This window comes from Hyla sarda, chromosome 8 (genome assembly GCF_029499605.1).
Source record: "Hyla sarda isolate aHylSar1 chromosome 8, aHylSar1.hap1, whole genome shotgun sequence".
Taxonomy (NCBI): Eukaryota; Metazoa; Chordata; class Amphibia; order Anura; family Hylidae; genus Hyla; species Hyla sarda.
Genome location: NC_079196.1, coordinates 181,568,115 through 181,640,203, shown reverse-complemented (window position 1 = coordinate 181,640,203; position 72,089 = coordinate 181,568,115). Strand labels below are relative to the sequence as shown.

General features: G+C 43.0%; 1 long non-coding RNA gene across 1 annotated transcript; it reads right to left on the bottom strand.

Annotated features, from left to right (window-relative positions):
- Positions 1-43,275: 43,275 nt before the first annotated feature.
- Positions 43,276-46,521, bottom strand: LOC130284281 (uncharacterized). Its single transcript, XR_008846969.1, has 3 exons — positions 46,347-46,521; positions 44,180-44,259; positions 43,276-43,363 (listed from the first exon to the last, which is right to left on the bottom strand). It is a non-coding gene; the product is annotated as an uncharacterized LOC130284281 (long non-coding RNA).
- Between the last annotated feature and the right edge of the window lie 25,568 nt (positions 46,522-72,089).

Below are 72,089 nucleotides of genomic sequence, written 5' to 3'. Positions count from 1 at the left end.
GGCATTTCCTGTGTGAAGGAGAGTAGGAGAGTAGAGGAGGAGAGGAGTTGAGAAGAGTGATGTGGAGTTCAGAGTACAGAGTGGAGGTCCGAGCAAGTTCAGAGGAGGTGAAGCTCCGGAGTAGCAGAGAGAATCCGCAGAGGAGTGAGAGCAAAGATGAGAGGGAGATAAGAAAAGCATGAAGTAACCCCAACTAATAGCAAGCCTTTACTTCAGCCTTGATCAGAGAATTCCTACAGGACAATTCATTATCTTCCGGCGAAAAGCCACAAATCTACCGACACTTCAGTAAGTGACTTTAATCTCAAGCCTAATATAGCGCAGACCTAAAACTCCTAGTCCGGCCTTAAGAGCCAAGCATTTATGCAATATCAAGTCCAGGCACTGCAAGCTGTGTGGTCCTCTAGAGACTGTCTGTTAAACCTTTGGGAGACTTTGGTTGAGCGCTGTGGATTGTACCACCTATCTTCAAGTTAGTAAAGCCTCCGTTAAACTGCAACCTAGTGTGGAGTCAATTCTTTCCTTGCTAGCCTGTGGGGAGACGGAGTTCCCCGGACCTGTAGTACCCCAGGAGATACCAAGACTACAGTGGCGTCACGTGACATTAAGGGTTAATACCATCTGACCCTAGGTTCATAACCCCCCCAAGAACCAAGTAGCTAACCCCAGCATAGTGGCAGTCGCGGGTTTCACTCGTGGTTACCACAGTACATCTTCTGCTCATAGCTTCTATGTGCTGCTGGAGATCTGAGCCCACATGCATGGGATCACAGCACGTAGAAGCTATGTGCAAGAGAAAGAGCATGAATATTCATTAAGGGACATGAGGCAGAACACTGGCTGGGAAGGTGAACCAGTGCAACCAGAGGGAAAAGGAAACACCCTGAGTGCACCAAGGCTCTATTGGGATATTAACCCCTTCACGACCCAGCCCATTTTCACCTTCAGGACCTGGGCATTTTTTGAACATCTGACCACTGTTACTTTAAACATTAATAACTCTGGTATGCTTTTAGTTATTATTCTGATTCCAAGATTGTTTTTCGTGACATATTCTACTTTATGTTATTGGTAAAATTTCACTGATATTTACATCCTTTCTTGGTAAAAAAAAATCAAAAAATGTCATGAAAACTTTGAAAATTTTGCATTTTTCTAACTTTGAAACTCTCTGCTTGTAAGGAAAATGGATCTTCCAAATAAATTACATATTGATTCACATATACAACATGTCTACTCTATGTTTGCATCAAAAAATTTACATGTTTTTACTTTTGGAAGACACCAGAGGGCTTCAAAGTTCAGCAGCAATTTTCCTATTTTTCTCAAGATTTTCAAAATAGTACTTTTTCAGGGACCAGTTCAGGTTGGAAGTGGATTTTAAGGGTCTTCATTTTAGAAATACCCCATAAATGACCCCATTATAAAAACTACACCCCCCAAAGTATTCAAAATGACACTCAGTAAGTGTTTTAACCCTTTAGGTGTTTCACAGGAATAGCAGCAAAGTGAAGGAGAAAATTCAAAATCTTCATTTTTTACACTCGCATGTTCTTGTAGACCCAATTTTTTAATTTTTACAAGGGGTAAAAGGAGAGAAATCACCCTAAAATTTGTAACCCAATTTCTCTCAAGTAAGTAAACACCTCATATGTGTATGTAAAGTGTTCGGCGGGCGCAGTAGAGGGCTCAAACGGAAGGAGCTACAATGGGATTTTGGAGAGTGAGTTTTTCTGAAAGGGTTTTTTGGGGGGCATGTCCCATTTAGGAGGCCTCTATGGTGCCAGAACAGTGGACCCCCCCACATGTGACCCCATTTTGGAAACTACACCCTTGATGGAATTTAATAAGGGGTGCAGTGAGCATTTACACCCGACTGGCGTTTGACAGATATTTGAAACAGTGGACTGTGCAAATGAAAAATTTTATTTTTCATTTTCACAGACCACTGTCCCAAAAATCTGTCATACACCAGTGGGGAGTAAATGCTCACTGCACCCCTTATTAAATTCCATCAAGGGTGTAGTTTCCAAAATGGGGTCACATGTGGATATTTATTGTTTTACGTTTATGTCAGAACTGCTGTAACAATCAGCCACCCCTGTGCAAATCACCTCAAATGTACATGGCGCACTCTCCCTTCTGGGCCTTGTTGTGCGCCCCCAGAGCACTTTGCGTCCACATATGGGGTATCTCCGTACTCAGGAGAAATTGCATTACAAATTTTGGGGGGCTTTTTCCCTTTTACCTCTTCTGAAAATGAAAAGTATGCGGCAACACCAGCATGTCAGTGTAAAAAATAAAATTTGTATATACTAACATGTTGGTGTAGACCCCAACTTTACCTTTTCATAGGGGTTAAAGAAGAAAAAGCCCCCCAAAATTTGTTAGGCAATTTCTCCCGAGTTTGGCGATACCCCATATGTGTCCCAAAACTGTTGCCCTGAAATATGACAGGGCTCCAAAGTGAGAGCACCAGGCGCATTTGAGGCCTAAATTAGGGATTTGCATAGGGGTGGACATGGGGGTATTGTACGTCAGTGATTCCCAAACAATAGCGTACCCCCCGTGGTCGCATGGTAGGATGGCTCGCTATCAGTGATAGCCACCATCTTATCGGGCACTGCGGGATGCCGCGAGTAGCGGCAAAAATGTTCATGACGTACCTGCTATGGGAAGGGGTTAAAGGGGTACTCCGGTGGAAAACTTTTTTTTTTTTTTATCAACTGGTGCCAGAAAGCTAAACAGATTTGTAAATTACTTCTATTAAAAAATCTTAATCCTTCCAGTACTTATTAGCTGCTGAATACTACAGAGGAAATTATTTTCTTTTTGGAACACAGTGCTCTCTGCTGACATCACGAGCACAGTGCTCTCTGCTGACATCTCTGTCCATTCTAGGAACTGTCCAGAACAGCATATGTTTGCTATGGGGATTTTCTCCTACTCTGGACAGTTCTTAAAATGGACAGAGATGTCAGCAGAGATCAATGTGCTCATGATTCAGCAGAGAGCTCTGTGTTCCAAAAAGAAAATAATTTCCTTTGTAGTATTCAGCAGCTAAAGTACTGGAAGGATTAAGATTTTTAATAGAAGTAACTTACAAATCTGTTTAACTTTTGGGCACCAGTTGATTTAAAAAAAAAGTTTTCCACTGGAGTACCCCTTTAAGGATATCTCAGTAATAAATATGGAATAGTGGTGGTAAATTTATCAGGGCATTTTTTTTGCATACTTCATTTTGCTCACAAATGTGGGATTTTTCTGTGGTTTTGGCACTTTTGATGTGCTGTAAAAATTCACAACTGGTATAAGTTCACACTTCAAAAAATTTACTAATGTATTTTATTTTACATTCGCATTTTCATTATTGGAAAATTACCGACGTGCATTTGAAATAAAATATATCAGTACAGTATATTTTTTGATGTAGGAACTTAGCCTAGAATCATGGGTAGGGAGAATAAGAATAGCCTAATACAAGATGTTGATTCTGCCAAATATTCTGCTTTATCTGCTTTGTACACTAACTTTTGAAATACTTTTGACAATCTTCAAAGCCCCCCATATATGGCAGAAGAACAAACCAAGGATTCCCTTCTCAGTCATTATAAACTTAAAGGAGAACTCTGTTTTAGGGTTTTTTCCCAACATTTACATTCTATTAGATATTAAAAATAAAATAAAAAACAACATCCCCTGGTGCCTCTAATACTCCGCTGCAGTCCCCTAAGCTCTCCTCTTCTTGGTTCACTATGATCAATACGTCATGCTGCTGCTCAGCGAATCGCCACAGCTGAGTGGTAATGTGACGTATTGAGACCGACCCGTTCTTCTTCCTGGTGCTGGTGTTTAATATGTTCTTGTTTGTTCCACAGTGGAAATTCTGTGGCAGAAATTCAAATTAATTTTTAAATCGCTTATTAAAGAAATACGGGAAAAGGGAAAATTCTCACCACCACTACCACACTATCCAAAATTATTAATGATGTAAATAAAACCGTAAGTATAAAGATATGGAAGCTACAGTAACATTTTTAATATAACTAGAATGACAGACTATATCTCATAACAATAATATCCACATTTCAACACTTTCTCAAGAATCACGCAATCTCTTAACCAGTTTATCTTTGCCAGAACATACACATGCTTCTCAATGTACCACGATGACTTGCACTGGTAATAAGGGCAATTTCAGTGTTGATTGTTTCCAAGCTTCCCTATGTTTTCCTCCTCTCTCCCCCTCCTATTTCTATTATATTGCTGCTTGACCAACATACAGATGTTCCTGTATTGTTGAAGAGAAACAAAAATGAAATGCTCATCTACAGCAGGAGTAGGTGCAGAGAATAGTTAGTTCGGGGACAGGGAGAGGTGATGGGATGAGCAGGGAGAGTTAGGCTGGGTTCACATATATCAGTCGTCCGGCACAGTTTCTCTCCCGGCGTGCACCGGAGGGAAACTGATGCTAGAACTGATCCCATTCATTTGAATGGGACAGTTCACAATCATCCAGCATCTCAATTTTGACGCCGGATGGTTGGACATGCCGGAGGGCACCGGACAGGGGAACGCAGCTTGCTCCGTTCCCCTGTCTGTTGCCCAGAAACAATGGACGCTGCATGCCATACAACTGATGACAAGTTGTCATCAGTTGTGGCATCAGTTGCATCGAGATTTAGGCTGAGTTCACCTATGCCGGATGCCGGACATATGTGAACCCAGCCTTAGAGGGGGAGAAAAGACAACAGTGCAAAGGCAGGGAGGAAATGGCAGCACTGCTGCAGTGAGAAGTTTCAGGGAGGACCAGCAGCCTATCACTGCTGGGGCCTCTGGAGCATCGGAATGCTGCCTCAGGAGCCTGGGAATGTTGGGTGGCAGGCAGAACACAGTGCAAGGCTCACAGTACTCCTACATCTTTACCAGTTTCCTGAAGAGATTATCTGTCTGTGTCATATTGGAGACATGAAAAGAAGAAGCAGATGTCACTCAGCTGCTGTATTTCCTGAAATAGCATTCATTTAATTGATTCATTAATTATTGATTGATTATTTTAATGTAAGGTGTAAAAAAGTTACCCCAACAAAATGTAAAGCTATAGGCCAAGTACATTCAAAGGCAAAAAAAAAAAAAAAAAAAAAAAAAAAGGAAAGAGCTTTTTTCCCTCCCACAAGGTTTAGGTGTGAAAGGGTACCTTTCATCAAAAAAAATTGTGATATATTATAGATTAATGTATGCAAAATAACTTTCCAATAGAATGTTATAAAAAAATATGCTTCTTTCTATTTAATTTTTCACTTTGAAAAAATGTCCTACCAGTCCTGGCCGCAAGCCTTTTTTTTTTTTTTTATAGATTTCAGACTCATTGTGGAGTCCTAAATCTCAGACTGCAGCCGGGACACAGACACGCTCAGCATTGCTCCCTGGCAGGGAATTAACTGGTCATTTCAAGACTTTGCATTGATATTTTCCTGTGTAATGCTTTTATGAGAAACAACATAGCAGACTCCTGAAAGAAGGAAAGTGTTCCAAAACGGCTGTTGGTGTGGTCTGGTCCTGTTCTTGCCGCAATTTTTTGAGTTATAGGTGTATATATATATATATATATATATATATTTGTGGTCAGGGCTTATTACCGTACGTGAGCTTACCTGCTACCTGCTGCCAGCGGTTACCTGAAAGAAACTTGATTAACATAACTTTGTAACTTAATATCTAACTGTAGCTAGAATAGTGGTTGTATTGAGCCTGAAAACCGCGCAGAGGGTCCGCCTTTAGAGGGCATTCCCTAATAGAGTATGATGAAAGAAAATGTGGGTGAGGCAGGTGGGTTTCGCCAACCCTGCATACGCCCTGAGGGAGGGGTTAGCAGGGTTATATACTCTAAGCCCCTCCCACAAATTCAACCAGATAGGCTTTCTACTTGTGGTCAGGGCTTATTACCGTACGTGAGCTTACCTTCTACCTGCTGCCAGCGGTTACCTGAAAGAAACTTGATTAACATAACTCCGTAACTTAATATCGAACTGTAGCTAGAATAGCGGTTGTGGTGTGCCTGAAAACCACGCCGAGGGTCCGCCTTTAGAGGGCAAAAAATACACTACCATATAGGGTAATTTAAACAAAATGTATTAATTTATAATACCAAATAATGAAAAGCCTCTGCCATCTCCCGTGAGGGATCTGGGCCATAAGTGGTGTATGCGTCGGAACGCCACCTACCCAATTTCTGTATTACATGTACCAGCACCTGGCGCCTGGATGCTGCTGAGGCTGCCCCAATACGAAATGAATGACCTGAAAACTCCCTGGGGTCGTGCCCTAACGTGCCAAGCAATGTGTGGACATGTGACGTGAATAAAGCGTGGTTAGAGCACCCGAACCGAAGGGCAGCAGTGGAGACTCCAGAGGCTTGTCGCGCAGAAGGTTTGCCAGTTGTGTCAGTACCGCCACCGGGCACCACTTGTTACCAGAAGGGAAAAACTTGACCACCGCACCCCACCGGCATGTTTTAGTGACAGATAGTGAGACCTCAAACTAAGAACCCTGCCACCTCAAGTGAGCTTTTTGTAAGTGTAATGAACCCCGCCTAACACACGATACACCCCCGGCCGGAGGAAACCATAGAATGCTAGGTATATAGCGGACTTCAGTACCAGGCTGCGCTCAAAGCCAAATGGTTTACTATCCAAGATGTCGGACATGGCTCTGAAAATGTCACCGCTGATTGGTTTCCTGAGAGATGGGACTCTAGAGCTATGGGCCAACACTCCTCTGAGTGCAGACTTGATAGCCTGTAACAACAGAATAGAGGGCCTGTCCGGGTGAGATAGTGAACTGAAGTGTTGAATACCCGAAAGATAAGATTTGATGGTGCTATGAGATAAGTGTAGAGAAGAGTGGCAGAACCCGATGAAAGATAGAATAACAGTGGTGTCAAAAGAGAAAGGAATGCTGTGCTGACTCAGATAAGACCTAAAAGTGTTGTATACTGCGTGGTATGCCTTCTTGGTATTGGGTGCCAATGTGTCAGACATCAACTCCCGGGCTATTTGTGTATACAAACTTAGTCGATGATTAACTGCACCAAACATGGAGCCTGTGCTCCGCACACCTCTGCCTGGGGAGCCACCTGCGAAAAAAGACAGAAATTAGCCCATGACAGAGCATCGGGAGCTGTGTTCTCCACCCCTGGGATATGTCTGGCCACAAAATGTAATCTTGACTGCAAAGACACCCAAACTAATCTACGGACAAAACTCATGACTGTGGCATGCTTGGAATTACCCTTGTTGACTGTAGCCACTGTTGCTTCATTGTCACACAAAAATTCTACCGTCTGACCCGTCCACTTGTCGCCCCATGCTACTGTCACCGCTACAATAGGAAACATTTCAAATAGCGCTGACGTACTACCAAAACCTGCCAGAACCAACACTTCCCCCGTCCATTGCCCCGCCAACCACCTGTTGCCCCACACTGCACCATACCCGGTGGAAGATGACGCATCGGTGCAGATTTTGGGGGACAACTCAGAGGCCGGCGGGACAAACATGGCTGTGCCATTCCATTGGGCCATGTATCTATCCCACATATGGAGATCGACCAAGGCTTGTTGATCCAGAAAAACCCTGCTATGTTGCTGTGGGACACCGTGCAGGAGAGACAATATTCTGGACACAAAAGCTCTGCCCTGCGGAATTACCCTCATTGTGAATGCAAGCATGCCCTACAAACTTTGTAATTCGACCTTCGTCGTGACTCGAGAGACCGTGTATGTATGAATGGTGTCCCTGATTCTGTCGAGCTTGTCGGTTGGCAAACTGACTTGCATTTCTACCGAATCCAGGACTACTCCGAGAAAAGTGAGGCACCTAGCTGGACCAACTGTTTTGCTGGGAGACACCGGTACCCCAATATCCGCAAACAGTTTGAGCAGTTTGACCAACTGACCTGGCTCTTCCTTCGGGCAACTAAGTAAAAGAAAATCATCCAGGTAATGGATGACCTGGCTGCACCCGGAGACATTTACCAGCAGCCAGTGCAACGCCTGGGCCAGTTGGTCAAAAAGCCACAGGCTGCTTTTGCATCCGAAGGTCAGCTTGGTAGAAAAATAATATGACCCCTGCCATTTGAGTCCAAACCATTGCCACTGATCCCTGTGTAATGGAAGCAACTTAAAGGCGTCCGTGATGTCTGCTTTTGCCATCCAGGCCCCCGGACCAAGTGCCAGGATGACCTGAATGGCCTCATCTATGGATGAATACTGCATGGTAAATTCATCGGATGGGATAAAAGAATTTATGCTGGGAATATTAGACCCGTGGGGGGCCGACAGGTCAAATATCATCCTCTTCTTACCACTGAACTTACCCGTCACCACCCCTACCGGGCTGACGCTCCATAATGCAAAGGGAGAGACTTCAAAGGGCCCAATCATGTAACCTTTCATTAATTCTGCATTTATTAGTTGCGTAATAACATCGGGATCATGCACAGCAGACAGTAGATTATCACATTCATATATGGTTTGCGGTAAAGCAACCATACCGGTGTGGAAACCCCCTGCAAAACCGTTGACCAACCACTGTACCAAGTCTGGGTTTGGGTGATCCACCAGTAATGCTGCCAGGACTGGGGTGCGTACCCTGCCTAATCATGCCAGCCCCTTCTGCCTACAAGTCGAGCCCAGGTGTGCCCTAAAACAATAAAAGCAGACATGCAACAACCTGCAATTACAATAAATACAGGAAGAGATGTTGTAGTTATTACAAATCTGCGTTCCACCGAGAGAGTGCACCGGGCGGCCCAACTTATCCACAGAAGGGGCGGGCCTCGAGAAACTTTCAGTTGATGTGAATGGTCTGCTGGCACCTTGCTCACACTGTTGATTGAGCCCTACACACCATGCAGTAGTATGAGTGATGGATTGACAAGATACACAAGCCGGGAACTTAAGATTCGCAAAGTGGCTGCAAAACATCTGCGAATCCTCGATGCTCCAGTCAGTGACATAACCATCCTGGCTATACGCTGCCGCTGCCATAGCCGAAAAGCTTCTCTGGTAGTCATAGAAGTGTGTACCACCATACTTGTATGCATACTCGGTAACCCTCAGCAAGTACAGGTTGAGCTCTTCCCTTCTCTCTGGACTAACTGAGCATATAACCTCCCTGTATTTGCTGAAGGACATAACGAACTCATGAATATTTAGCTTGCGCTTCAGCCTGGTATCCTTGCTTTTAAGGACAACTGATAGTTCTGCACATGCTACAGTCCTGGTGTCTTCCACGTCAAAGGCAGATATTAGAAGCAAAGCCAAATTAATGTCTTTCCCCTCCAGTATCTCCTTCCTCAAAGCCGCTGGGACGAAATGGACCCGTGACACCCTTGGTGGCCCTGGCCGCCTACCTGGGTTGACTTCCAGTACTGGGGCAGACACTGGCGAAATTACTGGAGCTACTGGTTCTTGAATACCCCTCCTCTCAAGAGACTCCAGCCTAACCATCATAGACGTCATCATGGAATATAGTTCGGCCAGAGTGGACTGGCTCGAAGTACCCTCTTGACTGCCACTGGCCCCCAGATCAGCCATAAGGAGTTTGAATAACTCCGCTTTACGGGTGGTTGCCAGGAACGGAATAGCCCTCCTGCGCAATTCTTCCATTAATTTAGGAATCGTCCACGCTCTGTACGTGGCAGAGGAGGACGTCCCTTGCACGGAGCTCCTGGCTGGCGTCTCAGGGATTGACATCGGGTCCTCGATGTCTGATATGTGAGACATGACCTGTCCGGGCCGTAACGGGTGCCGGGGAAACAAAGCGATAATAATAGGCACACTGGATGACAATGTGCTCCCCTCTCGATGAACCCTTACTGACCTGACCAAGACTTTAACCACACTACAGCAACCGAAGTGACCAAAAGGAAACAACTGTGCCACCTGCGGATGACCGAATATCAACTTTTATTATCAGGCGTTACTGATAAGTGCAACATGAACGTGAAAGCAGATGCGGACAAATTAACGAGTGCTGCCAGCAACGCAAGTGCTTACCCAGTACACCACCTAATACGTGTAAACATAAATTGCCAGCAATTTGACCGTGATATGTATGCATGACATGTGTAGCCATGAAAACAACTGTAGACCATGAATACCTCCTGACAACAAGCCAAGATTACAGAAGTCCCTGACTAAACTAGCAATGGCTCTGAAAACGTGTCAGTAACCACCGCAGGCAAGCGGTCACCGTTGAAGAAGAGTCAAGATAACAGTAGCCGCTACCCATGTTTCGACAAATTGCTCTGAAGATGTGTCAGTAACAATGACGCACTGAACCCCATCTGAAAAGAACGTGTCAGATTAATGGTGATTCAATGCCTATGTGTACCAGCTGCTGTACTTACAATTAACTCATGTAGGGATGTATTGTATTGCTTATGGCAGAAACTTGAAACTATCACCGACCTACAGGAAGGTAGTGACAGTAAGTGCAACATGAGGACTGAAAACAACATGAAACAACCGACGTACGGTGTGTACTGACCATAGCCACTAGACATAGCTTGAATAATGAAATGCAGGAACATGGCCGTACACCTAACCGGATACAGAACACCCATAACCTGAAAGAAATATAACAACCGGTATCTATAGGCTATACCTGAACCGTGAGACCTTACCACCATACCTGAAGCCCCCTGACTGCATACAGCCCCCCACAAAATACATATATATCTACCCACATCTCATCAAGAGCCCTTACCCCTCTATCCTATATGAAATTATTGTATTTATTATTGTTATATATTTATATATACATATATATATTTTTTTTTACAAGTGCCCCCCCCAACCCCTACATCCCTAAACAGAAACAGTACATGTGTCTGGTGTGAAATGCACCAAACACCGATGCACTCTACCATATGACCCTCCTTCACTTTATTAATACATTCCCTTTTGTATAACATCTTTCACCTTTTTTTTTTTTTTTACTAACGCTGCAGATTGCGATCTGCTGGTCACTGGCGGCACTGCAGCTAGCTATGCCGGCTTCTCACGCTGACACACCTCGAGTCCGCCCGTCCAGAGTCCCGGCGTGTCACGTGAGACTCCAGCGCAGGCAGACCCATGTGGGACGCATCCCCCTGCACCAGCCACTCTACCTCCTGGGCGTCGCAAGCAGCACCGTCGCCGCCACAAGCGGTGGAGGATTCGGGCATGCCGCTGCCCTGCCAAGAGTGGCCGCCACCCCGTGACCCCCTGGTGCCGGAAACCGCCCGCCGAACACGGGGAGCTAAACGCTACGGTCCAGGGAACCAGTCGTAAGTAAACCTGCTATAGACCAGGCACTTACCTGTACTGCTACCACCACGATCCCAGCGTACGCAATGAAAATCCCAGCCGATTTTGCCAACCCCGCATACACCCTGAGGGAGGGGTTAGCGGGGTTGTATACTCTAAGCCCCTCCCACAAATTCAGCCACATAGGCTTTCTACATATCACATATTGCATTTTGGCAGTGTTCTACTATTATAGTCATTATTACATACTGATGGCATGGGGGACAGAGCAGGGATGTAGAATTTTTCCATCTCCTCCCATAGTTCTTTTGCCTTTTAGTGCACTGTACATTTGTGTTTGAGAAACAACATTAGCAGTAAAGTGGAGCATGATGATCAGAACCAAGGACAAAGAGCTGAATCGTGTATTTGTAAACAGTGTTTTCCCATGAACAACACTCATCATTACCTATTCCCCGCAAAGGTGAAGAGTGCTTAAATGGTGGGGATCCTACTGCTAAGTTCCCCATGAAAAATGGGGACCAATGTCCTTAAATAGAGTGATGGTGAAACATGTTCTCTGCCACTCTACTTACTCAATGGGCCAGACAAAATAGTTGAGCTCTATATTTAGATATTTTCATCAGGATCATAGAGCTGAATTAAAGGGGTACTCCAGTGAAAACTTTTTTTTTTAAATCAATTGGTGCCAAAAAGTTAAACAGATTTTTAAATTACTTCTATTAAAAAATTTTAATCCTTCCAGTAATTTTTAGGGGCTAAATACTACAAAAGAAATGCTTTCCTTTTTGGATTTCTCTGATGTCACGACCACAGTGTTCTCTGCTGACCTCTGCTGTCCATTTTTGGAACTGTCCAGAGCAGGAGAAAATTCCCATAGCAAACATATGCTGCTCTGGACAGTTCCTAAAATGGACAGCAGAGAGCACTGTGGTCATGACATCAGTGAAATCCAAAAAGAAAAGAATTTCCTCTGTAGTATTCAGCAGCTAATAAATACTTGAAGGATTAAGATTTTTTTTTTAAAAGTACCGTATTTATCGGGGTATACCATGCACCGGCCTGTAACACGCACCCTCATTTTACCAAGGATATTTGGGTAAAAAAAAAGTTTTTTACCCAAATATCCTTCATAAAATGATGGTGCGTGTGTGTGCATGTGTATACCCCGATACACTGTTTCTGACCCCACAGAAGCCCCCAGGAAAGGCAGGGGGAGAGAGGCCGTCGCTGCCCGCTTCTCTCCCCCTGCCTTTCCTGGGTTCTAGAGCCCTGCTACCGCCGCTTCTCTCCCTCTGCTATCGGCGCCGCTGCCCCTTCTCTCCCCCTGGCTATCGGTGCCGCTGCCCCATTGCCGGCGCCGATAGCCAGGGGGAGAGAAGCGGCGTCGGCAATGGGGCAGCAGCACCGATAGCCAGGGGGAGAGAAGGGGCAGCGGCACCCATTGCCTGCACCGCTGCCTCGTTGCCTCCCCCATCCCTGGTTGTAAAATTACCTGTTGCCAAGGTCGGGTCTGGTGTGCGTCCCCTGCGTCATTGCTATGCGCTGCGAGACGCAATGACGAGTGATGTCACTCGTCATTGCGCCGCGCCATGCATTGCACAGCAACGACACAGGGTATGGACACCGGAGGCCTGAAGCAGACCTGACCCGACCCCAGCAACAGGTAATTATACAACCGGGCATGGGGGAGGCAACGGGGCAGCGGCGCCGGCAATGGGTGCCGCTGTCCCTTTTCTCCCCCTGTCTGTCGGCGCCGCTGCCCCATTGCCGGCGCCGCTTCTCTCCCCCTGGCTATCGGTGCCGGCAATGGGGCAGCGGCACCGATAGCCAGGGGGAGAGAAGGGGCAGCGGCGCCGATAGCAGGGGTAGAGAAGCCGTCAGCGACAGCAGGTCTCTGCACCTGCAAAAGCCGCTGCAGTTCATTGATTTAAAGCACCCGCTTTAAATCACTGAACTGCAGCGGCTTATCGGCGTATAACACGCAGATAGACTTTAGACTAAAAATTTTAGCCTAAAAAATGCGTGTTATACGCCGATAAATACGGTAATTTACAAATCTGTTTAACTTTCTGGCACCAGTTGATTTAAAAAAAAAAAAAAAAGGTTTCCACAATTAAACAGATTTGTAAATTACTTCTATTAAAAAAATCTTAATCCTTCCAGTATTTATTAGCTGCTGAATACTACAGAGGAAATTCTTTTCTTTTTGGAACACAGTGCTCTCTGCTGACATCACAAGCACAGTGCTCTCTGCTGACATCTCTGTCCATTTTAGGAGCTATCCAGAACAGCATATGTTTGCTATGAGGATTTTCTCCTACTCTGAACAGTTCTTAAAATGGAAAGAGATGTCAGTAGAGAGCACTGTGCTCTTGATTCAGCAGAGAGCTCTGTGTTCCAAAAAGAAAATAATTTCCTCTGTAGTATTCAGTAGCTGGAAGGATTAAGATTTCTTAATAGAAGTAATTTACAAATCTGTTTAACTTTCTGGCACCAGTTGATTTAAAAAAAAAAAAAAAAAAAAAAAGTTTGCCACCGGAGTACCCCTTTAAATACCAGCAGAGATATCTGACAGGTGGTCTTATAAACTATGAGGACATTCTTGTTATCAGTGGGTGTCTCAGCAGTCGGTCCTCCAAAGATTAGCCTCTCCTTTTCTGTAGGTAGCTGATGAGTGTAGTGGGAAAATCCCTTAAATTATTATTATTTCTTGAATTGTACAGGGCCTCGAAGAAGGAGGAACTGGCAAGAAAATGCAGAGTATTGATTCTGTAGTAAGAAATACATACTCTAGTGGTCTATTATATTTAAGTGGGATTGGTATAGTATTTCAGTAAAAAAAAATTAAACAGTGCAGGTGCATATATCATTGCTTATGCATCATTCTCAGTTCTAAAACTACCCAAAAATTTTTTGGGGGAGGTCTTAGTACTGTACGTCCTGGTTGTACCTCCTGGTTACTATTATTCCCAGAATCCCTTGCTTTCACTTAGCTCTTCATCACAGTCCTTCCACCCTACCTACTCCCCTCCCACAGCACTCCTCCTCAGCCTGTGGCGTGGTTCATCACATGACAGCACGCTGTAAAACACCTCATATTTTCCCCGATTGTCCCAATATATGTTTATATGTGTATATAAAAGGGAGATGGTCATGTAGGCTGGAAGGGCTGGTTAGAGGTGGTGACATTACTCAGGGGCTAGGGCGATAGAAACAAGATCCAGCCACACCTCCTAAGACAGCAAGAAAATTATGCATTGTCTCAGGGGAGAGGGAGAAGTTGGGCTGCTGGGACAACACCCCACTGACAATAAAATAACTACACAACTTCCTGTCAGGGGTCAAGCATGCAAAAACATGGTGAAGCAAGTACAATTTGTGACAGCACTATGTTAGTAAGTTACATATCTTATATCCTTAGTTAAATACAATTCTCTAAAACTGATATACCACTTTAAGGCTGAGTTCATAATAATATTTAGTGTATTTACCCAAACTGGATAAATTGAATAATCTCAGTAAGTTTTGTTGTTTTACAGGAGACAATTGTTACGGAGCCTGATGTGGATCCTCTTACCTGTGTGGCTGATGACTCGGACTGTATCAGGGAGCAGAGCCTAAGGTGCCGCTGGTCTTCACCGGAGCCCACCGCAAGGCAGGATGGACTTGTTGCGGCAGGCGACACCCAGGTTGCTACCCCCGACACGGCTCGACCACACAGGTAGCTGGGCAAGGTGAGTTACCGAAGGATAAGGCAGTAGTATAGTCAAACGTAGCAGAAGGTCAGGGCAGGCGGCAAAGGTGCAGAGTCAAATAACGTAGCGGGAAGGTCTGGATACACGGATAAGGCAAACAGGCAAAAATGGAATGCTTAATCTCAGGCTAGTGGCACTGAAGATCCGGCAGGGAAGAGGGGGAGGTGCAAGAACTTATAGACAAGTGTCAGGTGTGCAACATAATTATGGGCACACTGGCCCTTTAAATTTCAGAGCTCACTCCCTAGGGAACGGGGACACGCGCACTGGAGCAGAGAAGCAGCAGCAGAGGAGTCAGAGGAGCATGGTAAGTGACGGGCTGGGACTCACATGTGGCGCGTCCTGCAATGCGAATCCCAGCCCCGCCGACAGTGCGTGCGGCCGGAGCACGATGCTTATCAACAATGACACATAATTTTGTTTTTGTTTTTTACATCCTAAACAAGGTATCCACCAATGGATATAGACTAATGCAGACCAAGCCTTTTGACTTTTTTTTTTTTTTAAACTAAAGATACTGTAGATCTTCAGTTGGAAACTCAAAGTATTCAGTAATTTTTTTTTTTTTTTTAATATATAAAAAAAAAAGCCATAGTGTGAACAAAGAAGGACAATTATTGAATTGCTGTATGAAAATGTCCTATTTGTATTTTATTTTATAAAACCTGTTAAAATATTAATCTATATTTTGATGATCATTTCCCTTTAACAAATTATTTTTACAATTTCAAGGCTGCATATTGAATAGGTTTTTCCCATATCTGATGGAATGGTTCCTTGTAAGAGAAATTCTTATCTGCCTGAGACAGCCGTATCTGCAGACACACTGACTTGTAGATGTTTGTTCTCAAAATGAGCTGCCATCATTGCCACAGGTTAGAATTTTAACGGTGAAATATAGGATAAAGGAGCATCTTTATTCTTTTTATTTCAGCCTTCATTTATCTATAAACCTATCACCGCTATAAAGAAATGGGGCAAAAGATGTAGACAAGACAGCTAAGTAAAAAAGTCACATTCTCATTTACCTCCTTTTTAATTATACTAACAGTTGATTTGCTATAAGCTTTATCTTATCATGTATTGAATATATTCTTCCATGTGACATTTAAAACATGAATGGAGCAGGTCAAGGTTTAATAAGATCTTTTCCACTGAAGTTATTATCTATCTGTCCATCAAATGAGGTAGGCCACAGACATGACTGACTCGCTTCAGTTTACAAAGTGCATAAAAAAATACAGCAGCGGATTGACATACAGAAAACATGTGATATATATGATATATATATATATATATATATATATATATATATATATATATATGGTACTTACACTAAAATTAGGAGTTGGCTGTTGCTGATATTGCCTAGTTATAACTACTGTCTTTAACTGTCCATAGATATTAAAGAGATCATCTGACTGTTACAAAAAAAAATAAAAAAAGTTAAATTAATTTATAAAAAATCATTATTGGTAGCCGGCAACAAAGACCATCAGCCACCAGAGCATTTGTGCTGGTTTAGCAAGGAACTGAGGTGATAAGCACACTTTTTAGGGGAATTTTCTTTTTTGAACAATCAGATAACCCTTTTCAATGAGAGTAAATGACAAATTGTTTTTATGTAAACATTACTTCCAAAACATCAATCCTAGGACAACATGATACAAACAGAGTAGTAAGTATAGAAAAGAACCCCCTGCCATTGTTGGTGCTCCTCAAGATTCTATCCTGGGACCATTACTCTTCTCCATCACTCCCTTTAATTTAGGCCAACTCATAGAATCCTATGGCTTTGAGTACCACTTTTGAGCTTATGACACTTAGACAGGAGACCAAAGAGAAGGATGTGGCAATAGTCCAGCAGAGAGGATATGAGGCCAAGCCATTGCTTTTTTTTTTATTGTCCCAAGGTTGAGGAAAGAGCAAATATGAGAATTGTTTTGAGGCAGGGGTGGCAGGAGGTGGTGAGGGCTTGGATGTGTATTGTGAAAGAGCAGAATCAAAGGTGATTTATGGCACTGCGGAAAGCGTGAAACCATTTAATATATAGAAGATAAGATTTTTTTCCTTATTATGGCAAACATGGAACCATCCCATTAGATATGGGAAAATCCTATTCAATACGCAGCCTTGAAATTTATCGATCTGGCGGCAGGATTAGGTGAGAGGAGAGAACATTGAGGAATTCAGTTTTCTCTATGTTGAGTTTAAAAAAGTGCAAGAAGAAGAACAAAGATATAGCTAAGAGACTTTGGAATTCTTAAATAACAAAGAGATAACATTTGACCACAGAGGTACATTTTACACTCTTGGGCCCCTCCAATCCACTCTCAATGGCAAGATTAATACACCTCTCTCCTGGTTCCTCCATTGCCTCTTCTGTCTGCCAGATTCTTCACTGGTTACCTCAGAGCAAAATAATTTAAGTAACACCTCTGTGAACAATACAGACCACCGTCAATCACAAATGGCCAAATAAAATCCAAAATGTCTGACTTATTTTTAAGTTACTTATTAAGTAGCAAACAATTTCTCACAATCAGCTGAAATCGGTTATTTTCTTGCATCTTCTATGTCAGTGTGTCATCAAATGCAACTGCAGATTACAGAAATAGAGAATCATCAGGCTAAATTTGGAATATCAACAGAAGACTAATCTGTTTTACAGTATTCAGGAACTGTAAGCAAAACAGTTAACTGGTATAGTAAACAGTCTTTGATAATGGATAACATAGAATATTCATAAAGAACTGTAGAACAGTTTAACAGTGTCCAACCCACTCAGAGAGTTTTGGGGCAGTGGTTGTGGCCCAGTGCAGAACCTCCAGTTCCTACCCATCGGAGTAATTGACTGGCTGAGTACTTAAAAGGATTGCTGGATTGTTACTTTTGTATTTTAGATTTTGTGGCCAAAGTAACTGTATTTTATGCATTCGCTGAGTTCAACAGTGTGCAGAGGGTTAATGTATTTACATGTATTCCATCATCTTGAGCTGAATAATTGATTTAGTCTCAATAAGTACTTCTTGCAATAAGTGCAGTAGCCAATCCTAGCTTTGCTCCTTATCCTGGGAATAGAGGTGAAACATAGTGAAGTTTTATTTATTTAGAGCCCTGGCCTAGCCAAGAGAACATGTCTTGCTCCTCAACTCTGTTACATCCTGAGGAGACCACAGTTTAGTGAGCCTATGTCAGGCATACCTTCTATGAATAGGCCACATACAAGTCACCGGTTCTGTCAGCAACAAAGTCCTTCTTAAGCATAGCTAAAGTCTCGAGGATAGTCTACATTTTTCTTCTTCATATATCGGCTTCTGTTAGCACCAGTGTCAGCCTGTCTGCCAAGTCATGGAGGATTCTCCTAGATACTCTTCGCCGAATGTTGTGTTACATATTACTACAATAGTGATTGGAGTGGAGTCATTAGTTTGCATTTCACTGTTATGCAGTCTGCAACTCACTTGCCTACTGACTTTGAGCTGGCCAAATCACCTTATTACTAAAAACATTCCATCTGACAAACGCACTGGAACTCTGGCTCTCTTCCTCAGGACTGCATCTCTGGAGCTTCTTCTCTCTTGCCCACCAACTCTGGATTTCCTTTTCCTTGGCACGCACACATAACTCGTTCTCACTATTCTCAACCTCATGTTCATCTCCTGCCATCTTGGCTCCTTAACCCCTACTCCTACCCCTAACCCTACTCCACCCCTAGACATCTTATCCTCTATCCAAGGGATAATGGATAAGATGTCTGATGACGGGGGTCCGGACACTGGGATCTCGGCTGCGGCACTCCAGACATCTGGTGTTCGGAGCAAACTTTGCTCCATGCCGGATGACTGCTGACGCAGGGCAGAGGCTCGTTACATCACGGCCGTGCCCCACTCATAATGTCATGGCCATGCCCCCTCAATGCAAGTCTATGGGAAGGGGCCGTGATGTCACGAGCCTCAGACGCTGCACCCGATGCTCTAAACGAATGCCGGGTGCAGGAGGGAGATCGCGGGGGTCCCCAGCGGCGGAAACCCCCGCGATCAGACATCTTATCCCCTATTTTTTGGATAGGGAGAAAAGATGTCTAGGGGCACTGTACCCCTTTAAAGGGAATGGTATCCAATCAGTCTGCAGGGGGCTGCGGCATCTGCATAGGAGAGTGCTAGCAAGTACCAGATAGAAAGAAGAGGCACCAATTGATTTACCTCTCTAGTAGCTAGAGGTGAGATTCACAGCCAGACATGCAGGAGATGGTCATCCATTTGATAACTAATGTCATATGAGTTGCAGATGAGTCTGTATTTGGGTGAAAGAAAAAGATATTTGTATTCCCTGTGTAGTAAACTAAATGTTAGCACACAAACACGTTTTATAATAAACCGCCTCTGCTGTGTGATCTATGAAGCTTTTACATGCAAGTTATAGAATCATTATAGAAGCGGAAGCATCATGTTTCTAAGTGTCCGTGATTTAATAGAGACAGATGTTATCAGGAAGCTGGCAAATAAAAACAATGGCTTGCATGCTTTGTATGATCAGGACTCATTTTCTTGGAGCATCTGGCATCTCTTGTTATTATTTGGTACCCAGTTCATAAGCACTTTATCTGCCCATAGTGATATGTACAGGAGGAGATTGTGGCCAAATGACAATACAGTGTATTAAAGTACAGGGGCTCAGGTGGTGAAGGGGCCATATTCACTGTGTTCTGTCATACGAATTACTAGGGCCCCACTGTTTTTATTATAATTGTAAGTGAAGGAGAAAATCCTGGCAACCCAAATAAGTGGTTTAGATAATGTAGTTCCCATAGACACCAAAAGTACTGTTGTAAAACCACAAACTAATTGTACACGTTATGTGACTGATTTTTTAAGGGTTGTCTAGTAGAAAACAACTCTTTCCCTATACACAATACCCCCCCTTGATTTCCAGAACAGAGTCTTGGCTCTTAGAGAGAGTGTGTGCTGCAGAAGACACATGCTCTATTCATTTCTATGGGAGCATTTAAAGGGGTACTCCGCTGCTCAGCGTTTGGAACAGACTGGAGCCGGCGCTGGGTCGTGATGTCATAGCCCTGCCCCATCATGATGTCACATCCCGCCCCCTCAATGCAAGTCTATGGGAGGGGGCATGACAGCCCCCACGATCAGACACGTATTAACATCAAATTCAGCACAATACCTGTTATCTGTATAATCCAGTTAAGATTGTAGATAACTGTAGGTTCACCATCAGCCATATCTATTAGTATGTCAAGGAGAGTCATAAAAATGAGACCACCGTCTGGTACGAGTTTACATAATCTCACCTCTGATCACAATGGTGCTTATTTGGTCTTTCTCCTTCCTGTCATCCAGTTAGACTGACCCAGTCAATCTAGACACTTCTTTTACTGAAAAACGTGGGCAACATGGGTTAAACACTTTTTCTATGGTATTTCTTATAGCAGCTGGATGCCCTGGTATTTACACCCCTCACCATGCCTCAATTCATGGGTGTAAAAAGGAGTTGACCTCAAATAAAAACTAAACCTACATTACCATTCTTGTGATCTTGCAAGTTTGATCTAATATTTGGCTTGAAAGTACTTTTTTTTTTTTTTCCCATAGGAGACTATTGGATTCAATAGATGAAATAACATTTGGTTATCCTGAAAAAAAGGTGCATAGATGTTTATTTTATATTATCTGCATTATTTTGCAGTAACCTCAAGGGCCCTGTGGTATCCTTTAGAAATATACTTTTACAATACATTGTTTTATTATATACTAGCTGAGTACCTGGCATTGCCCAGTTTTTCCTTCCTAATCCTTGTTGGGGAGGAAAATCAACAAAGGAGGAAGCTTTTGACTTCATATCCCGTCCTCATATATTGTAGTCATATCCCAACCCCATATCCTGTCCTCATATCCCGGCCTCCTATCCCGACCTCCTTTCCCATCCTCCTATCCCATCCTCCTATCCCGTCCTCCTATCCTGTCCTCCTATCCCGTCCTTCTATCTCGACCTCCTATCTCGACCTCCTATCCCGACCTCCTATCCCGACCTCCTATCTCGACCTCCTATCTCGACCTCCTATCCCGACTTCATATCCCGTCCTCATATCCCGTAATATTTGTACCAGGTATTGAAATATCTGTTACGCCGAGCGCTCCGGGTCCCCGCTCCTCCCCGGAGCGCTCGCTACACTCTCGCTATTGCAGCGCTCCGGTCAGATCCACTGACCCGGTGCGCTGCGATCCTGCCTCCAGCCGGGATGCGATTCGCGATGCGGGTGGCGCCCGATCGCGATGCGCACCCCGGCTCCCGTACCTGACTCGCTCTCAGTCGGTCCTGTCCCGGCGCGCGCGGCCCCGCTCCCTAGGGCGCGCGCGCGCCGGGTCTCTGCGATTTAAAGGGCCACTGCGCCGCTGATTGGCGCAGTGGTTCTAATCAGTGTGTTCACCTGTGCACTCCCTATGTATACCTCACTTCCCCTGCACTCCCTCGCCGGATCTTGTTGCCATTGTGCCAGTGAAAGCGTTTCCTTGTGTGTTCCTAGCCTGTGTTCCAGACCTCCTGCCGTTGCCCCTGACTACGATCCTTGCTGCCTGCCCCGACCTTCTGCTACGTCCGACCTTGCTTCTGTCTACTCCCTTGTACCGCGCCTATCTTCAGCAGTCAGAGAGGTTGAGCCGTTGCTAGTGGATACGACCTGGTCACTACCGCCGCAGCAAGACCATCCCGCTTTGCGGCGGGCTCTGGTGAACACCAGTAGTGACTTAGAACCGGTCCACTAGCACGGTCCACGCCAATCCCTCTCTGGCACAGAGGATCCACCTTCTGCCAGCCGGCATCGTGACAATATCTCCAGCTGTACGGAAGTTATGTGGGAACATACATTTCCCATTGATTTGCATGGGACTTTAAACAAAAACCTTGACCCTCACAAATTGGGGTAGTTAAGGGTTAAATTAACTATCCTATATTGTAAGTGGATATATAAGTAACATGTGACCAAGTATTATCGAAACCTCTCCAGCCATTTGGAAGTTATGCAGTAACATATATTTCCCATAGACCTGTATGCGACAAAAACCCCAACCCTGGCAAATGGGGGTGAGTAAGGGTTAAATCACCTATCCTATGTTTGTTATTGACATATAAGTAACATGTGTGCCAAGTTTCATTTTAATATCATTAGCCGTTTGGACGTGATGCTGGAACATACACACATACACACACATTGGGGAGGGGGATTCATCAATCTATATAGAGTAATTTTAGGTGTATATTCTTGCGCAAAATTTTGCGCAAGGATTTTTTCTGCGTTCTTTCTGTGCGTCTTTTTTGGTGGAACTTTTTCTAAAGATGTCACCGTTCAGGTGTACCGTAGAGCCGTTTTTCCTGTAGACATGAATTTACTAACTGCGTCTTTTTTTTTTGCGCACAAAAAGAACGCAAGTGTCATTTTTTGCGCAAATATACACCAGCTCCGAGCACACGTACAAGTCTGCCTTATATTTTTTTCAAGAGCTGAGATGGGCTGGATTCTATTACTGCACATGATTCACAGAGACCCATGCGCAAGTTTAGTAAATTTTGCGCAGGTAAATGACAAGTACACGCAGCAGAAAGGGGTAAAAAAAAAGCTCTACCATACACTAATGTTGATAAATCCCCCCCATTGAGAGATATATATATATATATATATATATATATATATATAGTCCAAAATAAAGCGGCACCTCCGAATTCCTGTTCTGAATGGGTGCCAGCCCTTAGACCTCGGTGCTCCGGTCCGTTTTTCAATAGGATAAATACAGGCAGCACACCAATAATAGTGCTAAATCAAAGTGCTTTTATTCCAAGGAACAAGACAACGTTTCGGCGATCTCACACCGCCATTTTCAAGTGGTTTACAAGTGATATATGTGGGGTTTAAATACACTCCCCAATCAGTGACATCACAATCATTTACAAATCACATGACATTCTGACATGGAAATAAAGTAAAAAATTTCTCATATAATGCATAATTTATGCAATCCAAACAGTGTATTATACTGTGATAAACATATATTTTATGTCCAATCTTTAATATTCATAAAAAATAAGATAAACGTGCTATCTATATAAGTGTCAAAAGTGACGTAGTGTAATAATTAAAAACATTACCGGGTCAAGCAGTCCCGTCTCCACACTGACCTGCTAATAAGCGCGCCATATACCGCAAGCCCGAGTCTCACATGGGACGCCGGGACTTACTTCCGGTTTCCCGGAATTCAACCAATCACAGTGATAGCGTCCCGTAGTTATGGAAACCACTTAGACTATCAGTCCGGTGGTAACGTATGCAGCGCGGCCAAGCTCCGTGGCACCCAGCGCATGTTCAGTAGCAGCTAGTGATCCAAAAGCGCCATCTTTAATAAGGGTAATTGTAGATTGCATTTAATTGTAAGGTACTGGCAAAGTACCTTACTAAAATTATATAATCCTCCACAGTATCACCCTGCTGTCATAACACATATATGGGGCTTAGACACTGCACTCTGTTATTTAAAGACAGTCCTGGGTGCGTCTCCTAGAATCCATAGGACCCCAGAGCACGCATATCCCACTCAAAACAGGTGAGTCCTCACCTTCTGTTGATCGGGGTTATACACCAGGCTGTATTTTGTGTACAGAGGTGTCAAAACAGCTCCCCTTCACGCAAATTCCATTCATACCAGGGTGTACCTGTGGGAGTTTTAAACACTATATCAAAATTATGAGTAATTATCCATTATATATTTCGGGCGCTGTCACTATGATGGTGAAAAAAGTGAAAAAACTCATTATATTAGACAAAATAATAATAACCATTAGACTAAAAAAATATTTGCGGTTCTTGGCTTTGGTCCTCTTTTTTTGTGTGTGTCTCTTAAGGGCTGCTTGTCCGGAATGTAGCATCTTAATTGATCTGTAAAACAAAGAAGAAAAGAGAATAATATTAACATCACTCATAAAAGATTCAAAATACCTCTGTTTACAGATCTGACACATAGGAACACAAGCATAGTTACATCATTATTTTAGGAGAAACCACAAACTCCACGTTAAGACCATTGGGTTTCAGAGAGTTGAGGTCATAGATCCATCTCAACTCTCTTTTTTGTAGTGTGGCAACCCTATCACCGCCCCTTTTCAGTGGCGGAATATGGTCCACCACCATGCATTTTAAATCATGTTCCCGGTGGCCGGCCTCCAAGAAATGCTTGGAGACTGGTAAGTCAATCCTATTTTTGCGTATAGAATATCTATGTTGACCAAGTCTCACTTTAAACTCGCATTTCGTTTCGCCAATGTAAATGAGTTTACAAGGACACCATAAAATGTAGACCACATAGTTGCTTTCACAGTTCAAATAGTATTTTATTGGGTATGCTTGAAAAATGGCGGTGTGAGATCGCCGAAACGTTGTCTTGTTCCTTGGAATAAAAGCACTTTGATTTAGCACTATTATTGGTGTGCTGCCTGTATTTATCCTATATATATATATATATAGATTGTCCTATGCAACACTGTTTTATTTTGTGACCATACATTTAGTCATAATACATTTCTGTTTAGAACACTGGGTCCTGGAGACTGTGGTCATGACGTCACACCACGCCCCCTCCATTTATGTCTATGGGAGGGGATGTGACGGCTGTGGTCACCCGCCACACCCTTCCCAAAGATATTAATGGAGGGGACATGGCATGGCACGATGTCACGACCAAGGCCGCACAAACCCAGCATTCTGAACAAAAATGTTCAGAGTGCTGGGGTGATGCCCAGAGATCGTGGGGGGTCCCAGCGGCCGGACCCCCTGCAATCAGACATTTTATACCCTATCCTTTGGATAGGGGATAAGATGTTCAGAGGCGGAGTACCTCTTTAAGCATCAGCAGCTTGTTTCTTTAATTATTTTTATGCATTTATAACCTTGGGTATAGGTGAAATTGTGTTTGTCTCTATCTCTGTTCAGTGAGTGGTTAGGACTTGTGATCCTTCTATATTCGAATAAAGTTTTATTCATACTGAATGCTGGACCAAGATTATTTTTCCCCTATACCAAACAAGATCCCCTTAAAGTGTCCATGTTATTAAAAAAAAAAAAAAAAAAAAAAAAAAAACAGACCAAACCCTCTTAATACAGATCCCAACACAGGCCCCTTAAACCCAATAATGTCGTCAGATTTTCTGAATAAATACAGACCCAAGATCATCTGAACTAATACAGACTCCAATTCAGATCCTTTTAAATATAGACCACATACATAAATACTGATCAGACCCTAAATTACTTCAGATCCTAAATCAGATTTAACCAATACAGTTCTGACAAAACAGTTTAAGAACCTCTAGTCCCGATTTCCTAAATGAATGCAGAATCTAGACCAGATGTTGGGTGTAAAGAGGCCGACAGGAGCATGAGGGGATGAATTGGGGGTTTGCAGTTAAGCCATGATGCCCAGGACACTTGACCTGTTTTTCCTGGAGTCTCTTAGATATTCTGAGGCTCTTGTTCAAAATGTCATACACCTAAAATTTTTGGATGTAGTCTTGGTATTTGTAGGAGAAATAGCAAATTTTTTCTCAATTACATAAAAATTGCCATTATTTCTAAGCAATAGATATAACAAAAGGCTATAATTTATACTTCAAAATAAAAATTGCCTGGCGCCGAGTCTGCACGCAATAATGTGATGATTATTTCACTATGAGATCCACCTCACGCCCTGATATCCCGGGCACTCTGGCCGGCAGCCATTAACAGAAATCTGAGTGACTTATTTTTTTTTTTTTTTTTTTTAGCATATTCCCATTTTACTTCTGGGAGCCTGATCATTTGCTAGAAAAAGAGATGACAAATATAAGTACAAATGTTTCTCAGAATAACTCCATCACTGTGCATTACCAGCCACATCCGATAGACACCTTTCCTCAATAAATATATTTAATGCTTGGTTGACCCAATTGTCTTTTTCCGCATACAAGTTTTAATGGCTGAAAATAGATGCCAGATTTTTCTTTGTAAAAGGATACAGAGGCAATTACTAAAGCGCAATTTTTAGGCTATAAAATATAGTCTGGGCAGATGGCAGGACATGCTTATTCTACATGAACTGATCGCACTGGTGTAATAAATTATCCAAGCAAATTGTGCAACTGTCACACAGCCTCGTGCAATTACTGGGACCATTACAACACCAGAGAAATCCTAAAAGCATTGACCTTTCCATACAATAATTCTATCATTATATTTCACAAATGTCATCACTTAACTATTCAATGTGTTTCAGAAATGGCTGCGAATAAACCACAGAACATATGTATACTTTGTAATGCCAAAGACTAAAATTAACAAAAAGTAAAACTGTAAGTTTTTTTTTTTGCATAATAAAAATGTATAAAATAAGCCAATATAATTCAGGTATCATTTACCTTTTTATAAATACAACAATGAGAAATGTAATTCAGTTGTATAATTCTAGTAATATAGTTCATAAGGTTGAAAAAAGACCAGAGTCCATCAAGGTTAACTTATATTCTGACTACCTGGAGCCTCTCCAGAGAAGAACATTACATATATATATATATATATATATATATATATATATATATATATATATACACGTCCCATTGAACTCTGCTCTCTGTACACTGGTTGCATAAATATATAGTAAGCTCCCCCCAGTGGCGGCAGAGGGTAGCCAGAATTTAATTATGTAAAAGGAACCTGTCACCATGAAAATGCAGTCAAATCTGCAGGCATCATATTTTAGACCCGAAGGTTCTGTGCAGATCGATATATAGTTAGTGTTGCAAGTATCCCTGTAACTTGTAGCTTATTGATTGAATCCCTGCTCATTCTGTGCTTAGGAGTCCAATTGATGTTCTCATGAATTGATTGACAACGCTGAGACATCTAAAGCACTAATTGTTGTTTTGGGGTTTTCGCTTTTTCCCCTCCATTTTTCTAAAAGTCATAACTTTTGTTTATCTTTTTATCAAGTGCTTGTTTTTTTGTGGGACCAATTGTGCTATATTTTTTTTTTTTGGGGGGGGGGGGGGGCTTATGCTGTAAAACTCACATGTTCAAGGGAATCTATCAGCTGTATTAGCTACTAAGAGCTGCAAACACCATTGGATAGCTGTTAAAGGGGTACTCCACTGGAAAACATTTTTTTTAAATCAACTGGTGCCAGAAAGTTAAACAGATTTGTAAATTACTTATTTAAAAAAAATCTTAATCCTTCCAGTATTTATTAGCTGCTGAATACTACAGAGGAAATTATTTTCTTTTTGGATTTCACTGATGTCATGACCACAGTGCTCTCTGCTGTTCATTTTAGGAACTGTCCAGAGCAGCATATGTTTGCTATGGAGATTTTCTCCTGCTCTGGACAGTTCCAAAAATGGACAGCAGAGGTCAGCAGAGAACACTGTGGTGGTGACATCAGAGAAATCCAAAAACAAAAGCATTTCTTTTGTAGTATTTAGCCCCTAAAAAGTACTGGAAGGATTAAGATTTTTGAATAGAAGTAATTTACAAATCTGTTTAACTTTTTGGCACCAGTTGATTTAAAAAAAAAAAAGCTTTCTCCGGAGTACCCCTTTAATTCAGCTCTATGATCCTGATGAAAATATCTAAATATAGAGCTCAACTATTTTGTCTAGCCCATTGAGTAAGCAGAGTGGCAGAGATTATAAAATCCAGTATAAAATAAAATGTATATCCTATCTGCTTTTTAAAGCATTTAATTTTTGAAACGTATTAAAACATAACAAAAATTACCATATATAAATTGGCTATAGCTGTTACTCTACTGAACCACAAAATAAAGTTAAAAATAATCTGAGAGCTGTATTTGCTGCTGTCCGCTGCTGACGCTGTGGTATAGCTGATGGGTCTTCCTTTCCTGGAGATGATGATGGTTGTGAAACCTGTGTCAAGGAGGTGGAGTTAAGCAGCTCAAGTGCCACATTCTAGTATGGTTCCTTACTTGCCCCCATTTCCAGCCCCTCCCTGATTGATGTGCAGGGTGAGTGAAGAGGAGTTTCAGGCTGTGACACTTGAGCGGCTTGGCCCTTCCTCCTTGACACTTTGTTGAGAAATAAAAAGGCAATTTTCTAAGATTGACACCCACCATCAGCTCTAGGAAGGGTATAGTTTACTTTTAAACCTTAAAGGGGTACTCCACTGGAAAACATCTTATTTTAAATTAACTGGTGCCAGAAAGTTAAATGGATTTGTAAATTACTTCTATTTAAAAATGTTAATCCTTCCAGTACTTATCAGCTGCTATATGGTCCACAGGAAGTTCTTTTCTTTCTTAATCTCCTTTCTGTCTGACCACAGTGCTCTCTGCTGACACCTTTGTCCATTTTAGGAACTGTCCAGAGGAGGAGAAAATCCCCATAGCAAACCTATCCTGCTCTGGACAGTTCCAAAAATGGACAGAGGTGTCAGCAGAGAGCACTGTGGTCAGACAGAAAGTAGATTCAAAAAGAAAAGAACTTCCTGTGGACCATATAGCAGCTGATAAGTACTGGAAGGATTAATATTTTTAAATAGAAGTAATTTACAAATCCATTTAACTTTCTGGCACCAGTTGATTTAAAATAAGATGTTTTCCAGTGGAGTACCCCTTTAAGGTTTAAAAGTAAACTATACCCTTCCTAGAGCTGATGGTGGTTGTCAATCTTAGAAAATTGCCTTTTTATTTCTCAACAAAGTGTCAAGGAGGAAGGGCCAAGCCGCTCAAGTGTCACAGCCTGAAACTCCTCTTCACTCACCCTGCACATCAATCAGGGAGGGGCTGGGAGATGGGGGCATGTAAGGAACCATGCTAGAATGTGGCACTTGAGCTGCTTAACTCCACCTCCTTGACACAAGTTTCACAACCATCATCATCTCCAGGAAAGGAAGACCCATCAGCTATACCACAGCGTCAGCAGCGTACAGCAGCAAATACATATTTTGTGGTTCAGTAGAGTAACAGCTATAGCCAATTTATATATGGTAATTTTTGTTATGTTTTAATACCTTTCAAAAATTAAAAGCTTTAAAAAGCAGATAGGATATACATTTTTTTTTTATACTGGACTACCTCTTCAATTTTTTGGGGCGTTTACATTTTTTTACTTGGGAAATGGGAAAATGGGGTCATTAGAATTCTTTTTTTTTTTTTTTGATTTATTTTTTAATCTTGTACATTGATGGCCTGTTGTCAGAATAGGCCACTAAAGTCTGACTGGCGGGTTGCCGACACCCTGAACCCCTGCCAATCAGCTGCTTGGAAGAGCATTGGCTCCAACATATATAATGAATGGTGCTGGAAGCAGAAGGCTCTATTCATTGTACACTGACTGTATCAGGTCACTGCAGCTCAGTTCTCATTCCCTTCAGTGGAAACGAAGGTGCAGTAATTGGAGCTGCATACTACATAGCGTCAGTATGGCCACTGTGCAATGAATTGCATCCAAATGTAAATCTGTTGGGATTTGGTTTGGGCAAATCTCAATGCACAATAGCAGGAGCTCCTGTTAAAGAGTCCCAGCTCCTATACACTGAGCCATCAGGCATATAGGCCCAGCAAATGTGTTACATATGATTGCATTATACTTTTGGTAAAAGAAAAAATCTTCCTGACTCCAAATATCAGAAAAAAAATATCTGAATCAACATCCCATCTCCAGTATTCTAGAAACCAAAATTTTTTATATAATATTTTTCATCCAAAGTTATCCTTCTCTGTGGTGATCGTCTTACCCAGTTTACTGTCATGTGCAAATATAAAAAAATCTACTCTGTAATCTCTCTACAAAATCATTAACAAACTTATTGAAAAAAGTGGACCCAGAACTGCCCCTGTGATCCCCATGTATTACTGCTATCTAACCAAGTTTGATAGATACTCACCCTCTGCTGCTATCACTGAGCCAGTTACTAAACCATTTACATATACAGTGGTCCCTCAACATACGATGGTAATTCGTTCCAAATGACCCATCGTTTGTCGAATCCATCGTATGTTGAGGGATCCGTGCAATGTAAAGTATAGGAAGTTATACTCACCTGTCCCCGCCGCTCCTGACCAGGTCCTCACCGCTCCCGATGCTGTTCCAGGGGCTCCTGATGCTGTCCTGCTGCTCCGGTGTCTTATTCACGATCCTCCGGCTTCTTCAGCATCTTCTGCAGGGTCCGGGCCTGATATTAAACGGGGTGCGGTGTGCAAGATCACGGGGGTCCCCAGCGGCGGGACCCCCACGATCAGGCATCTTATCCCCTATCCTTTGAACTTCAATGTGACACCTGCCGTTCGCTCAGGCCCTTTGAGGAAGCCACATTATGCGTAAGTTGCCAGGATTACGGGATGAATGACGTCATTCCACTGCTTCTTTTCCTACAACAAGTGTTGGAAATGATAGCTGGTGAGGGCAATGGAGACATTGCACCTGCATCTCATGGCCACATGATCCCTGTAGGGCTGAACTGGAGGAGGAGGATGAGGGGCACAACGGAGCACAGTTTAGGTTTGATGAGATGAGCAGTGTTTCTAGTCATCTGACGAGAGAGGAGGAGCATGATGAACTAGAGGAGCTAGAGGGTTATGAGGAAGGTGACCCAGACACACCGTGGCAGTATGCAGTGGAGATGGAGGCAGGGAGTCCCTCTGAGTCACTTGCACAAATGGCACGATGCATGCTCACTTGCTTGCATAGTGACAGCCGAATTGTCACCATTCGGTAGCAGGATGACTTCTGGGTCTCCACCTTATTGGACCCTCGCTACCTGCACAAAATGGGTGCCTTTTTTACACCCACTGAGAGGGAGGACAAACTGACCTACTACAGAGAGATCCTACATAGTCAGTTGGCTGATGCCTATCGGCACCATCGTCCATCCACTAGCAGGTCTTACTAGGGGGCCCTCTGCGCTCACCTTCCACTGCCATGGCTGCTGGGGAGGGGTGGGGTGGCAGGAGCAGTACCAGCTCCATCAGCAGCAGCCTGAGTCTACAGTCGCCGATGAGTACCTTTTTTCAACCGCATAGTGAAGCAACTCATCATCAGCAGGTAGACATGGAGCAGGACCTGAATCAGCAGGTAGTGGCATACCTTGACATGCCCATGACAATACACCTTGAAGATCTGCTGGACTTCTGGGCAGCCAAACTTGATTTGTGGCTGCAACTTGCAGAGTTTGCCCTGGAAAAGCTGTCCTGCCCAGCCAGTAGTGTGGCATCAGAGCAGGTGTTTAGTGCGGCGGGGGCCATAGTCACCCCAAGGATATCTCTTCGAGACTGACCTTTGTGAAGATGAATCAGACATGGATCAGCCAGGATTTCCACCCACCAATGCCAGATGCATCAGTGTAGATTGGCCATGGTGCTACACCAACACTACACAAATATGGATAGTGCCAAACAGATTTAAGGCACTGCTGCCCAGTTACAAACATTCCAGCCACCTTCATCACCGGGTACTGGTATTTCCACCCACCACCCACTCACTTTCAGGACTCCTGATGCTGCTGCTGCCACCTCCAGGCATTTTCATTCAGCCACTATTTTGTCTCCTCATGCTTTGGCCAACTTCAAGCTGTACCTTTCAGACACTATATGGGCTCCTTATGCTTTCCCCACCTCCAGGCTGTGTCATTCCGCCAATATATTGATTTCTGATGCAGCTGGGACTGTCTTGGATATTACAATTTTTTTATGTTAGCACTAGCAAACATACATGCTCATTCGAGATTTCAACATTGATCTTTTAATGTTAGGGGTTGTGAAGTCCTCTTATGTACGCATCCTGCTGCCGGCTCCTGTCTGTGTCATTTAGCAACTACATGGTTTAGTGATGCTGCTGGGCCTAGGACATTACCTATACATGTTTATGGTAGCACGAGGTACCATACATCTTCAATGGAAATTTCAAAATTCCTCTTTTATTCTGAGAGATTGTGAAGCCCTATTGTCTCTTCATCTGCTGCCAACTCCAGGCTTTGCCATTCAGACACTGTATGGTCTCCTCATGCTTCAGCCACTTCCAGGCTGTGTCATTCAGCCACTATATGGTCTCCATATATTGACTGTGTATTGTAGGAAACATGTGGCTATCCTTGAGTTGCTCTCCCAGCATTACTGCCATGTTGATACCAGACCAGTAATAAAAGGAAAAAATAATTCAAAAAAAGCGCAAAGGAGTCATTTAATTAAAGTATAAAATATATGTAAATGTTATTGATAAATATTAAAAACATGCAATTCATAAAAGATAGGGGGGGAAAACTACAACCACTGGGAGAGGTTGAACAAAAAGGGGCGACACTACCTACTTGTGCATCAATTCATAACAATAAATAATGTGTATGACAGGTAAACAAATTTAAAGTGCATAATAGGGGCTTGCAGCAGCTTCCATAAGGTGCATTAACATGAATAAATACCAGCATACATACCAAAATACAGATGTAAAAGTATAATGGCAAAACCAAGCAGGAGTGACGCCACCCCAGTAATAAAAGGAATATTGCCAAGGACTAGCAGAAACAGGGAACTGTGGATACTGACCACCAGCTGTTGGAATTGACTGACTATCCCAGGTGATAGATTTACCATTTTGAAGTTCCTCAGTTCCAGTAGGCTTTAAGTCGTTCATTACTTGGCTTATTGATGCTTCTGGGCTTGGGCCTTCATTTTTTGGATTTTTAGCACTAGCTAAATACATGCTTAATAGAAATTTCAACATTGTTCTTTCAATGTGAGGGGTTATGAAACTCTCTTGGGTACTGCTGATGCCTGCTCCTGACTGCTCCTGTGTCTTTCAGGAACTTCTTAGCTTAATGATGCATCAGGGCTTGGGCCTTAAATTTCTGGATGTTTAGCACTAGTTTACATACATGCTTAATTGAGATTTCAACATTGATCTTTCAATCTTAGGGGTTATGAAATCCTCTTGTGTATTGTTGATGCCTTTTCCTGACTGTGTCTTTCAGGAACTACTTGGCTTACTGATGCTTCTGGGCTTGGGCCTCAAATTTTTGGATGAAAGCACTACCTATCATGCATCTTCAATAGAGATTTCAACATTCACCTTTTAATTTTAGGGGTTGTGAACCCCTCTTGTGTTCTCATGCTGCTTCCTGCTCCACTCTGTCAGCCCATTAGTCCTGTGACAGTGTTCAACTCCACCTCCTCATCCTCCACCATGTCCTCAGCCTCCACTGCCCGGACAAGTCTCAGTGGCCCTTCAGCATACCATGTGTGCAGGGCATGGCGGTGTTACACTGTTCTTCACATGGCTTGCCTTGGCGAAAAGTGTTGGAAACAATGGCTGGTCCGGGCAATGGAGACATTGTGCCTACATCTCAAGGCCACATGAGCCCTGTGGGGGCATGTTAAATTTGGCCCTTTGTACCCACACGACGGGGTCCGGGACACTAAAACTTGGGAGTTAAAAGTTCAATTTCAAAATCATTAATTTAAATTTCAAAATCTTAAATTTAAATAAAAAAATCATACATTTCAATGGTCTTCTCATGCTTCAGCCAATTCCAGGCTGTGTCATTCAGGCAATATATGGTTTACTGATACTGCTGCTGGGCCTGGGTCTGGGAATAAAAAAGTTGTTTTGGTAGGTAGCACTAGCAATCCAAAATCTTCGGTTTAAATTTCTGAATTAATCTTTTAATCTTAGGTATTGTGAAAGCCTAGTGTCTACTCATGCTGCTGCCAACTCCTGGCTGTGCCATTCAGCCACTATATGGTCTCCTCATGATGCCATCACCTCCACGCTGTGTCATTCAGCCACTATATTGTCTTCTCATGCTTCAGCCACTTTCAGGCTGTACCATTCAGACACTATATTGGCTGCTTATGCTTTCCCTACCTCCATGCTGTGTCATTCAGCCAATATATTGTTTTCTGATGCTGCTGGGACTAGGATATTCATACAATATATGTTATGGTAGCAATAGCTAACATAAATGCTTTATTGAGATTTCAACATTGATCTTTCATGTAAGGGGTTATGAAACCCACGGGTGTACTGCTGATGCCTGCGCCTTACTGCTCCTGTGTCTTTCATGAACTACTTGGCTTACTGATGCTTCTGGGCTGGGGCCTTAAATTTTTGGATGGTATCACTAGCTAACATGCATCTTCAAAAGAGATTTAAACATTCACCATTTATGCTGCTTCCTGCTCCACTCTGTGTGTTTCAGGAACTACTTAGCTTACTGTTGCTGTTGGGCCTGGGCCAAAAAATGCTTTGATGGTAGCACTAGCTAACATACATCTTCAATAGAGATTTCAACATTCATCTTTTAATCTTAGGGGTTGTAACTTTTTCAAGACTGAGGCCCTTTGGCCCTTGACGTCATATGGCCTGTGGAATTATCACAAGAATCCAATGAAACATGTTGGAGCAATAGCAATGAACCATAACTGATTAAATAAAACATTCATACTTTCATAATCAGGGGGGCACTGAGAGGTAGGGGTGGGAACAGGTGTTATCTTGCCTGGCGGCACCTGCCGCTACCTCCACGCTGTGTCATTCAGCCACTATATGTTCTCCTCATGCTGCCGCCACCTCCCGTCTGTGTCATTGTGCCACCATATGGTCTCCTTATGCTGTTGGCACCATAGATTAAACTTTAAAAAATGTCATGTTTCGAAAATTTTCAATTAAAATTTTACAAAATATTTTTAATCTTTTCTATCGTGAGGCCCTATGGTCTCTTTGGGCTGTTGCCACTTCTAGGCTTTGTCATTGTGCCACAAGAATCGAATAAAACAGCTTTGAGCGATAACAATGAACCAAAACTGAATAAATGAAACATTCACACTCTTAGGGGGGCTGAGTCTTGGGGGCGCTGAGAAGCAGTGGCAGGAACAGGTGGTATCTGGCCTGGCGGAGGACCTCCAGCTCTATGCTCACCAGAATGGGTACTCAAAATTTTTTATAAATTCAAATTAAATTAAAAAAAAATTACATAAAAAAGATCTTTATTCTCTTCAATTTTGACGCCAAATGGTCTCCCTGCTGCCATATCCAGATTCTCTGCGGCAGTGATTCACTGCAAGTCATACTGAATAACAGTATTATTTCACTAACACAGCACACTCCCTATGTGTTTTAGGACAAGGCAAAGTATTCTACACCCCTATTGAGGCTATATGGTCTCCTCATGCTTCCGCCACTTCCAGGCTGTCTCATTCTGCCACCATATGTTCTCCTCATGCTGCCGCCAACTCCAGGCTGTGTCATTCAGCCACTATATGGTCTCCTCATGCTGCTTCAAACTCCAGGCTGTGTCATTCAGCCACTATGTGGTCTCCTCCTTCTGCTGCCACCTCCACGCTGTGTCATTCAGCCACTATATGATCTCCTCATGCTTTCGCCACCTCCAGGCTGGGCCATTTAGCCATTATATGGTCTCCTCATGCTGCCGCCACCTCCACGCTATGTCATTCAGCCACTATATGTTCTCCTCATTCTGCCGCCACCTCCACACTGTGTCATTCAGCCACTATATGATCTCCTCATAATGATGCCACCTCTAGGCTCTGTCATTATGCTGCTCTGCGACAGTGATTCTAATCTGCTCTGCTCTGATCTGCATGTCATACAGAATAACAGTATTATTTCACTAACCCAGCACACACCCTATGCATGTTACAGCAGGGCAAAGTGTTCTACACCCCTATTGAGGCTCTCTGTAGGCCAGAAATGGCCGTTTTTAATAGGGATTCCCTGCAAAGAATTTCAAACCGACCCAAATTTTTTTGGGAAAATTGGCCGAATCGAATTTTAAAAAAATTTGCTCATTTCTAATAGTGATGTTTGAAGAGTATGAAACTTGTGTGGTATAAAACATACTTCTATGGCCGAAATGAATCCTGAAACTGAAAGTTTTACTTGTTTATCAGCAGGCATCCTGTTTTATTAAGTGGCATAGATTACTCCCCATAGACTAATACAGATATATGTTTATGTGTTTTATAGCATCACACCATTCATTTGCATAGTACTTCACAGCAGGAACAAACATAACAGAATATATAATAGAGATAACAGCTGAGTATGTAGATGTAAACACGGCAAAACAGGAATCCCTGCTGTGGAGACCCCACCAACTAAGCATTATGCGTATAGAATTTAGGCTGGAAGAGATTGTGTAAAAATCCCGAAATTCAGATTCGTGAAATATCTTTTTGTTATAAGCATTTATATACATTGACAGATCTGACCTTTACAGCTTTGTATCTTCCAGAGTGGGGATGTCCACCATCACAACCATTATTATAGTTATTGGGTGGGGGTTGGGGTTGGGCAACAGAATTAAATCAAACTGCAGCCAGGTAATAAAACCCACACAATTTATTTAAGACCCCTTTTGCTAAGAGTTAATACTCATACCCCCTTCCACCCATGATTTTATCTTAAAGGGGTACTTCGCTGCTCAGCATTCAGAACAGAATGTTCCGAACGCTTAGAGCCGGTGCCGGGACTTTTTACATCACGGCCCCACCACCTTGGGATGTGACGCCCTGCCCCTTCAATGCAAGTCTATGGAAGGGGGCGTAGCGGCCACCACGCCCCCTCCCATAGACTTGCATACGGGTGTGATGGCAAATTGGGTAAGACTGTGATGTCACGAATCCCCTGTGCTGCATTTAAACGTTCGGAACATTTTGTTTTGAACGTTGAGCAGCGGAGTTCCTCTTTTAAGGTGTGTGACTGGGGTTTATATCGTAGTCTACATTTGTAAAGGTAGCTTAACATGATTTGACAATGGTGGCCTTTTGCTTACACAACTATTCATTTAATTTAGAAAAAAATAATTGTTTGAGATTGTGATGTAAATGTTGTTGTTACGTTATGCGCTCTGGCCGCACACGCTGTCCGTGAGCGCATGGTCCCGTTACTTGCTGTTGCTGGCAGGGCTGAGATTTGCAGCGGGGGACACCCCGCATACGATTGCCAGTCTGTCATTCACCCTGTGCTTCTCCTTCCCCCGCCTCTGCCCCTTTGCTCCGGTGCGTGTGTCCCCGTCCCCTAGGGTGCGTGCGCTGGAGCTTTAAGATTTAAAGCGCCAGTGCGCCCATTAGTGTAGTACACCTGCCTAATGCCTACTGACCTTCTGCTACATCCTGACTACAGTACTGTGCCACCTGCCCTGACCTTCTGCTATCCTGACTACGAGCTGCCTTATCCCTCCTGTGCCATGCATCTCCTCAGCAGCCTGTGTGGTCTAGCCATGCCAGGGGTAGCGACCTGGGTGCCACCTGCCGCAGCAAGTCCATCCCACTTTGCGGCGGGCTCTGGTGAAAACCAGCGGTACCTTAGACTCCGCTCCCAGGTACGGTCCGAGTCATCTGCCACACAGGTCCAGCGGATCCAAATCAACCGGTGTTCCTGTCTTCTGAAACGTGAGTGTTACAGTTGTCACATGAGAACAAGGCAGGGAACCTGCATTTGGATAGGTGGTTTAATTTCCAGGCTACTTGTAGTTACATTTTTTTATTTGCTGATCTTAAAGGGGTACTCCGGTGGAAAACTTTTTACTTTTTCAAATCAACTGGTGCCAGAAAGTTAAACAGATTTGTCTCATTGTTTCTAGGAACCACTTGCTTCTAGTAAGAGCTATTTTTATTTGATAGAAATGCATATTAACATGGGTATGATTCTTTTTTCTTTATTAACAATTTTCTTTCATCATACAAAAAGAGAAAAATTCTTAATCCTTCCAGTACTTATTAGTGGCTGTATACTACAGAGGAAACTCTTTTCTTTTTGGATTTCTTTTCTCTCTCGCCCACAGTGCTTTCTGCTGACACCTCTATCAGTGTCAGGAACTGTCCAGAGGAGGAGAAAATCCCCATAGAAAACATATGATGCTCTGGACAGTTCCTAAAATGGACAGAGAGCACTGTGGTCATGACAGAAAATAAATCCAAAAAGAAAAGAATTGGAAGTACTGGAAGGATTAAGAATGTTTTATAGCAATGATTTACAAATCTGTTTAACTTTCTGGCACCAGTTGATAAAAAAAAAAATTTTTTTCTCTTCCTCTCCTCGGGGTGTGGGGATAGGGGTGTAAAATAAGAACATAAGTATATGTATATTTTGTATATGTACACATGTAAATTACTTGTGTTATATAACTCTCTTTTTGTATGATGAAAGAAAATTGTTAATAAACAAAAAAAAAATCATACCCATGTTAATATGCTTTTCTATCAAATAAAAATAGCTCTTACTAGAAGCAAGTGGTTCCTAGAAACAATGAGACAAATGTGTAGTCAATAAGTTGGGTAGCATGGTTGGCAACTGTAGATAGGACTACACCTTATACTGTACCTTACACTAAAGTCGTCCAACCCTGCTGTCTCAAGGTGTATGGCGACGACTTAAATCTCCATAATGTAAAATGTGGAATTTTCCCTGCTAGACCCTTTTGTTCTTGGAAAGATAAACTTGCACTAGAATTATGGAGCTCTGGCTTATCCCTCCCATTGAAACACAACATTTTCAGATTTAGGAAAATGAATTCCAGAATTATTTAATGTTAATATTATCCAAACCTATCTGTGAAATGCATGTTTTAAAGGGGGTTTATCTACATGTGGATCCTAACATCTCAGGAAATAACATATCTACATGTAATGGGCAGAACAGGTGTAGTTGTGAGAACGACTCTCTTCTCTGACATCACTTCCTCTTCTGCAGCTATTGGCTGAAACATTTTGCACACATTTCCTTCTCTATCTGCCCCCTGCAGGCACGCTGGGCACATTACTGGTAATACTGAGAGCTCCCTCCTCCACTTTAGCTGCTTATTTTTACAATTCAGTATAAAGGTAACTGGTAAAATAAAAGTCATTTCACCCCTTAAGGATGTATATCCTGATCCGCTGGTACTTTGCGCATCAGGATGCACATTTACGTCCTATGCACAGCACGTCCCAGCTGCATCAGCAGCCACTGACCCGCCGGTAATGAAGGATATCAGCGAACGCACTGATGACCGCCACTAACCCCTCAGATGCTGTGATCAATACAGATCAATCCATCTGCATCAGCAGGGCTGCGCTTTTAATAGCTGATCTGATCAACAGCGGCACGGCCGCAGGAATCTAATCAGCCAGGATGGTGGACGAAGGTCCCCTCACCTTCATCCGTCTGTCCCCCGGCGTCTTCTTCTCTGGTCTGACATCGAACAGACCAGAGAAGAAGATCACCAATAATATTTTGCACAGCACTGAAAAGTGTTGACATTAAATGATTGCTATAAATAGTCCCCTATAGCAGTGTTTCCCAACCCAGTCCTCAAGGCACACCAACAGTCCAGGATTTTAATTTTTCCCTGTTCTATTCCAATGGAGTAACTGAAAAAACCCGGAATGTTGGTGTGCCTTGAGGACTGGGTTGGGAAGCACTGCCCTATAGGGACATTAAAAGTGTAAAGAAAAAAGTAAGAAAAAAGTAAAAAAATTATGTGAAAAAGCCCCTCCGCCCAAAAAATTTAAATTGCCCCATTTTCCCATTTACCCCCCCCCCCCACAAAACATTTAACATTATAAACATGTTTGGTATTGCAATGTGTAATTGTCCAAAATATCAAAATATATTGTAAATGATTCCATATAAAAAAAGTAGAAAAAATTGCTGTGTTTCCTATTCCCCAAATTTTTTTTAAATGCGACCAGATACTCAGATATACGAAAAGTGGTGCAAAAAAAATACTGAATTTTTTTTAAAGCAGTACAGTAATAGAAAAGTGTGTAATCATGGGTATCGTTTCATTCATATTGACCCACAGTTAATAAATGTTACGTTATGCGCTCCGGCCGCACACGCTGGACGTGAGCGCATGGTCCCCTTACCTGCTGTAGCCCCAGTTCGTCACTCTTCGGGTGTTTCTCCTGCCTCCACCTCTGCTTCTCTGCTCCAGCGGACGTGTCCCCGTCCCATAGGGCACACGTGCGCCGAGCTTTAAGATTTAAAGGGCCAGTACGCACATTAGTGTAATCCACCTGAGGCTCATTTATAAATTCCTCCACCCTCCTCAGTTTCCTGCCGGATCTTTGTTGCCTTGAGCCTGAGACAAAGCATCCCTGTTATTGCCTTGCCGTGTATCTGATCTCTTGCTTTGTGACTCGACCTTGCTCCTCTGCCGCCCATGGCCAGATTAAGGCTGCCTGGAAGACGGAGCACTTCATTATGTTGGCCCCCCCCAACAGTTCCCCCACATTAGGTGCAGTACAGTTCCCACACATTAGCTGCCGTACAGTTCCCCCACATTAGGTGCTGTACAGTTCCCCCACATTAGGTGCAGTACAGTTCCCCCCCATTAGGGGTGCAGTACAGTTCCCCCACATTAGGGGTGCAGTACAGTTCCCCACATTAGGGGTGCAGTACAGTTCCCCCACATTAGGGGTGCAGTACAGTTCCCCCACATTAGGGGTGCAGTACAGTTCTCACACATTAGGTGCAGTACAGTTCCCCCACATTAGGTGTATTATAGTTCCCCCACAGTAGGTGCAGTATAGTTCCCCACATTAGGTGCAGTATAGCTCCCCCACATTAGGGTGCAATACAGTTCCCCCACATTAGGGGTGCATTACAGTTCCCCCACATTAGGGGTGCAGTATAGTTCCCCTACATTAGGTGCAGTATAGTTCCCCCACATTAGGTGCATTACAGTTCCCCCACATTAGGTGCAGTACAGTTCCCACACATTAGCTGCCGTACAGTTCCCCCACATTAGGTGCTGTACAGTTCCCCCACATTAGGTGCAGTACAGTTCCCCCCCATTAGGGGTGCAGTACAGTTCCCCCAAATTAGGGGTGCAGTACAGTTCCCCACATTAGGGGTGCAGTACAGTTCCCCCACATTAGGAGTGCATTAAAATTCCCCCACATTAGGGGTGCAGTACAGTTCTCACACATTAGGTGCAGTACAGTTCCCCCACATTAGGTGTATTATAGTTCCCCCACAGTAGGTGCAGTATAGTTCCCCACATTAGGTGCAGTATAGCTCCCCCACATTAGGGGTGCAGTACAGTTCCCCCACATTAGGGGTGCATTACAGTTCCCCCACATTAGGGGTGCAGTATAGTTCCCCCACATTAGGTGCATTACAGTTCCCCCACATTAGGTGCAGTATAGTTCCCCACATTAGGTGCAGTACAGTTTCCCCCACAATAGGTGCAGTACTGTTCCCCCCACATTAGGTGCAGTACAGTTCCCCCCACATTAGGTGCAGTACAGTTCCCCCACATTAGGTGCAGTAAAGTTCCCCACACATTAGGTGCAGTATAGTTCCCCCACATTAGGTGCAGTAAAGTTCCCCCACATTTGGTGAAGTACAGTTCCCCCACATTAGGTTGGCAGTATAGTTCCCCACATTAGGTGCAGTATAGTTCCCCCACATGAGGTGCAGTATAGTTCTCGATTAGGTTCATTGTAGTTCCCCACATTAGGTGCAGTTTAGTTCCCCCACATTAGGTGCAGTATAGTTCCCCACATTAGGTGCAGTATAGTTCCCCACATTAGGTGCAGTATAGTCCCCCACATTAGGTGCAGTATAGTTCCCCCACAGACATACAGCCTCCAGCCATGTACAGTGTAGGGCTGGAGACTATATGTCTGTGTACTGCACCACTTCAGTGTTCTGACCACCGCCCCTCTGGTCCAGGGACCCCGGGGACCGGGGTCACGATCTTCTGCTATGGCCTATGGGCCATAGCAGTAGGTCCCGGAGGAGCGAAGGTCAGAACACTGAAGATGACGTGCCGCTGGTAACTTACCATGTCCTCCTCAATGCTCCGCTCCACTTTTCTCCTATGGGCGCACGCATGGGATTTCAGTGACGTCCCTGGATGCGCTACCTTCCGGCGGCCCCTGCGTTTTTAAAGATAACACGGGGGCCACCGCAGAGAGGTAACCGCCGGGACATCCTTGTGTCCTGAGGAAGCTCGACGGAGCGAAACATATGTAGGGGTTGGCATGTCCCTGGGTGAGATTTCTTATACTATTTGGTACTGGACTTTATGTGATTAATGCACTTTGTTACTTCTTGTATTACTTTTGGAGCACGTTTGCTTGTATATGCAAGTGTATTGATCTTACTTTATTTATATGTGTAAGCAATAACGATCTATCCCAGTACTTGTCTTCTATGGTGTCATCATACTGTGCCATACTGATTTTATAAGTCTTTTAAAGTGTTTATATCTCTTTCAATAAAGATTTTTCATGTTGTACTATTGATTACATTGTTGTGGCTAGTATTTTATCCTGCAGGATGTTTTTTAGAGCATACTAATTTACAAATCTGTTTAACTCTCTGGCACCAGTTGATTTGAATATTTTTTTTCCCACTGGAGAACCCCTTTAAGTGCTTAAAAACTTGCATTTGGGAGACCAGAAAGTAAGACTCAATGGCCCTCATTTATCAAAAAAGTAGTTTTTTTTTTTTTGGGGGGGGGGGGGGGCTTTTAACCCGATCATCTTTTTCTCTATCAATTTATTAATTTGTCGCAAGCGTTGTCGCTGTCGGATTTTTTTGGGTGCAGTCCAAAAATTTGGGAAATGGCAAACACTTTTTCTCACTGCTTGAAGCAGTAGGAAAAAAAGGACACTGAAACCCTAAAATTCGGGTCGGGTTTCTTAATAAATCAGTGGGAAACCAAGGTTTTGGTCGGGAAACGCCCCTTTTTAGGCTTTCAAAATCCCTGAGTCGAGTTTGTAGAAAAGGCTTGTGGCAGTTTGTCGCACGATGTCTGCGCCTTGTCGGGTTTCCAATGATAAATGAGGGACAATGTCCCTCATATAGCCATGTAGGTCCATTTTACTTATTGTAAAAATTCACCCAGTATTTTACTTTAACCACTGGTTTCTTTCACACATTACAGAATATTTCATTGGTCTTTAAGCCCAAGTGTAAAAATGAATTTTCCAAGAAGTCTTTCCAAGTACCATCTATATATGGTGCTTATTGTTTTCCTCCCCATTAGGTCTCTAACAAATGTAAATGTTTCCTTGTTGTCGAGACCTAATAAGTTTTGCTCACCCCATATAGTGAAAATCAATAGTGTGTTTTACCTGCTGTAAATGATAGCGCAATCTCGGCACCAAACATGACAAAATGATAGAGTCCAAGAGCAAAACACCACTGTGTTATACTTGTATTTGTTCAAAGGAACTAAGCTGAGATTGAGAATGACAGCTTTTTCAGTCAACTGCAGATTGTATGTAATGGCCTGAAAAAAAAAATAACTTTCTTAACAAATAAGACATTGAGTTTAGTATTTTGTATGCTGTCTGTGACCCGACTGTAAGACCTTTCATAAGCAACTGATTTCTCCTCGTCTGTCTACCCAAGACTAAGGCCTTAGACTATAAACCTTGGTAAAACAAAAGCGCAATACAATTGCCTGAAGGGAATTGTTTCATCTTTTGTACGACCCAAGAATTTACTTTTATCAGTAGCGCTAAAGTACTGCAATTACAGTGATTTTTTTTCCTTTTTTTTTTTAGGCCCAAGGAAATTGACATTTATAGAAAATCTTCCAGTTCATTTGTCTGTGTAAACAAGACAATTCCTACAATAAATATTCCATAGGCCTAGATAAGTGCAGTTACACATACAGAATTCTTCTCTGCCTTAATGCTGTTTCACAATAATAACTATAATATTTTTTTTTATCTTTCTACAATAATAGTAATAACTGTAATAATTTTAAGTGATAAAAGCGATGGAGTCAAACAAATGTCCTTTTGAAGGTTATCTCCAAATATTCTAAAATCTTTCTGTTCAGTGTTTGCGATATATTTTTGTCCTTCTGGCTGAAAATAAAGGAAACATTGTATACCAGATGTCACAACTATAGTCAACAGTAAAAACTGGCAAAAAATCTAAACAAAGCAAAAAAATCACAGCATTGCATTTTACAGCCAACAGTAAAGTGAAATGCTATTACTCCATTATCAGTAGGAGGCTGTTTGTGAGGAAACTGTGAACGATAGCTTAGCCATTTAATGACTATAGTTTGTATGAAATAAAAAAAAGGGATTACCTTTTTTTTCCCAGAAATAATGCCACTCTTGTCCTCTTGTCCATAAGCTATGTTCGATATTACATCTGAGACCCAGTCATCTGCCAAACATCAAGCAAACACCATTTACCTGATCCCTCTAAAATCAGTTATGCCAACATTGTCTAAGGTCATCTTAAGGCCATGTTCACCCAACGGAACCATTTGGCCCATCCAGTCTGCCCAATATTCTGAATACTATAAATAGCCCTTGTCCCCATCTTATATGAAGGATAGCCATGTCTATCCCATGCATGCTTAAACTCCTTCACTGTATTTGCAGCTACCAAATACAGTGAAGCTGAATACAGCAAGAAGAAAGTGAATGAAGTTCAGGTTTATTAACCCCTTAACGACGCAGGACGTATATTTACGTCCTGCGCCGGCTCCCGCGATATGAAGCTCATCAACGGCCGGGACCCGCAGCTAATACCACACATCGCCGATCGCGGCAATGTGCGGTATTAACCCTTTAGAAGCGGCGGTCAAAGCTGACCACTGCTTCTAAAGTGAAAGTATCCCAGCTAGTCAGTCGGGCTGTTCGGGACCGCCGCGGTGAGATCGCAGCATCCCGAACAGCTTACAGAACACCGGGAGGGCCCTTACCTGCCTCCTCGGTGTCCAATCGACGAATGACTGCTCCGTGCCTGAGATCCAGGCAAGAGCAGTCAAGCGCAATAACAATAACACTGATCAAAGGCGTGTTAATACACACCAGTGATCAGGATGAGAGATCAGTGTGTGCAGTGTTATAGGTCCCTAGGGGACCTATAACACTGCAAAAAAAAAGGGGGAAAAAAGTGTTAATAAAGGTCATTTAACCCCTTCCCTAATAAAAGTTTGAATCACTCCCCTTTTCCCATAAAAAAATAAAACAGTGTAAAATAAATAAATAAATAAACATATGTGGTATCGCCGCGTGCATAAATGTCCGAACTATAAAAATATATCATTAAACCGCACGGTCAATGGCGTACGCGCAAAAAAATTCCAAAGTCCAAAAAAGCGTATTTTTGGTCACTTTTTACACCATTAAAAAATGAATAAAAAGTGATCAAAAAGTCTGATCAAAACAAACTGTATCGATAAAAACTTCAGATCAAGGCGCAAAAAATTAGTCCTCATACCGCCCTGTACGTGGAAAAATAAAAAAGTTATAGGGGTCAGAAGATGACATTTTTAAACGTATACATTTTCCTGCATGTAGTTATGATTTTTTCTAGAAGTGCGACAAAATCAAACCTATATAAGTAGGGTATCATTTTAACCGTATGGACCTACGGAATAATGATAAGGTGTCATTTTTACCGAAATATGCACTGCGTAGAAACGGAAGCCCCGAAAAGTTACAAAATGGCGTTTTTTCTTCGATTTTGTCGCACACTGATTTTTTTCCGTTTCGCCGTGAATTTTTGGGTAAAATGACTAATGTCACTGCAAATTAGAATTGGTGACGCAAAAAATAAGCCATAATATGGATTTTTAGGTGGAAAATTGAAAGGGTTATGATTTTTAAAATGTAAGGAGGAAAAAACGAAAGTGCAAAAACGGAAAAACCTTGAGTCCTTAAGGACTCAAACGCAGCAATAACGCGTTTCAGGGTATACAAACCCCTTCTTCAGATTGGCTTACAATGCACCAAACAGATGGGCTTTTTATACACACACAAAAGCCCATCTACTGTACCTCTGACTGTGGTTATCAGCGTATTTTATATACGCTCCAGGTGAGCGGCCATTTTATAGACCCTCTACACCCCCACCTCATGTGGGGTGACCATTGTTGACTCCTAGTGTAATGCACAAGGCTCCTTTTCTGGGCCATCTTTTTTCTACTTCTATACAAATACAGTGAAGCACACTGGCACTACCACTACACAGATTACAGTGCCAAGGGTTCTGGCTGCTTTACAATGCATTCGGAAAGTCTTCAGTCCCTTTCATTTCTTCACATTTTGTTATGTTGCGGCCTTGTTCTTAAATAGAAGACAAATGAACAAACATCTAATTTCCTTCCATTATTCTGCATTCAATACCCCATAATGACAAAGTGAAAACAGAATGTTAGAAATCTTTTCTAATTTGATAAAAAGGAAAAACTAAAAATATCGCCTTGACATAAGTATTCAGACCCTTTACTCAGTACCTACCTGAGGCACCTGTGGCAGGGATTACAGTCTCCAGTCTTCTCAGGTATGATGCCACAAGGATTGCACACCTGGATTTGGGGATTTTTTGCTATTCATCTCTGCAGATCATCTCAAGCACTGTCAGGTTGGATTGGGAGCGTCAGTGGACAGCAATTGGGTTCCAGTCAGGGCTCTGGCTGGGCCACTCAAGGACATTGGAGGAGATTTATTAAAACCAATGTACAAGAAAAGTGCAGTTGCCCATAGCAACCAATCAGATAGCTTCTTTCATTTTTAAAGAGGCCTGTGAAAAATGAAAGAAGCAATCTGATTGGTTGCTATGGGCAACTGCACCACTCTTCCTCCACACAGGTTTTGATAAATCTCCCCATTGTCCATAAGACACTTCTGTGTTGTCTTGTCTGTGTGCTTAGGGTAATTGGGGGAAATTTATCGAACTATATTTGTCTCTCAGAAAGTCTCAGTCTATTTAGTGAGACTTTTATGAGACTTATGCTTTAGAGCCCTTCTCCGCAGAAATAGTCTAGTGGTCTACAATTCTACAATAGAGGATAAAATGCAGCAGTCAGGAATTTATCAACTGAGACTTTTATTGTGAAGTCTCAAAAAAGTCTCATCAACGGAAAATATGCCGAAATGTCAGACCATGTGAGACCTGGCGGAAATCCAATCTAAATAGTTAGTAAGAAGCCTTTTATTAATTTTTTGGGATGTACCATGCAACACAGTGCAGTTTAGGTTTCAAATAACATTTAAGCTTGAATCCGAAGGGTAATCTAATCTAATAATATATAAAATTCTATAATAATACAGTTTAATCCCAATGATACCTCATTTTTTTATTGTTTGGTTATATTGTTTTATCCTTGTAGATGTCTGATGCCAACTTTTTTGTTTGTTTTTGTTTTCTATATTTTAGTGCTCCGATTTCACTTTTGCAGCTGATTCGAAGAAAGTGTATGAATTTACGCCATGCACATGGTGCAATTTAGTCTCTGAAAACATGTGTAGTGGAAGCATGGTGCAGTTTCCCATGGCAACCAATCCGATTCTCTCTTTAATTTTTTTTACCCCTTAAGGACTCAGCCCATTTTGGCCTTAAGGACTCAGACAATTGAATTTTTACGTTTTCATTTTTTCCTCCTCGCCTTCTAAAAATCATAACTCTTTTATATTTTCATCCACAGACTAGTATGAGGGCTTGTTTTTTGCGCGACCAGTTGTCCTTTGTAATGACATAACTCATTATATCATAAAATGTATGGCGCAACCAAAAAACACTATTTTTGTGGGGAAGTTAAAACGAAAAACGCAATTTTGCTAATTTTGGAAGGTTTTGTTTTCACGCTGTACAATTTATGGTAAAAGTGACGTGTGTTCTTTATTCTGAGGGTCAATACGATTAAAATGATACCCATTATTATATACTTTTATATTATTGTTGCGCTTAAAAAAAATCACAAACTTTTTAACCAAATTAGTACGTTTATAATCCCTTTATTTTGATGACCTCTAACTTTTTTATTTTTCCGTATAAGCGGCGGTATGGGGGCTCATTTTTTGCGCCATGATCTGTAATTTTTTTTGATACCACATTTGCATATAAAAAACTTTTAATACATTTTTTATATATATTTTTTTAATAAAATGTATTAAAAAAGTAGGAATTTTGGACTTTTTTTATTTTTTTTCGTTCACGCCGTTCACCGTACGGGATCATTAACATTTTATTTTAATAGTTCGGACATTTACGCACGCGGCGATACCAAATATGTCTATAAAAAATGTTTTTTACGCTTTTTGGGGGTAAAATAGGAAAAAACTGACGTTTTACTTTTTTATTGGGGGAGGGGATTTTTCACTTTTTTTTTTACTTTTACTTTTACATTTTTTTACATTTTTTTTTACACTTGAATAGTCCCCATAGGGGACTATTCATAGCAATACCATGATTGCTAATACTGATCTGTTCTATGTATAGGACATAGAACAGATCAGTATTATCGGTCATCTCCTGCTCTGGTCTGCTCGATCACAGACCAGAGCAGGAGATGCCGGGAGCCGCACGGAGGAAGGTGAGGGGACCTCCGTGCGGCGTTATGAATGATCGGATCCCCGCAGCAGCGCTGCGGGCGATCCGATCGTTCATTTAAATCGCGAACCGCCGCAGATGCCGGGATCTGTATTGATCCCGGCACCTGAGGGGTTAATGGCGGACGCCCGCGAGATCGCGGGCGTCTGCCATTGCCGGCGGGTCCCTGGCTGCGATCAGCAGCCGGGATCAGCCGCGCATGACACGGGCATCGCTCCGATGCCCGCGGTTATGCTTAGGACGTAAATGTACGTCCTGGTGCGTTAAGTACCACCTCACCAGGACGTACATTTACGTCCTGCGTCCTCCCCTTTTCCAATTCCACGACACTATGCTGCTGAGTAATGACTGTGCCTAAGGCTATGTTCTCATGACAGAATGTCCACATGGAGAATCTCTAAGTGCATGTTCTGTACAGTGTGTGCCCTGCCATAATCTTCTGGAGCTTGGACCACACAGGTATGCGCTGTCTCATAGACAGTTATGCATTCCGTGAGGCTTCCACACAAAGAATGCCCGTGTTCATTCTGTGCAGACACGGACAAAGGAATTTCCGTTCAGGAAAGATCTGGCATGTAAATTCCACCATGTGTGAGCAGCAGAGTCACATTGAATTAAACGTGACTGCAGCGGTATCTCCATCCCAACTTCCTATTTGGAATTGAATTTCCATAGTGTGAACCTAGCCTATGATTCTGGCCAATTACCACTTGGATGATCCTCCTTTTGAACTGAAACTAATAGAGTGGAGGGTTAGCTTTAAAAAATATAAAAAATTATAAACATTAAAGAATAGATAGAAAAATACTTCAAGAAAAACGTGGTTTGGAGATATTAAATTTATTGTACAAATAGCAGAACCTTAAGAATGAAGTGGAACCAGCCGGCACCTCACAGAAGACATACGAGATGTTCGCTTTATAGTATACTTTCTGTGTGGTGGGAAGTCCGTGATAATAAATGTGCGACTTTTGATATATTTGTCTCAGGCTCTGTGACTTTTATGAGACTTTTCTCGTCTATTTGTCTCAGGTTCTGAGACTTTTATGCGACTTTTCTCGTCTAAAGTGCTGCGGAGAATAGACAATGTCAACTCGCAAGATTTACTATTTACTCCGAGCAATGTTTGATAAATTGCACGGAGAAAATACCTATGCTCAGAGACTTTTCTCGTCTAAAGTACTGCAGAGAATTGTCAATGATAGTAAATCTCCCCATTGTTTTGTTTTGTTAGAAACTGAACTTTTAGCTTAGTTTAAGGTCCAGAGCACTCTGGATCAGGTTTGTATCAAGAATATCTTTGTTCTTTGCTGCATTCAACTTTCCTCAACCCTTACCAGTCTTCCTGTCCCAGCCACTGAAAAACACCCCTCCCTTCAGAATAATACTACCACTACCACGCTTCACTGTAGGGATGGTGTTGGGCAGTGATGAGCAGTGCCTGGTTTCTGCCAGTTCAGGCTAAGTTTCCTCTTGGGTTTTTTTTCTGGCAGTTTTTGGAATACTGCCACTGCAGTTTTTGAGCCAAAGTCAGAAGTGGATCCATAAGGGAGGAGAAGTGTAAGTTCTTCCTTTATATGTCCTATTCCTTTTGAATACACTTCTGGCTTTGGCACAAAAACTGCAATGGCAGTTTTCCAAGAACTGCCAGAAAAAAAAACAAGTGGAAACTTTTTCACAGTCTGAGAGTCTTTAAAGGAGTAGTCCAGTGGTGACTCAGTGGTGAGCAACTTATCCCCTATCATAAGGATAGGGGATAAGTTGCAGATCGCGGGGGGTCCGACCGCTGGGGCCCCCTGCGATCTCCTGTACGGAGCCCCGACAGCCCATGGGAAGGGGGCATGTCGACCTCCGCACGAGGCGGCGGCCGACACGCCCCCTCAATACAACTCTATGGCAGAGCTGAAGCGCTGCATTCGGCAATCTCCGGCTCTGCCATTGAGATGTATTGAGGGGGCGTGTCGGCCGCCGCTTCGTGCGGGGGTCGACACCCGCTATCTGGGCGGAGAGCCGGGGCCCCGTACAGAGAGATCGCAGGGGGCCCCAGCGGTCGGACCCCCCGCGATCTCAAACTTATCCCCTATCCTTAGGATAGGGGATAAGTTTTTCACCACTGGACTACCCCTTTAAGATACTTTTTGGCAAACTTCATGCATATTTTACTGAGAAGAGGCTTCTTTCTGACCACTCTGCCATTGACGGAGTCTGCAGTGATGGTTGACCTTCTGGAAGTATCTCCCACTTGCCCTCAGGATATTTGTAGGTCAGCAAGAGAAGCCATTGGGTTCTTTAACAACTCTCTTAAGCAAGGCCCTTCTCACCCAATTATCTAATTTAGGGGGGCCACCAGCTCAAGGAATATTCCTGGTTGTTCCAAAATTCTTCCTTATAAGAATTATGGAGGCCTTGTGCTTTTTCAGTGCAGCAGAAATTGTTTTGTACCCCTACCCAGATCTTTGGCTCCGCACAATCCTGACAATCCCGGCTGAGCTCTACAGGCATTGTTTCTCCTCATGGCTTGCATTTTTCTCTGATGTGCATTGTTAGATGTAGATGATAACATTATATGTATATTTGTAAGATAATGAGAAAACAAAGCTCCTTATCTGAAGGGAGTCCAGCAATCAAGGATGGATTAAAATATATCCAGCTTTATTTTAAAATCCTAAAATGTCCGATGGACTAAAGAGACAATGTTTAAAACCAACTGCTGTCTTTATCAAGGCTTGTACATATAACCTTAGACACAATATATATATTGAAAAATACAAAGTCTTTGGGGGCCACCCCTACTTTGTTAAACACACCTGCAAAATCAGCAAGACTTACACACTCCAACAATATTAACCATTAGTAGGTAAAAATACCCACAGTCTTGAGAGTGCATGAAAGGATATTCATGTAGATGCATAACATATATATAATAGAAAGAATGTAGAGGAAAAATACCTGAAAAGATCCTCATCAATATATAAATGCAAGGGAATGCAAGAATATATATATATTTATATATATATATATATATATATATATATATATATATATATATGTATATATATATATATATATATATTTATAAAAATTTCACCTGTAGGGGAAATCAGAAAAAGTACTTAAAGGGGTTATCCAGGAAAACCAGAACGTTAAACAGATTTGTTAATTACTTCTATTTAAAAAAAAATCTTAATCCTTTCAGTACTTATGAGCTTCTGAGGTTGAGTTGTTCTTTTCTGTCTAAGTGCTCTCTGATGACACGTGTCTCTGGAACCGCCCAGTTTAGAAGCAAATCCCCATAGCAAACCTCTTCTACTCTGTGCAGTTCCCGAGACAAGCAGAGAGCACTGTTGCCAGACAGAAAACAACAATTGAACTTCAGCAGCTGATAATTATTGAAAGGATTAAGATTTTTTAATAGAAGTCATTTACAAATCTGTTTAACTTTCTGGAGCCAGTTGATATATATATATATATATATATATATATATATATATATAAAAGTTTTTTCCTGGAATACCCCTTTAACCTCTTAAGGACCCAGCCAATTTTCACTGTAGGACACGGCCATTTTTTGCACATCTGACCATTGTCACTTTAAACATTAATAACTCTGGGATGCTTTTACCTTTCATTCTGATTCCAAGATTGGTTTTCGTGACATATTCTACTTTATGTTAGAGGTAAAATGTTGTCGATACTTCATCATTTCTTGGTGAAAAATTTCAAAATTTGATGAAAAAATTTAAAATTTTGCATTTTTTTTTTTACTTTGAAGCTCTCTGCTTATAAGGAAAATGAATATTCCAAATAAATGATATATTGATTCACATATACAATATGTCTACTTTATGTTTCCATCACAAAGTTGACATGTTTTTATTTTTGGAAGACATCAGAGGGCTTCAAATTATAGCAGCAATTTTCCGCTTTTTCACAACATTTTCAAAATCGAAATTTTTCAGGGACCAGTTCTGTTTTGAAGTGGATTTGAAGGGCCTTCTTATTAGAAATACCCCACAAATGACCCCATTATAAAAACTGCACCCTCAAAGTATTCAAAATGACATTCAAAAGGTTTGTTAATCCTTTAGGTGTTTCACAGGAATAGCAGCAAATTGAAGGAGAAAATTCAAAATCTTCATTTTTTTACACTCGCATGTTCTTGTAGACCCAGTTATTGAATTTTTACAAGGGGTAAAAGGAGAGAAATCTTCCTAAAATGTGTAACCCAATTTCTCTCGAGTAAGAAAATACCTCATATGTGTATGTGAAGTGTTCGGCGGGCGCAGTAGAGGGCTCAAAAGGGAAGGAGCGACAGTGGGATTTTGGAGAGTGAGTTTTTCTGAAATGGTTTTTGGGGGGCATGTCACGTTTAGGAAGCCCCTGTGGTGCCAGAACAGCAAAAAAAAAAAAAAAAACACATGGCATACTATTTTGGAAACTACACCCCTCAAGGCACGTAACAAGGGGTCCAGTGAGCCTTAACACCCCACAGGTATTTAACGACTTTTCTTTAACGTTGGATGTGAAAATGATTTTTTCTTTTCACTAAAATGCTAGCTTTCCCTCAAATTTAGATTTTTTACATGGGATAATAGGACAAAATGACCCCCAACATTTGTAACCCCATCTCTTATGAGTATGGAAATACCCCATGTTAGGATGTAAAATGCTTTGCGGGCAAACTACAATGCTCAGAAGAGAAGGAGTAACATTTAGCTTTTGAAAAGCAAAATTAGCTGAAATGGTTTTTTGGGGGGCATGTTGCATTTAGGAAGCCCCTATGGTGCCATGACAGCAAAAAAAAAAAAAACACATGGCATACTATTTTGAAAACTACCTCCCTCAAGGCACGTAATAAGGGGTCCAGTAAGCCTTAACACCCCACAGGTGTTTGACGACTTTTCGTGAAAGTTGGATGTGTAAATGACTTTTTTTTTTCACAAAAATGCTAGTTTTCCCTCAAATGTAACATTTTTACAAAGGGTAATAGGAGAAAATGCCCCCCAAAATTTGAAACCCCATCTCTTCTGAGTATGGAAATACCCCATGTGTGGACGTCAAGTGCTCTGCTGGCGCACTACATTGCTCAGAAGACAAGGAGCGCCATTGAGCTTTTGGGAAAAAAATAGTTTGGAATGGAAGTCAGGGGCCATGTGCGTTTACAAAGCCCCCCGTGGTACCAGAACAGTGGACCCCCCCCACATGTGACCCTATTTTGGAAACTACACCCCTCACAGAATTTAATAAGGGGTGCAGTGAGTATTTACACCCCACTGGCGTTTGACAGATCTTTGGAACAGTGGGCTGTGCAAATGAAAAATTACACCTGTGGGGCGTAAGTGCTCACTGTACCCCTTATTACATTCTGTGAGGGGTGTAGTTTCCAAAATGGGGTCACATGTGGGTATTTATTTTTTTGCGTTTATGTCAGAACCGCTGTAAAATCGGCCACCCCTGTGCAAATCACCAATTTAGGCCTCAAATGTACATAGTACGCTCTCAATCCTGAGCCTTGTTGTGCCCCCGCAGAGCATTTTACGACCACATATGGGGTATTTCCGTACTCAGGAGAAATTGCGTTACAAATTTTGGGGGTCTTTTTTTCCATTTAACACTTATGAAAATAAAAAGTATGGGGCAACACCAGCATGTTAGTGTAATTTTTTTTTATTTTTTTACACTAACAACCTGGTGTAGCCCCCAACTTTTCCTTTTCATAAGGGGTAAAAGGAGAAAAAGGCCCCCAAAATTTGTAGTGCAATTTCTCCTGATTACGGAGATACCCCATATGTGGCCCTAAACTGTTTCCTTGAAATACGACAGGGCGCTGAAGTGAGAGCGCCATGCGCATTTGAGGACTAAATTAGGGATTGCATAGGGGTGGACATAGGGCTATTTTACACCAGTGATTCCCAAACAGGGTGCCTCCAGCTGTTGCTAAACTCCCAGCATGCCTGGACAGTCAGTGGCTGTCCAGAAATGCTGGAAGTTGTTGTTTTGCAACAGCTGGAGGCTCCGTTTTGGAAACACTGCTGTACAATACATTTTTAATTTTTATTGGGGGGGAAAGTGTAAGGGGGTGTATATGTAGTGTTTTACTCTTTATTTTGTGTTAGTGTAGTGTAGTGATTTTAGGGTACATTCGCACTGGTGGGTTACAGTGAGTTTCCCGCTAGGAGTTTGCGCTGCGGCAAAAAAAATTGCCGCAGCCCAAACTTGAAGCAAAAAACTTACTGTAAACCTGCCCGTGTGAATGTATCCTGTACGTTCAACTGGGGGGGGGGGGGGGGGGGCGGGGCAAACCTCCAGCGGTCTGTCAGTACATGCTGGCAGTTGTAGTTTTGAAACAGCTGGAGGCACACTGGTTGGAAAACCTTCAGTTAGGTTCTGTTATCTAACTCAGTATTTTCCAACCAATGTGCCTCCAGCTGTGGCAAAACTACAACTCTCAGCATGTACTGATCACCAAAGGGCATGCTGGGAGATGTAGTTATGCAACAGCTGGAGGTACGCAACTACAACTCCCAGCATGCCGAGACAGCTGTTTGGGCATTCTGGGATTTGCAGTTTTGCAACATCTGGAGGGCTACAGTTTTAGAGACCACTGCAAAGTGATCTCCAAACTGTGGTCCTCCAGCTGTTGCAGCAAACAGCTGTTTGGGCATGCTAGGAGTTGTAGTTTTGCAAGATCTGGGGGGATATAGTTTAGAGACCAGAGACCATTAGATAGTGGTCTCAAACTGTAGCCCTCCAGCTGTTGCAAAACTACATATTCCGGCATGCCCAAACAGCTGTCTGTGGTCTCAGACTGTACCCTTCCAGATGTCGCTAGGCAACTCACTGGCTTCTGTAGGATCCAGCCGCACGATGTCGCCGCCCGCCGATCTCCGTCGCCCGCAGCCTCCGTATCGGTAAGTGGATCTTCACTTGCGAATTGCCGCGATCGCCGACATGGGGGGGGTCTGATGACCCCCCTGGGCCTTTGCACGGGATGCCTGCTGAATGATTTCAGCAGGCATCCCGGTCCGATCCCCACCCGGTGTGCGGCGGGGGCCGGAATTGTCCATGACGTACGCATACGTCATGGGTCCTTAAGTACCAGGGTGTCATGACGTACGTGTACGTCAAGGGTCCTTATGGGGTTAATATTTGTAAGATACATTGCTTAAAAATGTCTATATTTTTGGGTAAAAAAATGCTAACCTGTGCGGAGACAAAATGCATGAAGTGTGGGTGGAACAAGCAAGGCTCTGTGCAGGCTCCTGGGTTTTCAATCATCCTGCTGTGTTAGCCGGGGGCGTGTCACAGAGCCTCAGTGTACAGAGCCCTGCTTGTCCTCAGTGTACAGGGCCCTACTTGTCCTCAGTGTACAGAGCCCTGCTTGTCCTCGGTGTATAGAGCCCTACTTGTCCTCAGTGTACAGAGCCCTGCTTGACCTTAGTGTACAGAGCCCTGCTTGTTCCCAGTAAACAGTGTCCTGCTTGTCCTCAGTGTACAGAGCCCTGCTTGTCCTCAAAACACATATACCTGTTTGTCCTCAGTGCACAGAGCCCTGCTTGTCCTCAGTGCACAGAGCCCTGCTTGTCCTCAGTGCATAGAGCCCTGCTTGTCCTAAATACATAGAGCCCTGCTTGTCCTCACTGCGCAGAGCCCTACTTGTCCTCAGTACATTGAGCCCTGCTTGTCCTCAGTGCACAGAGCCCTGCTTGTTCTCAGTGTACAGAGCCCTACTTGTCTTCAGAATACAGAGCCCTGCTCATCCTCAGTGTACAGAGCCCTGCTTGTCCTCAGTGCACAGAGCCTTGCTTGCCCTCAGTGCACAGAGCCCTGCTTGTCCTCAGTGCACAGTGCCCTGCTTGTCCTCAGTGTACAGAGCCTTGCTTGTCCTCAGTGTACAGTGCCCTGCTTGTCTTCAGTGTACAGAGCCCTACTTGTCCTCAGTGTAGAGAGCCCTGCTTGTCCTCGGTATACAGAGCCCTGTTTGTCCTCAGTATACAGAGCCTGGCTTGTCCTCAGTATACAGAGCCCTGCTTGTCCTCAGTACACAGAGCCCTGCTTGTCCTCAGTGTACAGAGCCCTGCTTGTCCTGAGTACACAGAGCCCTGCTTGTCCTCAGTATACAGAGCCCTGCTTGTCCTCAGTGTACAGAGCCCTGCTTGTCCTCAGTACACAGAGCCTTGCTTGTCCTCAGTATACAGGGCCCTGCTTGTCCTCAGTGTACAGAGCCCTGCTTGTCCTTAGTGTACAGAGCCCTGCTTGTTCCCAGTAAACAGTGTCCTGTTTGTCCTCAGTGCACAGAGCTCTGCTTGTCCTCAGTGCACAGAGCCCTGCTTGTCCTCAATGCATAGAGCCCTGCTTGTCCTCAGTGTACAGAGCCCTACTTGTCTTCAATATACAGAGCCCTCCTTGTCCTCAGTGTACAGAGCCCTGCTTGTCCTCGGTAGTGTTGAGCGGCATAGGCCATATTCGAATTTGCGAATATTCGCGAATATATGGACGAATATTCGTCATATATTCGCTAAATTCGCATATTCGTAATATTCTCGTTTCATTTTCGCATATGCGAAAATTTGCGTATGCGAAAATTAACATATGCGAAAATTAGCATATACAAAAATTAGCATAAGTGAAAATTTGCATATGCAAATGCTCGCATATGCGAAAATTTGCACGCCAGTCTCACACTGTAGTATTAGAGCATTCTTTACACCACACAAGCTGGAAGCAGAGAGGGATGATCACTGGGATGAGTACTGTGAAAAAACAAACAAAAAACGAATATTCGTAATTATGAATATATAGTGCTATATTCGCGAATATTCGCAAATTCGCGAATATGCAATATTCGCTAATAAAATTTGCATTGCGAATATTCGCGAGCAACACTAGTCCTCAGTACACAGAGCCCTGCTTGTCCTCAGTATACAGAGCCCTGCTTGTCCTCAGAACACAGAGCCCTGCTTGTCCTCAGTATACAGGGCCCTGCTTGTCCTCAGTGTATAGAGCCCTACTTGTCCTCAGTGCATAGAGCCCTGCTTGTTCTCAGTGTACAGAGCCCTACTTGTCTTCAGAATACAGAGCCCTGCTTGTCCTCAGTGTACAGAGCCCTGCTTGTCTTCAGTACACAGAGCCCTGCTTGTCCTCAGTGTACAGAGCCCTGCTTGTCATCAGTACACAGAGCCCTGCTTGTCATTACCTCACAGAGCCCTGCTTGTCCTTAGTGCACAGAACCCTGCTTGTCCTCAGTACACAGAGCCCTGCTTGTCCTGTGAGCAGAGCCCTGCTTTTCCTCACTTCACAGAGCCCTGCTTGTCCTCACTGCATAGTGCCCTGCTTGTCCTCAGTGTACAGAGCCCCTCTTGTTTTCAGTACACAGAGCCCTGCTCGTCCTCAGTGTACAGAGCCCTGCTTGGTCTCAGTGAACAGAGCCCTGCTTGTCCTAAGTGCACAGAGCCTTGCTTGTCCTCAGTGCACAGAGCCCTGCTTGTCCTCAGTGCACAGTGCCCTGCTTGTCCTCAGTGTACAGAGCCTTGCTTGTCCTCAGTGCACAGAGCCCTGCTTGTCCTCAGTGTACAGAGCCCTGCTTGTCTTCAGTGTACAAAGCCCTGCTTGTCCTCAGTGTAGAGAGCCCTGCTTGTCCTCAGTATACAGAGCCCTGCTTGTCCTCAGTATACAGAGCCCTGCTTGTCCTCAGTATACAGAGCCCTGCTTGTCCTCAGTACACAGAGCCCTGCTTGTCCTCAGTGTACAGAGCCCTGCTTGTCCTCAGTACACAGAGCCCTGCTTGTCCACAGTATACAGGGCCCTGCTTGTCCTCAGTGTACAGAGCCCTGCTTGTCCTCAGTATACAGGACCCTGATTATCCTCAGTGTACAGTGCCCCGCTTGACCTCAGCACACAGAGCCCCATTTGTCCTCACTTCACAGAGCCCTGCTTGTCCGCCCACACTCCCTGTATTTTGTCTATGCACACAGGCAATAGCTGCAGGGACAAGACAAGTTTTTTCTTTCACCAAAAAATATACACATTTTTAATCAATGTATGTTACAAATATACATACAATATTCACATGTACCCTCAACTGAGATCATGCACACATGACCTGAGCCCAGTGTACACTTATTTTGGGGGGAGGGGCAGCTGTTGGCCAAGCAAGTGTTTGACAGACTGCTATCTAGTGTGTTTGGAGGTAAGTAGAGTAGGGAGAGGGGGTGGAAAGAGAAAGAATTTTGCCATTCCTACTGTGGGCAGAAAATTGCTTAGAAATGCCCCTTTAAAATATACGTATATGCCCCTATGTCTGATAGAAGGTCTCCACAATACAGAATAAACAGTGACATTGTGAACCTGCATTTTGCCAGATATCCAAGTTACTAATTCCCATTGCCACTAATGATGCTGTTTTATAACTCAGTTTCCTTTCCATAAAGCAGTTATAACCTCATTGAACGTGTATAAAACATGCATATTTATAGTGGCAAGTGCATAACTTTGCATGTATCTCTCCACTGACGATCGTCTGTCACTGGTGCAATTACAGGAGGCTCAATGTTTTAATGAATGGGTTCAGGTTTGTGTGTAGCAAATATAACCCAGTTCCTTCAGTACAGATATTCTTCCCTTCATCCGACAACCTTGTGTTCTTATAATTAGTGTTGATTTCAGGTTGTTAAATATGATTAAAAGTTCTGTATTGTACTTGGGTGGAAAACCTGCGCTCGGAGGCTGTAATGAATGTGTGTTTAATTATTATCATGTCTGCTGTAGTATCGGGTCCTTTAGTAATGGAGTTAAGAAGAAACCTTTTAAACCTTTCTAAACCTTTCCATGACAAATACAAGGAAAATCTTAAGAGGTTTTGAAAACTTAGTGAAACAATGTTTTGTTTTGACTTGAATTAAAACCTTTTATGTAAACTGGAGAAAAACATCAGTAAAAGAAGAGAAATGCTTTATTTAGTTATTTTTTACTATTTATTTATATAGCATTCTTAGTTCCAGGGCACTTTACATTTGATAAAGGTTAAAATACATAATACAAACAAAGGTACAATGGACGAGACAGACTAGACTACAGACTAATATAGGAGGAAAAATATACAAGGAGAGGGGAAGGAAACACTAGGGGAGGGAGACAACTAGTCATCTGTGAGTTGGTGGGGAAGTAGCTGTTCATAGTGCAATGTAGTGGCAGCAGTGTTAACCCCTTCCTGCTCTAGGACGTATGCATACGTCCCAGTTGCTAGCTAGATAGAGCAACTGGACGTATGCATATGTCCTGGCGATATCCAGCTCAGCTCGACGAGCTGCAGGAATTCACAAGTGGGACCTGATTTTTAATCACAGCCGGGGTACCGCCAGTCTCGACAGCATTAACCCCATAGATGCCGTGATCAGTCCTGATCACAGAATCTATGGGGTCGAGAGGGGGCTCCACCTGTTCACCAACAGCAATCCCGCGATGTGATCACGGGATCTTGTTGGTTGCAATGGCAGCAGAAGGACAGCTGATGGCCTCCTGTCTGCCTAGTATGGCAGCCTGTGAGGTCCAGCCATATGCTAGATTGCACAGGTTGAATGTCATTGTAGTACTGACTGTTATACTGTGCTGCAGTACAGACGTACTGCAGCATAGTATAACCTGTGAAAAGTAAAAATATAAAAGGTTTTTAAATAAATTAATGAAGTGTGGAAAAAAAAATGCCACTTTCCCTATAAAACCCCATATTATCACCCCCCCCAAATAAAAAACACGCCCAAACCTATACATATTAGGTATTGCTACATCTGTAATGACGCACAATAAAACAATAATGGTATTTATCCTGCATGGTGAACACCATAACATTTTTTTTTATTAATTTAGAAAAACGCATAAACTTGGAATAAAAATCCCACAAATGGTACCAATAAAAAGTACAGCTTGTCCTGCAAAAAATAAGCCATCACACAATATGGTTGAATGAAAAATGAAAAAAAGTTATGGCTGTCAAAAAAGGTAAGAAAAGTAAAAAGGACATTAAAAAAAAGCTATATAAATTGGGCATCACCATAATCTTACCGACCCACAGAATAAAAATAACAACATTTTTTCCTTTAAAAAAATTCAAAAAAATGTCAGAAATTTTCCAAATATCCAGATGTTTTGGGGGTTTTCACAAAAAATGCTCCATGAATCAACAAAGATTTACCACTAAAACAGTATAAAGTACAATATGTCATGAAAAAACTGTCTCAGAATCGCATTGCTAAGTAAAAGCATGTCAGAGGTATTAATGTAAAGGAGAAAAGATGTCTGATCGCAGGGGTCCTGCCGCTGGGGACCCCCGTGATCTCTCCTGCAGCACCCCTTTTTTTCAGCTGCACAGAGTGAGCATCGCTGTGTGGCTGCTGACCGGGGATGCAGGGGAAGGAGAATCGTGATATCCCGGCTCCGCCAACTCAGGACATCATGCCCTGCCCCCTCAAAGCAAGTCTATTGGACGGCAAGTCACGGCCACCCCGCCCCCTCCCATAGACTTGCATTGAGGGGGCAGGGCGTGACATCACGAGGGAGCAGAGCCGTGATGTCATGATTCTCCGTCCCCTGCATCGCCTGTCAGCAGCCACAGAGCGATCCTCGCTCTGTGTAGCTGAGAAATGGGGGTGCTGAAGGAGAGATTGCCGGGGTCCCCGTGATTAGACATCTTATCCCCTATCATTTGGATAGATGATTCTAGGGTTTCAAGTATTTACATTTGGCTTTGGAATCATTAAAGGGGTATTCCAGCTTTTCACATCTTATCCCCTATTCAAAGGATAGGGGATAAGATGTATGATCGCAGGGGTCCCGCTGTGAGGGACCCCCACGAGCTTGGTACAGCCCCCGACTGGACAACGGGGACGTGAGGTCATGGCAATGTCCCCTAGTGACGTCACAGCCATGCCTCTCCATTCATGTCTATGGGAGGGAATGTGATAGTGGTCACGCCCCCTCCCATAGACATGAAAGGAGGGGGCGTGGTTGTGACATCACATCCCCGTCTCGGAGACAGCACCCAGCATAGAATGCCGGGGGCTGCACTGAAATCGCAGGGGTCCCCAGCAGCGGGATAGGGGATAGGAGATAAGATGTATGAAGACGGAATTCCCCTTTAATATTTTGCTTATAAAAGTGGGGAATTCTGCCCCTTAGCAGCAGTAAGGGTGCATTCACACTATGTATTTCCATTTGGAAATTCCAGTGCAGCAAAGTACCATTACTTTCAATATGATTCTGCATATTAGTGTGAATGTGCTCTAAGGGAACTAAATGAGAACAAAAACTGTTTTATTTAGTTCCAATTAATATAATAGAAATATAATAGAAATACTTAGTTAATGGTACTGAAAAGCAAATCAATTGACTTCCAGAGAACCATACCCTAACTTGAAGTATCTGGGTCTTGTCTAAAAACTAAAAAAAAAATCTGCCCAAGAATAATAAAAACAGTGATGTGACAGAACAGGTATGATAAACACAGTGATGTCAAAGTACAAATATAATAAAGACAGTAATAAAGACATTAATAGTAAGCACAGTGATATCACTACACAGATATTATTAACACAGTGATGTCACAATACAGATATAATGATGTAACAGAACAGATATAATAAACAGTAATGTCAAAATACAGGTATATCAAATGCAATGCTATAACAGGATAATAAACAGTTATATCTCTACACAAGAGTAATACAGATAGTTATGTCACCACACAGAGGTAATGACCAATGAGGAAAAACTGCACAGTAATAGCACATTGTAATGTCACAGTCTAGTATTCTTAGAGTGTATTACAATATAGACATAATGCACACAGTAATGTCACAGTACATTGATAATAAAGGAATTGGTTATTTCAATAGTGATGGCACACTATTTGTGAATATTTTTAGCTGGCATAGCTCCTGAGTTGACAATTTTTTCTTCACACTCTCATTGTTGATCGGTAGTGTTGAGCGTGAATATTCGAATAGCTAATTTTTATCGGGAATATCAACACTTCACTATTTTGCGAATATTTAGAATATAGCAAAATATATTTTCTATGATGAATATCAGTTTTTATTTTATTTTAGGTTAACAACATCCCTAGCAACCAATAGGAAAGTACTGTATTTATCAGGGTATACCACGCACCGGCCTATAACACGCACCCTCATTTTACCAAGGATATTTGGGTAAAAAAAGTTTTTTACCCAAATATCCATGGTAAAATGAGGGTGCGTGTGTGCGCGTGTATACCCCGATACATCCCCAAGAAAGTACTGATAGTCAGGGGGACAGAACGGGCAGCGGGGCCGATAGCCAGGGGGTTAGAAGGGCCGGCAGCAGGGCTCTAGACCCCAGGGAAGGCTGGGGGAGAGAAGCGGGCAGCGACGGCCTCTCTCCCCCTGCCTTTCCTGAGGCGGTATCGGCGTATAACACGCACATATACTTTAGGCTAAAAATTTTAGCCTAAAAAGTGCGTGTTATACGCCGATGAATACGGTAGTTTGCGAATTTCACATGAAAAAAAGTTAACCAATATGCAAAATTCTGGAATATAGGATGAATATTCGTCCATATATTTGCGAAATTTGAATATGGCCTATTTTTTTCTTCTTCAAATTTTCATGGTTTTGTTGCATAAACTCTTTATGAGGCGACAAGGGGATTCTAGTGTTCTCACTGCTGTTATTGAGCCCTTGAGAGCTTCCTCCATGGTGCACAGATATTTCTCATTTCATCTATTTCAGGGGTCGGGACCAGACCTGGGCTGATTTCCAGGAGTACACACATAGTTACTTCCTTACTTACTCGTCTGGTCAATCACAGTACATCATTTATTCCTCTCTCCTATGCCATGACATATTGCTGGTGAAAATGCACTAGACTGGACAGGCTGTGCTTTGGTGAGGGGTGATTTACAAGAGACTACTATAGATGGCATGCAGGAAGAGAAGGAGTTAATGATTCACTGGGTTAGTAAAATATTATATAAGTAGAAGTGAAAGAAAGAGCAGCCACACAACAACCAAGGGGTTACACAACCACAGTACTGCTGCTGCTGAGATGAGAAAGAAGCCTTGATCTACCTTTCAGAACTTCTGGAGGATGGGGAAAGCCTCAGCTTTCATGCACACAGTATAGGGTTGCTTTCATCCCCTCTCACGCTCTCCTGAAGATATGGACATAATTCTGTTTCAGGACTCTTTGAACATACCCATACCTAACTAATATGAGGTATGGGTATGTTCAAAGAGCATTTACACGGTGCAATATATGGCACAAATTCTAAAGGAAGCCTCAGATTTCTGATATTTTACATGATTTCATAGATGAAGATTAGACCTTGACCCTAGTGCTTTCCCAAGCAATACACTGAAAAAAATATGCATCACAATTTGTGGATTGCAGTGCGTATTCCCATTAAAAGCAATTGGAGACTCATTTAATGTGTTTTTTGGTGCTCATTTTGTTAAAATAAGAGAAATACAATGTGTGATCTGGCCTAAGTGATGAATCCTTGCCCTGATTGTGATTATTTCATCATTACCAGGGCAGGCCTTGGGGTTGTGCGAATTAAGTGGTCACACCGGGCACCCTATCTGTCAGTACTTTAGAGGGTACCAATTGCCCTTATGACTTAGTAAGCTGTAGCTTGCACAGTTTATCCCACACTCAAACTTTGTAAATACGTCTTCACAGAATACAGGTAAATTATCCTGTGATCAACATATTTAGGCCACTATAATGTTATCACGGTGTCTTACGGCAATAGTATTTGGGCACTTCATTATTTGGACCCTATATTGCTACCCTCCAACTTATGATATACCATATAGTACTGCACAAGGCATCAATCAACCAAAGACTAGCCCTGATGATTACAATGTAATAACAACAATAAAGTGATATTAATAATAACACAACAGTAATCTAAACACAAGTATAACCATCATCATCTTTGTGAAATCGAGAAACTATTTGCCAATCTTGCAAGGACTTCCATTGAAACAAATGATGCCTTTGCGAAAAGGTTAGAAAACCGAGAACACCACAGGCTAAGTGGATTTCACACTTCTTTCTACAAATTGGATGTGATGCATTCAGATAATTTCTATGAAGCGATTTTATTCATCTTGTCCTGCAGAACAGCACTGATAAGAAGAATTAATAGCAAAACAAAAAAATCTGCAGTTTGGGGAAACAATAGGCTTATGTAGTGAGCGAATTAAGTGGAGGAATACACAGCAGTCATGAGATGGAGAGGTTCAGAAGGCAAATCTTACCTTGGAAATAAACAGAATTATGCTAAGAAATGCTGTGGCTGTGTAAACAACACTAATGCTTAATCATTACAGTCAGATGTGGCGTAGTGTTTGTTAACATTATACATGCATTAAAATACCCACTTATGCAAATGCTAACTCAGTAATATTCCATTCAGCGCTGATGCTCATTCTGGGTTTTATTTGCTGCCATTGTAATTAATAATTTCCCCCCTCACAGCAGCATTGAGAATTATTTTGTTTTTAATGGAAGGAAAAGCTTTCATCATGCTACATTTAATTTCCGTTGCTTTATGCAGTGCAGCCCCTTACTGACACAAGAGCACTCTGTAATGACTATTGTAGTGTTCAGTTGGTTGCTGTGTTAACTAGGGTTAGGCTACATACAGACACAAATTTTGTTTGGCCTTTTTTTTGGCCTAAAAAAAAAAAAAAAAAAGCCCCCAAAAACCCTTTTTTTTCTCCTTCATGAGACTGCGTTTACATCTTGTTTGGGGCATACAGCAGAGGGATCCAGTGGGAGAATTTGTAAAACCGGCTGCTGTAGTTTCCCCACCATACGCCATTAATTTCAATGAGCTGGACAGAGTCAGCTGGTGACTCTGGTCGGGTCAGTTTTGGAAACATATCTGTATTTGTTGCTGGACTGAAAACCGTGGTCTGCTGCAGTTTCAGTTTAGCAACAAAAATGTATATGGTCCAGAAATGACCTAACGGAGACACCAGCTGACTCTGTCCGGCTCATTGAAATGAATGGGATACGGCACGGAATCGGCGGGGATGCGGCAGCAGACGGTTTTTAAATTCAACATGCCTCAAACATGAAATGAAGGCACCCTGATGCAGTTTTTAAGGTGTTCTGCCCCCCCCCCCCCCCCCCCCCAAAGTAGTTTGTATTAGTGTAGGCATTTTTCTATGGTGTTTTTTCCCTTGTGTTTTTCTCATGACCAGTCATATGATTCTTCTATTATGTAATTCAACAATTTCTATTGAAGAATTGGGAGTTGAAAAGAATGCTATAACAAAAACCGCCCCGTACAGGTATAATTGTATAGAGGTCAGTAGGAGGGAAAACGGCACAATTTCTGGAAAAAACAAACACCATATCCAAAGCATGCAGTGATATTTGGAACACTGAAACACCACTAAAGGGTAAAATAAGAATGCCCCAAATAAAAGCACTATGTCTGTATGGTGTTTCATATTTTCCTATAGACTCCCAGCTAACATATGGCTTGATAAACATACTTAAAAATAAAACAAAATACTTTCCCAATCTATGCTTTTGTTGCCACTTATAATGGTTCTTACGTCTCTTATGTTTGTGGAAATGCCTCACGTACACTATTAACTATCCTCATAATGGGCATTAAATCAGATTTAACTATGGTACAAATAAATATTATTGCTGAGAAGTGCTGGATCGCACATTATGCTGTGATAATGCATTAATGGCCATTATCACATAGAAACCAAAGGCAAGCATTCAGGATGCGTCTCCTAACAGCAGCCCAGACTGGCTCTATTAATAGCTTATTAAATTCCCTCCACTGCCCTCCCCGTATCTCTTCTAGCATTTGGGATAAAGGTTGAGAGCACGTAAGAAAAAGACCTGATACTTTGAGCAATGGCTAGTGCTTGTCAGAAAAGGCACAATCGGACTGATGAGGACAGTGCATGGGATTGTGATTGAGGATGGTTGGCCGAGGTATTTCAGGAGTACTTGAGAATAATTGCTACGTTTAGACAGAAGGACAGATGATAAAAAGCACAGCTGAGTGAATGGATAACAAAGCTTCAAACCTTCTTTGATAAAAGTGAGCTCAGGTAACCTAAGAAGCTGTAAGCAATCTGCTCCCTAGGTCAGAGGGAAGCACTGAATGACAACTTCAGTCCTGTGCTTCTGTATGAGGCTAAGTTTGAACTTGTTTTTTGTCCTGGGTTTTTTGGTTTGAAAAAAACGCAAGAAAAGACGCCTGAAAAAACGCCAGTGCAATTTCCTTGTCTGGCGTTTTTTCATTTGTGTTGAAATTGCATTTTTGGCCCCTTTGGCGTTTTTTTTTTGTTACCCAAAATTTGTTGGGTACCCAAAAAAAGGATGCAGTAGTGATGGAAAAAAAATGTATTTAACAAAATTTATATTTTTTATAATGAAATTTTAATACATTTTTAATAAAGTGTATGTGTTTCACTTTTTTTCCCTGTATTTTTTGAAATTTTTTAGGTAGTACTACAACTGCCAACATGGAACAGACTGTTCCATGATGGGAGTAGTAGTACCTGTACTAATAGACATATCACCCAATACGATCGTCCATTATATAGCAGAGATGCCAAGCAGCTCTATACAGTGCTTGCTCACATCTCTGCACTATACTCCAACCAGTCATGTGAATAGAACATCACTCATTCATATTTTCCGCCCAGAGTGGTTATTGGCCGGATGGTTGCAGCCAATCACAGCTCTCAGCGGGAAATAGGAATGAGTGATGTTCTATTCACATGACTAGTTGGAGTATAGTGCAGAGATGTGAGCGAGCGCTGTATAGAGCTGCTCCACATCTCTGCAATAGATAGGACGATCACAGCGGATGTCAGCAGTGATACCCGCAGTGATCTTTCCTTAACTGCAGGTACTACTACTCCCATCATGGGGCACACTCTGTTCCATGTTGGGAGCTGTAGTACCTGCAGTTAAATGGGCACTGTCAAGAAATAAAAAAATTGATATGTTGTAGTACTTAAGTACTACAACATATCTCTAATATACTTTAATAAAAAAAAAGTGATTTGAAACCAGTTTAAAATCACCTTTAAATTCGGCCACTAGGGGTCGCCCTCTTAGTGGCCGAATGCATTCGGCAATGCCGTCACTACAGAATTTTGACTCATTTAAGCCCGGCAAATGAGTCGAGATTCAGTCACTTTGGTGCTCGCTACCACCTGCCAATCAGACAGGTGGGAGCGAGCGCTTTGAAGGAAGTGGATGCACGCAGGCTCCCGGTGGACAAGGTAAAGTATTATGTCGGGGGGGGGGGGGGGGGGTTGCTTGTTCACCTATACAGTATACCTCCAGTTTCCCCACTACAACTCCCAGCATCCCCTGACTGCCAATAGATGTCAGGGCAAGCTGGGAGTTGTAGTGGGGAAACAGCTGGAGGGACACTGAATAGGTAAACTAAGGGGGGTGGGGAGGGGGAGTGGGTTGAGCGGAGCGGCGGGGCCAGGGGGGTTGCGGGCTGCGCGGCGGGGAGAGGGTACTCTGAATGGGTGAACTAAGTGAGAGGGGGAGTGAGTTGAGCGGCCCGACGGGGCGGGGGGGGGGGGGTTGCGGGCTGCGCGGCGGGGAGCGGTATGTGTGGCCATCACAGATCCGGTGTTCACCTATACAGGGTGCCTCCAGTTGTTTCCCCACTACAACTCCCAGCATGCCCTGACAGCCAATAGATGTCAGGGCAAGCTGCGAGTTGCAGTGGGGAAACAGCGGGAGGCACCCTATATAGGTGAACTACGGGCGGAAGTGTCGGCCCCAGCAGGCATCAGTGACGTGGTGCCTGCTGCAGAAGTCTGCCTGGTAGTGAGCACACTACCAGGCAGACAAAAAGTTAGGGATAGATGGGCAATAGGCAGGGACAGAAAAAAAAGTGATGGTGGGAGCTATCCTTTAAAGGGTACCTCTCATCAAATAAACTTTTGATATATTTTAGATTAATGAATGTTGAATAACTTTCCAATAGCATGTTAATGAAAAATATGCTTCTTTCTATTGTATTTTTCCCGATCAGTCCTGTCAGCAAGCATTTCTGACTCATGCTGGAGTCCTAAACACTGAGAGCTGCCAGCCTGTTTTGTTCACAGCCAAACAGGCTGTGAACAAAGCAGGCTGGCAGCTCTGAGTGCTCTCCTTTGGGAACAAAGCAGACTGGCAGCTCGTAGTGTTTAGGACTCCAGCATGAGTCTGAAATGCTTGCTGCCAGGACTGGTAGGGAGACCCCTAGTGGTCATTTCTTCAAAGTGGAAAATTAAATGGAAAGAAGCATATTTTTTAATAACATGCAATTGTAAAGTTATTCTGCATACATTAATCTATAATATATCAAAAGTTTTTTTGATGAGAGATACCCTTTAAGGAAAGATCACAGCGAATGTCTCTAATGACACCCGCTGTGATCCTACTGTATAATGTATTGATGCGGCCGGCCTGCACTGCCGTATTGTCACGATTCGGCTTACAGGTAGTGGATCCTCTGTGTCAGCGAGGGATTGGCGTGGACCGTGCTGGTGGACCGGTTCTAAGAGGCTACTGGTGTTCACCAGAGCCCGCCGCAAAGCGGGATGGTCTTGCTGCGACAGTAGCAACCAGGTCGTATCCACTAGCAACGGCTCAACCTCGCTGACTGCTGAGAAGGCGTGGGACAGAAGGACTAGGCAGAGGCAAGGTCAGACGTAGCAGAAGGTCGGGGCAGGCGGCAAGGTTCGTAGTCAAGATGGATAGCAGGAGTTCAGGTAACACAGGCTTTGGACAACACTAAACGCTTTCACTGGCACAAGGCAACAAGATCCGGCAAGGGAGTGCAGGGGCAGTGAGCAGATATAGCCAGGGAGCAGGTGGAAGCCAATTAAGCTAATTGGGCCAGGCACCAATCATTGGTGCACTGGCCCTTTAAGTCTCAGAGAGCTGGCGCGCGCGCGCCCTAGAGAGCGGAGCCGCGCGCGCCAGCACATGACAGCAGGGGACCGGGACGGGTAAGTGACTTGGGATGCGATTCGCGAGCGGGCGCGTCCCGCTGTGCGAATCGCATCCCCGACGGCCATGTCAGTGCAGCGCTCCCGGTCAGCGGGACTGACCGGGGCGCTGCAGGGAGAGAGACGCCGTGAGCGCTCCGGGGAGGAGCAGGGACCCGGAGCGCTCGGCGTAACAGTACCCCCCCCCCCCTTAGGTCTCCCCCTTTTTTTGTCCGACAACTGCTTTACCTGGGACGAGGACACCGGGAGTGAATGGAGGGTTTCCTCAAAGGCAGGCAGTACAGCAGGAGTGGGAATGGGGAGGGAGGGCAGAGGGCGAAGCCTGGCACGGGGCAGTGTGTCACCAGGACGGGGGCCATGAGGAGGCACTGAGGCTTGCCTGACGGGACTGGGAGGGGGGGAGAGGCACTTCCTATGGCAAGCAGAGTCCCACTTCTTGATCTCCCCGGGGTCCAGTCAAGGTCTGGAACACAGGCTAGGAACACACAAGGGAACGCTTTCACTGGCACAAGGCAACAAGATCCGGCAAGGGAGTGCAGGGGCAGTGAGCAGATATAGCCAGGGAGCAGGTGGAAGCCAATTAAGCTAATTGGGCCAGGCACCAATCATTGGTGCACTGGCCCTTTAAGTCTCAGAGAGCTGGCGCGCGCGCGCCCTAGAGAGCGGAGCCGCGCGCGCCAGCACATGACAGCAGGGGACCGGGACGGGTAAGTGACTTGGGATGCGATTCGCGAGCGGGCGCGTCCCGCTGTGCGAATCGCATCCCCGACGGCCATGTCAGTGCAGCGCTCCCGGTCAGCGGGACTGACCGGGGCGCTGCAGGGAGAGAGACGCCGTGAGCACTCCGGGGAGGAGCAGGGACCCGGAGCGTTTGGCGTAACACGTATATATACACCTATTCATATTTCCTGCAGAGAGCTGTAATTGGCTGGAACCATCTGGCCAATCACAGCTCTCTGCGGAAAATATGAATAGGCGTATATATACGGCAGTGCAGGGGACCATAGAAGAGCGTCCGGCTGCAACCATAAATTATACAGAAGGATCGCAACGGACCAGTGGCGATCTGTCAATTAGTACAGGTACTACTACTCCCATCATGGAACAGTGTGTGTTCCATGCTGGGAGTAATAGTACTACCTAAAAAATAAAGAATAAAAAGTGAAAAACACACACACACTACATTTTAATTATTGTCGGCTGTATTTTTAGTGCCCTGCCCACCCACATAAATTGATCCCTGTTTAAAAATTAATAAAAATGTTGTTATAAAAAAGATACATTTCGTTAAATACAATTTATTACATCTCTACTGTATCTTTTTTATAATTTTTTTTAACCCCTTAAGGACTCAGCCCTTTTTCACCTTAACCCCTTAAGGACTTAGCCCTTTTTTTCACCTTAAGGACTCGGCCGTTTTTTGCAATTCTGACCACTGTCACTTTAAACATTAATAACTCTGAAATGCTTTTAGTTATCATTCTGATTCCGAGATTATTTTTTCGTGACTTATTCTACTTTAACATAGTGGTAAAATTTTGTGGTAACTTGCATCCTTTCTTGGTGAAAAATCCCAAAATTTGATGAAAAATTTTGAAATTTTGCATTTTTCTAACTTTGAAGCTCTCTGCTTGTAAGGGAAATGGATATTCCAAATAATTTTTTTTAATTCACATATACAATATGTCCACTTTATGTTTGCATCATAAAATTGACGTGTTTTTACTTTTGGAAGACATCAGAGGGCTTCAAAGTTCAGAAGCAATTTTCCAATTTTTCACAAAATTTTGAAACTCACTATTTTTCAGGGACCAGTTCAGGTTTGAAGTGGAATTGAAGGGCCTTCATATTAGAAATACCCCATAAATGACCCCATTGTAAAAACTACACCCCCCCAAAGTATTCAAAATGACATTCAGTCAGCGTTTTAACCCTTTAGGTGTTTCACAGGAATAGCAGCAAAGTGAAGGAGAAAATTCACAATCTTCATTTTTTACACTCGCATGTTCTTGTAGACCCAATTTTTGAATTTTTACAAGGGGTAAAAGGAGAAAATGTATATTTGTAGCCCAATTTCTCTCGAGTAAGGACATACCTCATATGTCTATGTAAAGTGTTCGGCGGGCGCAGTAGAGGGCTCAGAAGCGAAGGCGTGACAAGGGGATTTTGAAGAGTACGTTTTTCTGAAGTGGTTTTTGAGGGGCATGTTGCATTTAGGAAGCCCCTATGGTGCCAGAAAAGCAAAAAAAAAAACACATGGCATACCATTTTGGAAACTAGACCCCTTGCGGAACGTAACAAGGAATAAAGTGAGCAATAATACCCCACAGGTGTTTCACAACTTTTGAATATGTAAAAAAAAAAAAAAAAAATTCACAAAAATGTGTTTCCCCTCAAATTTCACATTTTTGCAAGGGTTAATAGCAGAAAATACCCACCAAAATTTGTAACCCCATCTCTTCTGAGTATGGAGGTACCCCATAAGTTGGCCTGAAGTGCACTACGGGCAAACAACAATGCTCAGAAGAGAGGGAGTCATATTTGGCTTTTTGAGACCAAATTTTGCTCGGGGGGCATGTCGCATTTAAGAAGCCCCTATGGTGTCAG